At 39.4% G+C, this 72,089-nt stretch overlaps 1 protein-coding gene across 4 annotated transcripts; it reads right to left on the bottom strand.

Annotated features, from left to right (window-relative positions):
- Window positions 1–12,430: 12,430 nt before the first annotated feature.
- SMC3 (structural maintenance of chromosomes 3) lies at window positions 12,431–50,426 on the bottom strand. 4 transcript variants are annotated; one of them, XM_045438871.1, is made up of 30 exons: window positions 49,780–49,860; window positions 49,212–49,565; window positions 48,923–48,998; window positions 42,621–42,659; window positions 40,935–41,002; window positions 38,996–39,067; window positions 38,539–38,618; window positions 38,192–38,270; window positions 34,717–34,834; window positions 33,010–33,185; window positions 32,288–32,368; window positions 31,646–31,810; window positions 30,614–30,735; window positions 29,384–29,597; window positions 26,214–26,317; window positions 25,806–25,905; window positions 25,222–25,382; window positions 24,758–24,899; window positions 23,278–23,428; window positions 21,033–21,185; window positions 19,028–19,179; window positions 18,272–18,430; window positions 17,451–17,558; window positions 16,834–16,942; window positions 15,815–16,062; window positions 15,518–15,730; window positions 14,992–15,183; window positions 14,657–14,834; window positions 13,439–13,545; window positions 12,431–12,841 (listed from the first exon to the last, which is right to left on the bottom strand). In XM_045438871.1, exons 2-30 carry the CDS (start codon window positions 49,272–49,274, stop codon window positions 12,770–12,772), a joined length of 3,702 nt encoding a protein of 1,233 aa, XP_045294827.1. In that variant the 5' UTR covers window positions 49,275–49,565; window positions 49,780–49,860; the 3' UTR covers window positions 12,431–12,769. The 4 variants fall into 4 exon arrangements, with proteins under 4 accessions (XP_045294827.1, XP_045294828.1, XP_045294829.1 ...); XM_045438872.1 differs by lacking the exons at window positions 49,212–49,565; window positions 49,780–49,860 and adding an exon at window positions 49,997–50,426; XM_045438873.1 differs by lacking the exon at window positions 38,996–39,067 and having other exon boundaries at window positions 49,780–49,821.
- Window positions 50,427–72,089: the final 21,663 nt, after the last annotated feature.

The following is a 72,089-nucleotide window of genomic DNA, read 5'->3' as shown; positions in this document are numbered from 1 at the left end:
GAGGAGATCATGACCTGAGCTGAAGTCTGATGCTTAACTGACTGAGCCACCCAGGTGCCCCGGCAAGGTCCTATTTGAGGGTGTCTGTCGTAAAATTGTGGCTCTTCCTTCCGTGGAGAGCTGGGGGCCAGGTCCCTTCACCTTGGAACTGGGCCAGGCTTCATGACTTGCTTGATAAACTGAGTAATATGGCCAGGACTCTCAGGGCTAGTTTCCCCTAACATCACACCAGATGCGGGTGCAGGAGTGAAGCCACCTTGGACCCTCCAGGTCAGCCCATCTGCCAGGTAAATCCCACTTAGGGGACTGCCACTGATACCACGTCGGGGCAAAGAATCAGGTAGCTGAATCCCGCTCGAATTCCTGACCCACAAAATCATGAGATATAATAAAACGGTGGCGGTTTTAATCTACTGAGTTTTGGTGTCCTTTGTTACACAGTAGTAGATAACTGTGCAATAACTTTGCATCTCAAACGTACCAGCGAAGATCGCAGGTGGCTGTTGAGTCCTTCCTAAAAGCAAGTACACACACTCCTGAATTTTATACACTTTGTAAGCATGGATTGCTCTCAAGCTTTTCTTAAGGCTGTTTCTGGCCCCAAATATTACAAATATAACTTGGATGCCAACTGACATAAAAAAAAATAAACCTAATTCTTACGGAGAAAGCACTATGTGCAAGGCACTTGGTTCTCCCTTAATTCTAGAACCACTTTTTAAGATAGTTTCATGTGGTGTTTCCATTTTACTGGACAAGAAACGGAGACAGAGGTTAACAAACTTGCCCATGACCACTAGAGAATGGCCGGGCTGGGATTCAAAACCCCTGCTCCTTTCCAGAGCCTACATGCAGTGTCTCCCTCGGCAGATGAAGCTTCCCTGGGACCCTCCCCACATGAGACAACATGCCTGGACGGGCTGCATTGGTGGCACTAGGGACTCTGGGGTCGATGCTGGAGTGAGGGTCCCAGCACCCCGGGGAGCGCTGCCTCCAGGATGATGAATGAGCACAAACCCCCAGCCCAGCCTTCCTCCATCTGCCCAAGCCCCCTCCTCAGGCCCCTGCCGCAGCTGTCACCATCACAGCCCCCGATCCGATTACAGACCCCAGAGCCCCTGGCTGCCTCCTCCTCCCCTTGCCAGTGCGCACGAGGGCAGGGTCCCATCCTGCCTGGGAACAATGCTGAAGTCGGAGGACGAATCTGTCAAAGGCACTGCCAGCTGCAGTCGTCCCTGTGGCCCCCGCCCTCTGAGCTCATTCCCAGAGGTCTTAGGCGGCTGGTGCTGAAGAGGGACAGGAATGAGGGCCCTGCAGTGGGGATGTGTGGAATCCCGCAGTTGGCTTTGTTTAGATGTGTAAAACCGCACCAGGCCTGGGTTCTACACCTGCTGCTAAAGGAAGTCACCTCCTACCTCCCACCCAGTTCACATGTGCATGTGCGCACACACACGCACAGAGGAAGTCACCTCTACCTCCCACCCAGTGACTTCCCACACACTTGTGGCTCAGGCGACCCAGGCATGGATTAACTCTGGGCTTCACCAGGCCCCCAGGCCTGTTCCTAACCCAAGCTTCAGTTTCCTCATCTGTAAAACGTCTCATCAGAGCACCTAGGTCATAGGTTTTCATATACCAGGTCCTTACCAGACGCCTGTTGAGAGAAACCTGTCATCGTCCGAATCCATCTAGTCATTGCAGGACCGGACTCCCGCTCTCCTCCACCCTCCGCTCTCCTCCAACCACGGGCTCAACTGGGCTAGACCAGAGCTGCTTTTTGTTAGGCCTCCCTTTTTAACCCTGAGGGTCCACGAGCCACGTTCCTCGGGGTCATGCTTCTGAGGACTGGGGTGGACGTTCAGAGAGGCTTCGAGTGTTTAGAAAAATGCATCCAATACTTGGAAATAAAGCAACAAACCTACTGGATGCTTTTTCAAAGCCACATTGGAGCCCTTGGGTCCCCGAAGGGTCATCTGACTCTCTAAGGGCAGGTCACCCATTATTTTCTACTGATTAGGACCCAGACTTGGTAAAATTAGATGCTAACTTACAAAGAAATAGACGACTGGGAAGTTAGAAATGATTCATGTGGTCAGAAAGATAACCCCGAAGGTTATGGTTTAACTGACCTATAGAAGTCTGGGTGTCCTACTGGTTCCCTCACTAATGAGATAAATAAATCTCTAATACACGCTTGCTTACCTGTGTGTGAGAATCATGTTTCCAGCTTCTCAAAATTTATGCTTCAACACAGACCTCGTGTTCTGGGATGCGGCCAGAGTCGGGGTGGAAGCACCCCTGAGGGTAGAAATTGGGAAGAAGGTTGAAGCCACCGTGGACGATGACAGGCCACAGGATGGAGAGGAAGGCTGAGCTAAAGGCACAGAGCACCTGTGTCCTGAGTAGCGGGAGTGATTGCAGGACGATAGTGCTGGGGCCAGGAGTTCAGTGGTCCCTCTTCCTAAACCTGAGAGAGGAGGTAAGTGAGAAAATGTGTTCTTCATCAAAAGGATTTCAAGGGTGAAAGATCTCAGAGGAAATCATCAGGGGGTAAAAGGAAGTTTCAGGTGTTATGATTGAGGTTGAAGTTTCTGGAAGGCTTGGTGATAAAAGAGGTTTTTGGAGGAGGTGGGGCAAGTATGGAAGATGAGTTGAGGAATGAGGAGACGGGTCGCCCTCTGGACAGGAAGTAGAGCCATAACGAGGTCTGTGACAGACTGGACGGGCCTAAGGGCTTCCTACCAGAACAGAACAGAGCCTGGTATGGATTCAGAGGTCAGGCATGCTCAGGTCTGGATTCTGGCTGCCAGGCATGAGCCAGGAGGAAGGGAGGGGCAGTTCTCAGTGGCCAGACCCACACTGGCCAGGCTAAAGACTATCACTGAGCTGGTCCCTTCATCCTGGGTCCTGGCTCTCAGCTTTCAACAACCCCCCAAACCTACCAGTATACAAGGGAGACATCAGGGCGGCAGGGAGTTGTAAGGTCCTCCAGCTCACGTCTTGTAACCCCAGAGCTGCGATTATCCCCCGAATCCCAGAATCCCACGCTCAGAACTGCCGGCAGGCATCAGCCCTCCGCAAGGAGCCTGGAGGTCCCTTCTTAAGGAGGCCGATGAGTCAAGCTGGCTAAGTTTGTAACGACTATCCCCTCAAGATAGGAATTCTCTAAAGTCCCCAAGTAAAACGGGGGAGGTGGCTCACATGGGGGTGGTGGGTCAGGGTGGAGGCGACTCTGGTTTATTGTCTCTGTTGCCGCAGCCTTCTAGTGTGGAGGCCTTTCTGTCTAAAGTTCTGCCAGTTTCAGGAACTCCCCCCTCCCCGCCCCCCGCAACCTCCCACATCCAGAGGCTGTACGCTATTTACCTCAGTTCCGATTAAGTTTCATTTTCTGTTTTGGATAAAAATAAAGTCCTCTCAAAAATAAATAAAACGTTAAAAAAATTTTTTTAAAGGGGCGCCCGGGTGGCTCAGTCGGTTGAGCATCCGATTTTTGCTCAGGTCACGATCTCACAGTTTGTGGGCTCGAGCCCTGCGTTGGGCTCCTTGCTGACCGCTCAGAGCCTGGAGCCTGCTTCAGATTCTGTGTCTCCCTCTCTCTCTGCCCTTCTCCTGCTCACATTTTGTCTGTCTCTCTCTCAAAAAAAAAATATATATATTAAAAAAATATTTTAAAATATATAAATAAAACCAAAAACCATCTGGTGCTTTCCTTTGCATAGATGCCTCAGGAAGATCTCCCCGATTCACAAGACCATCCTTTGTTTCAAAGGTCAAAGGTTTCAACAGGCCTGACATTTGAGATCCCTGGCTAACAGGCATCACCTGTGGCCCTCCTGGGCCCTGCCCCAGACCTGCTGATTTGGGTTCTGGGGGGGGGGGGGGGGCTATCGCGGGAAGGCTGGAGAATGTGCATCTTCAACAACCACCCCAGGTGAATCTGACGGTGAGGTAACAGTTCAGATTGGAAGCACTGTTTGCTCATGAGATAGCATACGGGGGCCTGCATACATGTCTAGACAAAGTTCCGGTGAAATTAGTCTAGATTCTTACCTAGCCACTGTGTTTATCCCGAGGGTAGGGAAAGCAGGCCCCGGGACACACAGCTTCTCTCGAACACCCACCGCTCCGGGGAGAACTTTGTCAGAGAGAACGGCGGTGAAGATAGAAATAGAGTCCGTGGGAGAAGTTGCTGAGGGCCAGTGTGGGCTGTGGCAGGAAACGGCCCCTGGCAGGTGGCAGGCTTAGTGATGGGGAGTGACCACGTCGCTGTGGACCCAAGAGGAGGAAGGCCCGCTGGGGCCCAGCTGCCACCACTCAGGGATGAGAGGCCACGTGTGGGCAAACAGTTTCTTTGAGGCTCGGTGGCTTTCTTTGGAAAACCAGGGCAACAGCTTTTCTCTCGGGGTCGTAAGGTTTCAAGGTTCGTCTGCCGTAATGAATATAAATCACTCAGCACAAAGCCTGGCGTATAGGAAGCACTCAGTAAGTGCCAGCTGTGTGTGTCATCAATCATTCACTCAACAAACATTCACTGGATAAAAATGACAAACAACAAAACAAAAGACAGACATGGTCCCAAGGCTCATGGCTCTTACAGAGTAAAAGGTCTTGAATAGATTTCACTTTAAGATAAATAAAAGTTTTCGTTTTGAACGTGACAGGGGGAAAAGAAACTATGGGCAAGAGCACAGCTCTCAGAGGACAGAGTTCTCTGCTTTAGATTCAGTCTGTTGGAGCAAGAATAGACTGTAGAGGTTCCCAAAAAGGGGATGTGACTTCCTGAGACCCCAGAGCCTTCAGCCTTGTAGAACAGACTCGTCACCTTCTCCACCTGCCCCTGCACTACTGTATTTAACAACTTGGTGACCTGGAACTATTCTTAGTTCTATCAACTTCCATATCCTTCTCTACCTCAAATGTCTCAAGTTTCTGCCTAAAACCCCTCCTACATCTGCAAACCACAAAGTGAGGAATAATTAAATGGATTTGAGGACCAAAAGAGAAAAGGGATGGTGTGGTGGGGGTTAAGGGGTCAGTATCACAGTTCTGCTCTTCAGAACTGGAGGGTGAGAACTGAACCCAGGCTCTTCTTTGGGAAAGCTGAGCTCTAAGCAGCATGGTCAGGGAAGGGGGTGAGGTAGTGGCATCACTCAATGTGCAACCTTTGCCTTTTAGAAATTGGGAGCAGAGGATAGGGTTGTGGGAGGTGAAAGGAGTTAAAGGTTAATGCTAGAGAATTCCAGAATCAAAAGCCCTCAGCCAGCACCATACTCTGCAAAAATGCACGTGAGTCATGCAGAGTGAGAGGAATAGGGGCACCTGGTTTGGGATTTGCAAATTTGGGTACCACCTGGAAGAGCCTGCATGGCCCAGGATCTTGTTGCAATAAAGCCTTCTGCTTTTACAGCCTGGTATTTCTGGGGGGCAGAGTGGGATGGAAGTTGGGGGGGGGGCCTGCAGGAAAGGACAAATACTCCACAAATACTCCTCAGACTTGTAGACAGCTCTGAAACCAACTGGTTCAGAGGTGACTCTCACTCTGTATTGTGGCTGGTCAAGCTGCAAGTTTTGGCATCAACTTCATTTTGAGTTTTTCCTCTTTCAAGTAGGCTCCACACCCAACATGTGGCTTGAACTCATGACCTCGAGATTGAAAGTCACACGTTCTACCGACTGAGCCAGACAGGAACCCCCTCATTTTGAGTTTTAAAAAGGAAGCCAGAGAGATCTGGTGGACCCTGGATAGACCAGCGTTCTATTCTGAGCTCCACCATTTTGTAACTGGAATTTTTAGGCAAGTTACTTCACCCTCACGAAAGCTCAATTTCCTCTTCTGGAGGTTGGGGTTAATGCCACCCACCTCTGTCCTTAAGCGAGATGATAAAAGGGCCTGTCGGGTACTTAGTAGGTAACTAGTAACTATTAAGTCACACAAACAAGGTTAGCTTGTATAAATCAATATGCAGCAAAGACACAGTCTCTGAAAGACTGTAATCTTCATGCTTCTGCTCAAGGGATCAAGACTGCCACCTGAAATCAAACGTCTCAGCTAAAGGCGGGGGTTAGATAGACACCCCAAGAGCATGTCCACAGGAAAAAGAGAACAAAGGGTCATAGGAAAGGCCTCTTTGGCATCCACGTCAGTAGTTTCACTATCTTGGAGCTTCCTCAGAACCTTCCTCAGAACTCTCCTTCTCAGAACTGAAACACCACGCTGCATATTTATCTACTTGTACCTTAAACTCCCATCCATCATAAGGCCATCCATGCTCAGTGCTAGTATTCACAGCAAGGGCAGAAAGTCAGCGTCATTTGGGATAAGATTTAGGCCACTGTGCGACCCCACGTGAGAAACAGAAGGCAGGGCTGTATGTGCACATTGTGCTCCTGAACACCGTTCATAAGTGGTATAGAAACTGGACTTCCGGAACAATCCTAAAGATAGGATTTTCTCCCGGGCTACAGGGGTTCTAAGAAGACTTCTAACAAGAAACCAAATCAGCAAGTATTCCCTCTGTGAGTCACTCTGTGAGCAAATTAACAGACCCTAATTCGGACACAGTCTTGTCAGGAGAGGATTCAGAAATGGTAAAATGAAAAGCAACATAATAAGTGAAGCCGTTTCAATTAAGGGATGCCAGGTGAGTCAGAAACAGTATGTAAGGAACACTAACATGATCTCTTTTGGGTGTATATGAGATTCAGAAGGAATGGGCGGAAAAAGTGCTGTTCTGAGAAACAAAGAGGGACTGTTGAAGAAGGGGTTGCCATTTTGTTAGAAGGTCCCGTTAAACAGCTTCTGCATACCTTTCAAAAATAGCAATACAACCTGTTGTAAGTGCTAGGTACCTTGGCTAAAACATCCAATTTATGACTGAGCTGCAAGCAGTTATCACTTAGCTCATAAACTCCTGTAATAGAGAAATCTCGGGAATATCACATCTCGACCTTCTCATTGCTCCTGGAACTGTACTAATGAGGAATCAGAGAGGAAACTGGTTTGAAAACTAGACTGAGAAAGGCCAAGGAGGGGCTGGCATGTGTCAAGGGCCCCCTCTAGCGGTTCTGGAAATAAATGAAGTAACTCGGGATTTGAGACATTCGAGAAGAAAATAGCAGCATAGACCACACTGACAAAGCCTCAACCTTACCAACCTTTGCAGTCCTCGTTCTACTTCTGAGGTGGTCTGACGGATTCCTGTTGGGAAATTCTCTCCTAGCAAAGACTTCTGCCTTAGAAGTGGCATGGTCCTTTACAATGTTACATACGGTCTCTGTGAACTTCGTCCCAAATGATTTGGCCTTAAACCCATGTCCTTCAATTTTCCTTTTCTTCTCTTTCACCTATATGTACACTTCTGTTAGCCGTCTTTATAACCATCATTGTTAACGGCTGAGTAATTTCAGACTTTAATTTCGAGGCTAAGGCTGGACTTGGTATCACTGCACACTTGAAACGTTTGTGTATTACATAATCAACATACCAGGCACTGGCCTGAAACCACATGGAATCCATAAGAGAACACTCAAATGCTAACAATGTTCTCTTTGCAATAGACGTTACCAACCAATGTGATGACTGGAGTAAATATATCCACGTTCCCTTTGCAAACCTAATCTCTGTGCTGCCTCATATCCCTGTGTGGTTTACTGGCTGCCACAAGGGCTCTTACACCCAGGAGACTCTCTGTCTCTAGGAAGGGGAGACTGAGTGCCACATGGTGGCAGATTTATGGAGCAACACTGGCATCTTCCATGCAGAAGACTGGCAGCTAGGAGTAATCCAGTCCCCCTAGGACATTAAGTGAGACAAATGATCAGACTCCACCTAAATAGGTGAAGTCTAAAGAAAAAGGGAGGAGGGTATGGAGGGAAAGGGTAAAGAAAATAAAAGAAGGTGGTGACTCACTCACCCTTAGAATCTGTTACTCTGTATAACGTAGAGGATCAATCAGCACTGTACAAATGTGATACTTCATTTTCATAGTTAACTAGGGAGAACTAAGTACTCACTTACCGGAAAGTCTGCTCTACTGAGGCAGGCAAGTCAGCTGTTGTGTGTCTTCAGTCATTTGGGCCCCACTTACCTGGGTGTTAACCTGGGCTTCAAATTTTCTCACCTACAAAATTAAAGAATCAGACTAAAAATAAAAAATCTTGTGTCTTTTAGGTCTAAATAATATATCCTATGTGCAAGGTCCTGATATTTTTGGCTGAAAGTGTTGACAAAAAAAGCTATATTTAAGGGCAAATGCTTTACAAAATCTTCAGCTCCTGCCATACTCAATATCCCTTCTAGAAATGTTAACTGAATCAATCTACTTTTTGAAAATTTCTTCACGTGACCAGAACAAAGGCCGTAACACATTTGTAGGCAAAAGACCAATGAAATAGATCCCACTATTTTTCCCAGAGGGAAAGGAAAGCTACTGTTTTCTCCCCAAAAAGTATGAAACCTAGGGAACAAGGCAATCACTATTGCTTAATCTTCACACAAAACTAGAGGATAATTTCTAGCTGATTTACATATAATTAAAAATAAAAAAGGAGAGATCCTCAAACAGGGAAAGAAAAACCTATTTTCTAGGCATTGGGTTAACAGTGTGTTGTCACCAATTTTAACTGCATCGGTTTTAATGCATCGGTTTTCCATTTAGTCTTCCCCTGCTTTATTAACAGGGCAGACTCAGCAGAAACACACAAACTTAGGTTGTTTGTGTTCCAGGATAAGAACTTATGCCTGAGTAAAAGGTAAAGATGAAGAATCCTAAAGACAGAGCATACTTTCCGCACCTTTGTGGCAAGCCTCCCAGCAATGCCATGCTGCTCCCTGTGCAAGGAGACCATCTGCTGGTAATACTGTTCTCTTTTCCTCAACACTGGTATTCTCGCTTTATCAGAAGCTGACAGTCCTCTATCCAGTTAGGAGAGAAACTTCTTTTAAAAATTAACCAAATGTGGGTTTTTTTGTTTCAAGTTTTTATTTAAATTCTAGTTAATATATAGTGTAATATTAGAATTAACCAAATGTTTTTAAAAAGTTATTACTTGGTTGAAAAAAAGAAATCCTTCAAAACTCATCTTTCATCTTTTCTATACTTCTATTATAAAACATTATTCAAAGTAAACTCAGCTTCTATAAATTCCATCATTTTCTTAGAAAATCAGTACTTTCCCACATTTTTCTATTCATTAGAATTAGTGGTTTCTATTCATTAGAATCTTATGTCATCACTAAGATTTAGCAAAGAATATGGATTTTAAAAATATTTACATTCTATGTTCCATTGTTTAGGTACTTATTGTTACAAACTCACTGGAGTTTCATTATATATTGGATATCCTTGGGGAGATGCTTAAGAACATTAAGTTCTAGAATGATGCTATACATGTAACATCCCTTGCCAAAATCTGTATTATGGAGGTTTCCCATATCAAAGAACAAAGCTATATATCATAAACTATACACCAACCATTTCAACCTCTATATGTAGTGACTCATAATGAATATAACTGGGGAGATGGCTAAGGAACGTTTTAGGAATATTGGAAAGATACTATGCCTACATAACCCTTTAAAAAAATGTTTATTTTTGAGAGAAAGAGAACACACACACAGGTTTGCACATGAGTAGGGGAGGGTCAAAGAGAGGGAGAGAGAGAATCCCAAGCAGGCTTGAGAGCCCGATATGGGGCTCGATCTCACAAACCATGAGATCATGACCTGAGCTGAAATCAAGAGTCCAACACCTAATGGACTGAGCCACCCATGTGCCCCTTACATAACCCTTTGAATGGGGACCTACACAGAATATTTCTTACACCCAATTCTGTCAAGGAAGATCAATTATATCATAGCAAAACTATAAACAATATACTGAACATTTAAACTCTAGATTAAGCTAGTCAAAATGAATACTCAAAGTGAATGTAGATTTTTAATTTAGATTCACAAAACTACTTCCTCATTTTAAAAATGCCTCTTTAGGGGGCACCTGAGTGGCTCAGTTGGTTAAGTGTCTGACTTTGGCTCAGGCCATGATCTCACGGTTTGTGTGTTTGAGCCCCGCATCAGGCTTTGTGCTGCCAGTTCAGAGCCCGGAGCTTGCTTCGGATTCTGTATCTCTCTCTGTCTCTGCCCCTCCCCGCTCACACTCTGTCTCTGTCTCCCAAAAAATGAATAAACGTTAAAAAAAAAAAAAATTAAAAATGACTCTTTAGGGATTTCTGGCTTCCACTAATGGGAGGAGTAGCTCCTAACAAACCAACCCTCCTGCAGATGACTATAAACTCTAAGGGGAAAAAAAATCAGCAAGGAAAAATACAAGGTATATATATTGAAGAAGAAGAACTAAAACTGTCTCTATTTACTGATAACATGATTTGTCCATGTAGAAAACCCCAAAGAATCTACCAAAAAACCCTACTAGAATAATGGGAGATTTTCAAGGTCATAGGAATAGCCTTGACCAAACTCGAGCAGGGCAGGAGCAGAGAGAGAAGGAGACACAGAATCTGAAGCAGGCTCTAGGCTCTGAGCTGTCAGCACAGAGCCTGAGGCGGGGCTCGAACTCATGAACCATGAGATCATGACTTGAGCGGAAGTTGGATACTTAACTGACTGAGCCACCCAGGTGACCCTCAAGGTCATAGGAATACCCTAATGTGGACTGCACTTAGTGAATTGCTTCCAAAGAATAGAATTAAATAGAAAACAAAAAAATGTGACTTTACAGGGAAGAAACTGGCAAATGATCTTAGGAAGTGATTAAGGTAAACATCAAGGTAAAACATGTTAATAATAGGCACCACTGATATGATATGTTGGGAACACTTCACCCCTGTTGTATTATTTAACACCAGTCTATCTAGGAGAAAAATAATCACAGAAATCCCAAATGGGAGACATTCTATAAAACACATGAAAAGTACTCCTCAAAACTGTCAAGATGGGAAAAACAGACTGAGAAACTGTCACAGACCAGAGGAGATATGACAACTAAATGTAATGTACTGTAAATCCCCCTGAGGAATCAGAGAAAAAGGGCATTAGTGGAAAAACTGGCGCAATCTGAATATAATCTGGAGCTTAGATGATAAACTAAATGCACCCATGCTGAGTGACAAATGTACCATGGTAATTGTTATGGGCTGAACTGTGCCCAACCCCCTCCATTCATATGTTTAAGTCCTAACCCCCAGTACTGCTGAACTAATGGATGGATAAAACATGGCATATATTCCTAAATGTGATTTCATTCAGCAATAAAAAGGAACAAATTATGGATATGTGCTACAACATGGATGAACCTTAAAAACACGCTAAGTGATGAGGCACCTGGGTGGCTCAGTTAGTTAAGTGACCAACTTTAGCTCAGGTCATGATCTTGCCGTTTGTGAGTTCAAGCCCCGTATCGGGCTCTGTGCTGACAGCTCAGAGCCTGGAGCCTGCTTTGGATTCTGTGTCTCCCTCTCTCTCTTCCCCTTCTGTCTCACAGTCTCTCTCTCAAAAATAAATAAACCTGTAAAAACAAAACAAAACACATGCTAAGTGAAACAAGTCAGTCACAAAAAGGCCCCACACTACAGGATTCTATTTATATGAAATGCCCAAAACAGGCAAATCCATACTATCAGACAGAAACTCGATTTATGGTTGCCAGGGAATGCAGGGAGGGGGAGGTACAGAGTGAGTACTAATACGTACAGTTTCTTTTTAAGGTAATGAAAATGTTCTAAAATTAGACTGTAGAGATGGGTGCACAATTTTGTGAATATACTAAGAAGTATTCAATCACACAATTTTAACAGGTGGACTTTATAATGTATGAATCTTAGCTTAACAAAGCAGTTTAAAAAACATAAAAAAAAAAAAAAAAAAAAGACCTCATCTGAGGGGGGGAAAAAAGTTTCAAAAATAAAGTGTCCCAAACTTTTATTTAATCAGTAAAACAAGGAAATTTTATGGCTCAATGTTTTGGCTTTAGTGTTCTTAGCTACTCTTAAAACTATGTTCCCAAATTCTAGTAAATACATTTTCCTCTTAATTTAAAATAATTTTTAAAGGACTGTTACAATGAGTTAAAGCAACTGTTCTAATCCTCACCAAAGGTCATAATCACCTGGGAGAACTTTAGAACCAACAATGACCAGAACTCCACTCCATAAAGATTTCAATTCTTTATGTCAGGGAAAGATGTCAGTCAGCAGTGTTACTCCAGCAGTTTAAAGCTCTCCCATGGATTTAAGCATGCAGCCAGAATTGGGAATCGCCGATGTATTTTATTTTAACAGAATATGAAGCCATGTTTAAAAAATCTTTTAGGTGAAGGCAGACCTTTTCTTAGGCAAAATAAAAAGCAGATATTTAAGAAAAATTTGTTTCTAGTCACACAACTATAAATAAAAAGCCACATAAAATACTAAATTAAGTCATAAAACCAATTTAATTGAAGCTATAAAAAAAGAGGCAATATAATTGATAAAATAATTAGCAAAGAATATTTAGCATGTTTCAAAAGATTTAAAACGGGAGCAGGACACTTTACAAAAAGTTGTGTGGGAAATAAAATTCTTAAACTATAAGTAGAAATGTAACATTACAGAGTATCTTATAAAATACAAGGACAGAAATATAAAAGGGCTGTATATGCTCTAAATCTGAAAACTATTAATAGTGACTAGATATTTAGGTTTAAATGTACAGTTCCTGGGAATCAGAATCATATTACTATACACATCTTCCAAACCAGTAGGCAATATTTTCCAATTAACCATGAGTAGTATCATCTTCTACAAAGTCTTTGGCCATCTCTGCTGTGATCACATCAATATGACTAACCTGAAGAATAAATGTTAAAAACAAAGTCTGTTAAATCTTCAAGACAAAATCAATGTTCTCACTGTATAGAGTAATATTTAAAACACATGGCTTATCACCTATAAATTTTACAAATCTAGACAAATGATTCTAAAACACTGACGGTAAGACTTTTTATAATGGTGTTTGTTCAGTACATTAGTTTATAAAATATTCTTCATTTTAATACTCTGAAGATCCAGGTAAGTACTAAGTACTATTGAGCCACATTTTTTCAGTTTTTATTAATTTGGTATTTCAAAGAATCTTGAGGCTGAAGAGATCAAGAAGAGCTACATGGGCAAAATATAACGGAGTGTATCTAACTGTAAAAAGCTGTGCACTAAATAGACAAGACAGGAAGATACTGTCTCTTAATGCCAATGAAAATAAAATCAATGCAATGAATGCTATAAAACTAATTACTAAACTTCGCAGGCATTTGAAGGAAAAGCTTTTTCTTTACAAACTCATTGTAAGAGAAGCAACAACCTTCTAGGTTTTCTTTCATGATTTAAGTAACATAAAACAAGAATTTGACAAATATGAACTTAAATTTCACGTAAAAAACAAATTTACCTTATTTCTAAACTTTACACCATAGAATTTGTCAGCTGACTCAAGCAGTTCAGGCCTAAAAGTAGTTGTAATAAATTGTGCATGTACGGCAAGTTCCATAATCATATCTGTAAAAAAGAAATAGTAACTTAATAAAACCCTTTTCTCAGTAGATCTGAACATTTAAATATTATTTGATTTTATTTTACGAAAGAGAGAGAGAGAGAGAGAGAGAGGGAGGGAGGGAGGGAGGGAGGGAAAGGGTAGGAGCACATGCGTAAGGGGGGAAGGGGGGGCAGAGGGAGAGAATCCCAAACAGGCTCTATGCTCAGTGTTGATCTTGATGCTTGGATCATGACCTGAACCAAAATCAAGAGTTGGATGCTCAATCCACTAAGCCATCCAGGTGGCCTTAAGCAGATCTGAACATTTAAAAAACAACTATCTTTACTCTTTACCTAAAATCCAAAATAGCCTGTGATTTTATTTTTCATGCATACATCTGCAAACATTACCAACTTAATCTTTTAAATTAGGGGTAAATCTTTAGTCCACAAACTTACAGAATATGAAGTAGCAGCTACTTACCAACACAGTATTAAAAACATCAGAGCAAAACAAGCTTTCTCACAAAAAAAGAACAACCAGGGCACCTGCGTGGCTCAGTCCGTTGGGTATCTGACTTTGGCTCAGGTCGTGATCTCGTGGCTTGTGAGTTTAAGCCCGGAGACGGGCTCTGTGATGACAGCTCGGAGCCTGGAGCCTGCTTTGGATTCTGTCTCACTCTCTCTGCCCCTCCCCTGCTCATGCACTGTCTCTAAGATGAACAACAATAACAACAACAACAACAACAAAAGAACAACCTTCCCCTGCTGCCCACTTCTCCAAAGAGGTTTTGAGTTTACTAAAGATTAAATTTAGGTTTTTAAAATACAGAATCAACACTTTATGCCAGGGGCTATTCAAACATTAAGAAAAGCAAGTTTTAATATAAGAGACTTCTGTGTAAAGTTTAACTGAAGTTAGGATTTTCAACAGACTCCAAGAAACACGTTGGCTTTTCACAAAACTAAGCTTTGTAAAGTAGTCTAAAACTAAATTTTTAAAAACTTTTAAAAGAAATTTTATTTACTGAATATATATCCTGTCTAGTCCCAAGTATGTTAGGCAACAAGAAGTCACAATCAAAAGAGGGAAGCTATCATTGTTAAGTTCTCGTCCAGTATAACGCAAAATTACCTGACACAGCCTTTCTGTGCTGGGCATCCAGAGCCTGGTCAATCTCATCAAACAGGTAAAAAGGAGCTGGGTCACATTTCTGAATGGCAAAAATCAGAGCAAGAGCTACCAAGGATTTCTGTCCACCAGAAAGCTGTTGCATTTCTCTCATTTCGCCTTGTTTTCCTGTAAATGATACCTAAAAAAAACCATTTAATTAGTAACCAAAAGGGGTAAAATCATAATCACCTCCTAAAATTAAGTCACATACAACAATGCACCAATTTAATCTATAAAACATTGTACAAATCCCACTATGGTGGTACTGAGGGAAACTGGATATAAAGGTTTGTTACCCTAATTCCAACTCCAGTGAACTGGTCGACTGAGGGGACACTGCTTTGTGACCCAGAACCCCTCTCACTTTCACCACTTCCTTCTCCTTCATCCTGAGACTGACTGCCCTCCACGTCTCCTTTCTTCATCACCAAAGTAGCTTTGCCACCAGGTACCAACTTCTGGAATACTTCACTGAAGTTCTTAGATACCTTAAAATGAAGGGATGAATAAGTGTCAATTCAAATATAAATTTTGCTTAGGTGGAACTGCACATATTATTTCTTAAAGCAAAGACAAATATTTAAAAACAATCATAAATACTGTTTAATCTTAAAAACAAGAGTAACAAACTAAATTCTTTTAAGAGCTGTGCAGGATATTCTAGTTACTGTGTTAGAAAACTGTATGCGGGGATTCGTTCACGTGTATTAGATCCACCTATCAGTGGAAAAAAAAACCTTTAAAACCTTTGCAAACTGAATAATAAACTAAAAGCTGAAGTTTTTGTCTTGTGTACATATTAATTACAAAATAGAAACATACCTGTTTGAAAGTTAACTGAATAGCTTCATATTTTCGAAGTTCAAGTACATTCATCAGTTCCATGATTGATTTGTATCCCCTATCCAATTCTTCTTGTCGTTTTATTAACTTTTCTTTTTGCTCAGAGAAATTTACAAACTGATCTAAAGCTTTTTTGTTAACATGGCTGTACTTCTTCAATTCTGTGTTGCACTGTTCAAGTTTTCGAAACAGCTATTAAGAGGAAAAATGTATAAATAAATCCACATGCAGAGAAATCTGCAACAAGACTTCACATTTAAAACCAAGAAGATTTACCTGTTTGAGGCTCAGCGTCTGGTACTTTTCAAATGCTTCCTGGGGAAGTGATCCAAGTTCACGAATTTTCTTCATGCACTCTTCTTTCTTCTTCAGCAGCATGCCTTGTCGATTTGTCATCTTTTCCAGTTCCTTAGTATCATGATTGATAGCATCCATGTGTTCTTTTTCCATATTTTTCCAGCGTTCCATACTCTTCTGAAGCTCCTTAATTCCAGCTTCTGTTTTATCAATGGAATTGTCCAAATCTAAAATGGGGGAAAAAAACAAATTAGACCATAATACCTATTTTAAAGCTAGACTGTTATTTAACCAAAGATTTTAATGGCCAAATTTATCAAAATAAGTAGATTTTAGTTTTTCATAATGTTTGTTTAAATTTTACTTTGTAAATCTATGAAACACTTAATTCAGGATAAAATAGGAGTATACATTAGTCACTCAAGTATATTATTTCACATTATTGAATGTTTATGTTTATAAAAAACTAAAAAAATAATTTTCTTCTCAGCAAGTAGGTGATAAGAAACTAGTTCGGCTACTTCACACTTCTGGCAATAAAATTATTAATTACAGTCTCTCATAAAATTGTCACAAACATTTTCCAACAAAACAGAGATTATGATTTATAACCAACCCACTAAATTCCATCCACTATAAATTATTTATGCTGATGGAAAACAGAAAAAATATTAGTATATGCTTTTGCCTATTTGGGTATTTCATTGTGTAGTAAACAATTTTATCAAATAATCTAAATTTAACAAACTACCAAAAAATTTAATTTTTTAAAATGTTTATTTATTTTGAGAAAGAGCATGTAAGCAGGGAGGGGCAGAGAGAGAGAGGAAGAGAGAGAATCTGAAGCAGGCTATGTGCTGTCAGTGCAGAGCCCAACAAGGGGCTCAAACTCATGAACCATGAGATCATGACCTGAGCTGAAATCAAGAGCTGGATGCTTAACCAGCTGAACCACCCAGGCACCCCCCCAAAAATCTTTCTACTAAATAAAAATTCACCTTCTGATCGTGCCATAGTATCTTTTACTCTTTTATTGATTGCTTCAAGTTCTGAAGTTGTAGCAGTGAGAACAGTACCCCCTTCTGTCTCTCTCAGTTCATTAAGTTCCTGTAACATAAAAGGAACTTAAAACCATCAAACCACAAAATATGAATTCTGTTAGTTTCAAAATGTTATGACTTCAACAGTTTCTGATAGCGGTTATGTTGAATAAACATTCAAGAGAACTAGAAAGTACACTCTGTATAACTACAAATATTTACAGTATCCATTAAAAGGGGGAAAAAAGTAATATAATTAGAAAATTTCTCAGCATGGGACTACTACTGAGAAAACATTAATAACTTAACATTTACTGATCACCTAGAATGTGCCAGGATAATCATACACAACAGGCATTACTGTTATGCTTATTTTTCACGAGAGGAAACTGAGGCTTAGTAATATTAAAGTACTTGCTTGCACAAGATCATACATTAGATGGCAGTGCTAGAACTCCAACCCAGGGTAGGGGGGTCTTTCTGTCCCCAAAGCACATGCTCTCAATCAGAGCCACTTGTGTGTCAGTACTTTCAAAAGGTTACAGTCATCAAAGAACCCTCAAAAAAGAATATACCTGTTCCACTTGGTCCAAGCGTTTTCTCAAATTCTCATTCAGGTATGTCTCCACTCGAGTAATAATACCTTCTAATTTAATTCTTTCATTCAGCAACTGCCTGTTTTCCTAGAAAAAAAAAGTATTATTTGTCTACATAGGAATTCACATTTCCCACACAGGAATGCTGTTTATTTGCTGTCCTCTCCATTACTTGTGTTCAAATGAGCTGCAATCGAGTTTTACATCCTTCTAAAAAGCCCTATATTTTCTTCATTTTTCTCTCTTATCTATTCAGAATACTAAGTTTGTGTGCTTGGTTCTTTTTAAAGATTTTATTTTTAAGTTATCTTTATACCTAACATGGAGCTTGAACTCACAACTCCAAGATCAAGAGTTATATGCTCTACTGACTGAGCCACCCAGGCACCCCAGCTTTGTTCTTTTTATAAGACATCTGCAAAAAATACTTTACCTACTTTTCATTTTTTGGACTTAGTGTTTACATCTCCATATTCAAAAATCAAATGCTATTAAAATGTTTAATCAAAACAATATTATTACATGTGTAAAAGTGGTCACATCAATAAAGACAGCAAAACTAACAAGTAAATCTTACTAATAATAAATGTACATTAAATAAGATGGAAAAAAATGAAGATTTCCTGCATAATCCTAACATATCCAGAATGCTTCAGAAAAACCTATTTACTCTTATGGATATTAGAAGTCCAAGTCTCACATACCTATTTTCTCAAGGTTCCTTTTTTTACAATCCCTTAGTAGCAAGAAACTTTTCACAATAGCCAATTATTAATTAAAATTTCGTCAGTTGTACTTGCCTGCTGAAGTTGACGAATTTCATCATTGAGTGCATCTACTCTCTTCTGATCTTCCAGACTAAGTTGAGAAAGCAAGTCTGTTCCTAGTTCTGCTTTCAATGATTCTCTGGTGGACTCCATAGCATGCAAACTTGCCTCCAAACTTTGTAAGCTACGTTGCTATGTGACAGATCATACATTTATTAATAATGGTATTAGTCTGTATTACTTACAATAGTGAAAAACTGAGAACAATCTATATTTGATGTTAAAGTGAACTAAGTCATATCAACTCAAGTAACTATTAGGTATCCATTAAATTTGAATAGAACTAAATAGCAGTAAGAAAAATATTTATGATACAATACTATCAGGGTATGTGGAATAAATCATATTCCATGACCAAATTGTATAAAAATCTTCTTGAATATTAATAAGAACAAAAAGAAAAGACTGCTAGAATGTGTTAGGGTGGTACAGTTGGAAAAATTTTTTAAAAAACTGTTTAGTACTATTGATCATCTGAGCAGTTTTTGTCAAAACTGCTACAAGTTTCTGAGACATACATATTATCACTTGTAATTCAACAGTAATAGTTTAGTTTCTACCCTGTTTTAATATAATCTGGATAAAATGCAACCACTTCATTTTAATATTCAACTTCATAAGCAGTGCTTAATAGACAAAAATGATTACTGACAGGACAACCAATATAACACGTGGTCCACCCCAATTCTAAATAATTAAATCTGTAGTGAATGGGACATACTTACGAACCTTTGGCATAAAGGTTTTCTCTGACTGCTGCCTCTTCTCTTTGAGCATCTTCATTTCTGATAATATGCTATCTCGAGATGCTTTAAATTTCCTTTGCTGGGTCTCTATCTGCTGCATTTGGTTCATCAACTGATCAATTTCATTATTAATCCATATACAAGGCTAAGGAAAATGCGCTCTAAAAACATCTCTTAAAAACACTGTGTATCCCCTTCCTTTTCTTTACCTCCAAATAAAAGTTATTTCCTCAGATTTATGGACCATAACAATGCTGAATTAAATACTACACCAAACGTGTTTAATCATAAAGAAGCTTAAAACATTTCACCCCACCATTTCTCTCTCAAAATAACTTAGGTTTTCCTTAAAGTTACATATAAAATATATATATAAATACATACAAATTTATATATAATTTTACTTACATAATGTTTACAAATTTTATATATTACATATATGTATTTTATATATATTTCATATATATATTATATATATTACATATATACAATAAATATATAAATTCTTGGGAAATCCGAGGAGAATCTAAATATTATCTTTTACATCTTTCATTCAAAAAATATTTACTGTGTCATCTATTATGTTTAAATCACCACATAAGGTAGTTATGTATGAAGAGGAGGCCTTGCCCAATGTAGACAAATAATACCACCTCACTGGATTATTAAATACAGAAGGTAGTGGATGTATGCTGTCAATATCCTCCTTTCTTGGGGCGCCTGGGTGGCGCAGTCGGTTAAGCGTCCGACTTCAGCCAGGTCACGATCTTGCGGTCCGTGAGTTCGAGCCCCGCGTCGGGCTCTGGGCTGATGGCTCAGAGCCTGGAGCCTGTTTCCGATTCTGTGTCTCCCTCTCTCTCTGCCCCTCCCCCGTTCATGCTCTGTCTCTCTCTATCCCAAAAATAAATAAAAAAAAAAAAGAAAGTTGAAAAAAAAAAGAAAAAAAAAATATCCTCCTTTCTTAGTGTTTCCCCATGTTTTCTTTGTGCCAACATCTTACCAAATTTGGGCAGTTCTAAAGATGCTCTACAGACCTTTGCAGAGTCCAGACTAACATGTTTATTTACCTTTTTCTCTGTGCTGCTGCTTGCACTGATGACACAGAAGCTATAAAATCACTTAAAAAAACTGCCAGTTTCATTGAAGAATTATCCCAATGATTCACTCACTCAGTAAAAATGATTGTTCTTGATGCTAGAATACCTATATATATATTTTTAAGTAATCTCTGCACTCAATGTGGGTCTTGAACTCATGACCCAGAGATGAAGAGTTGGATGCTTTACTGACTGAGCAAGCCAGACACCCATCAAGTACCTATGTTTTTTAAATTGTGTGACATAATGTGAAGTACATATTGAGCGCTTTTGCCTTACACCAAAGTAGCATGGTTATCTTAAGAAAATGCACAAGTACAACGCTCCTGCTGTGAGCTAAACTACCCACTCGTTATGGAACACCAGCTTTATTTAAAAGAACGGAGAATACTGTTTACTAAGACTTGGACTTTGACAGCCGTTTCCTCCACTAATACTACATCTGTATCAAATGACTCTGAAGTAGTAAAATCGAATGCACATTTTCAACCCCTATATTTAACTTCTTTGCAGTATAATGGTATTACTGATGCCCCCAACCCTTCTTCCTTGAAGCAATAACCTGGTTTTCCTTCTACAATTCTGATTGATCTTCTTCAGTTTCCTCTGTCCCCTTAAATTTTAGTGTACCTCAGGTTCTTTGCTCTCATAAACAGACTCACTGCTATTACCTATTTAATAGCTAATCAAAGAATCAATGTTAAAATAGTTTTTTCCCCGTCTTCAGGAGTTAATAAGTTTTGACAAACAAGCTTCTATGCTTAAAGAAAAGCCAAATATGAAGAATATTTTTCTCACTGTATGTATGTAAGAAAACACACCTAACATGCAAAAGATTATATATTCTAACCCAAACACAGTTCTCCATAGCAACACAGGACAAAAAGATATTTTCAATATTTCTGCGAAGGTTTTCATTGAGCTTTGCTTCAAGCTCACCTAGTTCTTCTTCTGCTTTTCTAACATCTTTCTGCAATTCAAGTCTAGATTTCCTTGTGTCATAATAACCTCCAGTGAGAGCACCCCGATGACTAACTTGGTCACCTACAAACAAAGCATAAGAAAGGTAGATATTCTGTATAACAACTTCTTTATTCAATGATAAATTGATTTATAATCAAACAACTATTCTAAAGCTTTGTTTATTTAATGAGAATTAGAAGGGATTTAAGTCAGCCTGAAAAACTTTTCCTTTCCAACTGTTAAAATCTTTGTTTAAAAAATGTGCCTTCTAGGGGCACCTGGGTGGCTCAGTTGGTTAAGCATCTGACTTCAGCTCAGGTCATTATCTATAGGCAGTTCAAGGATGTAGGCCCTGTCTCCGGTTCTGGGCTGACAGCTCAGAGCCTTGGGCCTGCTTCTAATTCTGTGTCTCCTTCTCTCTCTGCCCTTCCCCCACTCATGCTGTTTTTCTCTCTCTCTCTCAAAAATAAACATTAAAAAAAAAAAAAAGTGTGCCTTTTAGATGAGTCTGAACATCTGCCAGAAAGGAAAGAAGCGCTAATAAAAACTAATGGGGACATGTCAACAGGACACAGGACTTGGGAGCTTGGAATTCCCACTGGCCATATTTGGGAAAATTTGAACATCAAACAATAATGGCAATGCAGTAACACAATAAAAAAAAAAAGTCACGAATCACAGTGCTACTTAAAAAATAAAAAAAAAAGGGAAGGGGTTCTTCTTTACAGAAGAGTGACAGTTAGTAAATACAGCAACCTTGACAGAATTTAAGAATACCCATTTGGAATCCCCCGGTGTATTAACTGAGTCAGGCAAGGGCTAGCAAAGGAAGCTAAACCATTGGAAAAAAAGTTGTCAAGGAACCTGATATTCATGTTTTCTTAAAGGATAGTCCCTTATGTCACTTACTAATTATGAAGAAGAAATGGTACCTTTATAACTCAGAGATTGCTACTGGTCAAACTTAGCATGATTAACAGTGGGACATTGTGTGATGTAAGAAGTATACACCTTGAATGTTTAAATTGAATCTAATGATGAGGAAGCAAAAGACAAATCCAGAAAATGGAAGATTCTATGAAAAAGTCAATTTCCTGAGGGTATGAGAGAACAGGAGGAGCTGTCCTATATTGAAAGAATCCAAACAGAAGACATTCCATGCATCCTTGATTAGATCCTGGACAGAAAAATATTTTGGGACAACTGGGGAAAATTTTACTGTAGATACTTTTAAGATGATATTATTGGGTTAATGTTAAATTTCTTAGGTGTAACAGTTACGATACCTGTGGTTATTAAGGAGAATATCCTTGCTCTTAGAAGATACACATACTTAACTTCAGAAATAAAGTATCATAACTGTATTTATTTTAAAACTTATTCTCAGAGGTAGTTCAAAACGAAAAAAATTGTCTATAGAGATAAAGCGGGGGGGGGGGTTACTTTCTTTCATTAACATATAAATTATAAAGAGAAGGAAAAAAATTAAAAAATGAAGACAGGTAAACTTATACACCAGAGGTTCGTAACCTAGACCCTAGACTTCATGGATAAAATTCAGGAAATCCATGACTTGGTAGGAAAAAAAATTTACTTCTTTATTTTTATACTAACTTCAAAATGAAATTTACCAATTCCCTCTGTAACAAGAACTATAGTGCTAGTATCAGTACTTGTAACTTTGTTACCAGGAGAAATAACAGCTATTTTCTATATAACAGCTATAAGATTATACTTGCTGGAAATCTCAAAATATTGTTTACATGTATCAGTACTTCAAAATTATATTAGATTCACTCACTGCTAAATCTTGTTTTTGAATACCTTCAAGAATAAATTACTATGTCATATTTGAAAAAAATACTGTGATTACCATGCCAATACAGTTTCTTTAGTGATCCAAAGTATTTTATGCACTTAAAAGCATTTTGAGAAAGGGTTCACAGACTTTACTCAAGAGCCAAAGAAGTCCACAGTGCAAAAAAGGTTAAGAATCCTTAATATAGACCAAATGATTATACTTAAGACAGACATCAACTAAATAAAATTGTGGAACCTGTTTGGACTCTGACTTAAACCAACTATCTAAAAATGACAAAGGCACATGAATTTTGAAATACTTAAAACTAAAACTGAATTTATTTGTTCAAAGCCAAGAATTACTATTACAAACCTTCCAGGGTAATGCAGTCCATAGTGAAAGCACGTGCTAGCTGGGTTGAAACTTCCATGCTACGACAAATAAGTGTTTTCCCAAACACGTGTTTGAAAGCTTTGTCAAATCTGGGATTGTACCTCAGTTTACTTATCATAGGAATAGCATCCTAAAAATGAATATTTTGGTCAGCAAAAAGATCACAACACAGTTAATTAAAACATGCTAACAGAATTATGAATTACATCTTTATGAAATACAAAGAAACATAAATGCCTATTTCAAAACTATTTTTACTCTGAAGAAGTTAGAAAAATCATTCTACTGAAATATCTGGGAAACTGCATTCATGTACAGATTTTCAAGATCAGGGCATAGTGACAAAGAATTTAGTGGTTCCACAGTCAGTGGCACAAGTTCAAATCCTAGTTCTGACACTCACTAGATGTATACTTTGGACAAGCTGCTTAACTTCTCCATTTAATAGTTATTTCACCTACAAAACTGTGATAATAGTACCTTCTTAAGTTGTTAAGACCAGACAAACTAATAATATGTAAAACACACAGGACAGCATCTGTCACATAGAAAGGCCAAATAAATGTAAACTAATAGTATTTCCTCAAAATGTTTTCATTATATATATGTCTTAGATATTCAGAAAAATATTTTTTCATATAAAATTTTCTTTTACACTCTTCTAAACTGTTAGAAAAACTTATAATTTTCACATTAGGAAATATATCCTATACACAGAACAATGCAACAAATATGTTAAGCTTAAATCAATAATTATAAAGAGAACACACACCAATATAGCTACCATGGAAAACAAGAAATAAAACACCGTGGACACTTAGTAGTGTGGACCCTTTAAGAGAAGAAAAAAGAAGAAAAAGCTGGATCCTTTAAGTAGATTATAAGATTCTCACTGTTCCACCTAAGTTGTTATCATTCTCATAGACTTTCAGCTTTAACCTTAGAGGATAGAACCGTTGCGAATACATCAACATTCCGAAACCAAATACCCTCAAAGCAATTACATTTTTTTTTAAGAATTCTATCTGAGGAATATTTTTAATCCATTTATAAATGTATACTAGCAAGTAACAAAAGCAACATTATGCTTTCAGGTCCTATCATCTTGGTAGACATTTTTATTTTATTTATAAGTCATTTAAAAAGCATATTCAGAAAACTTAGAATATATTCACTTCAAACGATAGTTCCTCAGGAGTTTGTTCTTAATTTTGTCACCTGGGATACTCTCTCAAAGTATCCTGTGCTTATGTATTTTAACATTTTACACATTTGCAATGATTTGTTTCATGTCTTGGCTGTGACCTGTCTCCCTTCCCATCCCTATGCTATATGGGAAGAAACCATGCTTATCTCACAGATCAGTGAATCCTAATGCACTGTGCCCGTGCACTAGCATGGACTAACCGTGAGAAAAAATGACTTATTGAAAGGTAGACCTTCACACACACCAACTCACATTGGTCTCAGGATAGGCAGTATCCCTGACATCTAACTTGTTAAGAGGCAGAAAAGTGACCTCTCCAGGAAGATTCATTTTATTGAACTCCATCAAAATCTTCGTGCTGACTTCATCCGAATCAACAATGTGATAAAATAACCTTATAGGTAAACAAAACAAAACACATTTGTATTGCTAGACTTTAAAGTGCTATAAACATTTAAGCAAACAACTCAGTTTTTTTCTATGCAACCCAATTTGAACTGGGGTAGGGTGGGAGGGAAACTACTTAGAAAATTCCAATGGGGGTAGGGAGAGAACTACAATTAGGAACACTTAACGCCTACATCTTTAACCAGAAAGTTAAATAAGCAACTAGGATAAAAGGCAATGGGAGATATATTGTACTAAAACTCCAAAAAACTTTTTATTCTTATTCCTTCTTTCCTTTAAAAATTCAAAATACCAAACAAAAACCTCACCTGTTGCCCGCAGTGACTTCCACGCATGTGTAGAAAGCAGGCTCACATTCGAAGTTATTCATCACAATGCCGTGATAGCCATTTTGAACATGCTGGTTTATTCCTTTCCTACGAAAGTGGTCCAGTACTTTGTTTATGCTGTCTATTCCATTTAAAATAGCCTATTAAATTGTCAGAGGTAAAAATTTTGTAAATAATGCTGCCAACGGCACCCCTCTGGTAAGAAATAAACCCATTACTCTACACGTTAAAAAATATTCCAGAGATTAAACTGAACACCCTCCCCAACAATACCTCACCCCTTTGAAAAATGCCAACTACACGAAATACTTTTATATTATGGGTTCTAGTCTATGATACTAATATTAAAAATAGGCTCTTCATCTAAACATCAAAAGTGCTAGAATTAATAGTATGGGTGGTAGTAACGCTGCTTAAACAAGGCCCATCATTTCAAATTTATAGGACAAGTGATTTGCACTCTTATTTACTACCTGGAACCAATGACTTACAGCTTGAAAACTAATATTCTTGTGTAATAACTGGCTCATTGTAAAGTGAAGTAATGAAAAGAACCTGCCCACCTTTCCTGTTGCTGCTCTAAGAAGTTGCTGTTTCTTTTCAAGATCTTCTCTTTTAGCAGCAAGCGCTTGCTGTTCTGCATTCTCCTCTCTCCACAAATAACTGATCAATAAAAATTAGACTGTCTTTAATTATAAAAGCATTAAGAATAGGCACCAACAGTATATAATTGAGAATAAAATACTGAAAAAAAATTCAAACTTGAATAGTTCATTTATAACTTTTTTTTAGATTTTAAGTAATCTCTATACCCAACATGGGGTTTGAACTCACAACCCCGAGATTGAGTCACATGCTCCACCAACTGAACCAGCCAAGGGCTGCTAGTTCATTTATGACTTAACGACCATTTAACACCCACTAACTTGCATTACTCAAAAAAATTAAGGCATATTTTAGTCTATACTAACTTTCTTTCACTTTGTAATTCATCTTTCTTATTTTTTACTTCATAGTATTTTCTGTCCAGTTCTTCTACTCGAGCTTTGACTTCATTAAGATCCTGATCCAGTTTCTATGGAAATAAAAATAATTCAAATTTAAAAACCAATTTCATGCAAACTAATCCACAGCAACAGCAAGATCAGTTATTGTTGCTAGGGGATAACACAGGAGAGAGGAATGGGAGACATTTTGGGGTGATGAACAGACTTGTTATCTTAATTGTCGTGATGATTTCATAGATGTAAACACATCAAAACTTATCAAGTGGTACATTTTAAACACATGCAATTTATTGTATGCCAACTGTACCTTAATGAAGTTGTTAAAAAATCCAACTCTATTTTTTTAAAAATGTGTTTAGACAAGTGCACATCACATCAAGAGAAAACATAAACCACAGAATGAATTACTCTATAAAATACTGCTAAAATAAACTTGCTCACTAATGATCTAAACCTTTCTACTTGCATAGTATACACCGCAGAATTTCAGAAGAAAAAATACATTCACAAATTCTCAAAATACCGCAGTCAATACTTTTCACACCACTCCCTCTACACATATACAATAGAACACAAGAGTTAGGATTATACTAAGAAGCAAAAAGTTATTCTACATAATGCAATCAGCACTATAATATTATCTCTATCCAGTATAAAGGTCAGGCTTCATCAGTAGAAGGAGTGGCTGAAATACTGGAAAATAATGAAGTTCAAGCTTGAGAAAGAATGAATAAAAACTGAAAAATCTTCGCTCATCACCAGGCTGTTTCAAAAAAGGATTTGTTGAGGTTGTTTCCATGAACTCAAGAATAATACATTTTCTTCATTCCAAGAAAGGACATGTAGCTATCACAGCTAAAAACTATACTAATCAATTTCCAAATAACTAACTACTGGGATCAACTTGTGCTTTCCATTCCCTCCATAAAGTATCCTGACACTGGAATTTTGAGCCTAGGAGATATTTTCTATTACCCCTGATCACTTTTCTACCAGTTATTTGAAGTTTGTTTATTTATTTTGAGATAATGTGCATGTAAGCAGGGGAGGGGCAGAGACAGAGAGGAAGAGAGAGAATCCCAGGCAGGTTCTACACTCTCAGCACAGAGCCCGAAGTGGGGCTCAATCTCACAAATCCATGAATCCAGAGATCATGAGCTGAAATCAAGAGTCGGACGCTCAACCTATTGAGCCTCCAGGGGCCCCACTACCAGTAATTTATGATTACAGAACCAGCTGTGTTTGCTCCCACTATGTTTTCATCTTGATGTTTATGCTGTGATTAAATATTAAACTGAGAATATGAAGACAAAGGAAAGAGCTGTTTCTTTAAAAACCTCATTCAGTTTTGGATATACTTAAAGATGACTCCCTAAAAACTGAATTAAATGGGGAAATTAACTCTAAAAGACCAGGGTAAATAACCATATAACACATAAATGCATGTATTAACGTGTAATATAGTAGAATACATTGCAGAAATATAGCAGAAATAAGACTAGGGAACTGATCCACATTAAAAAAGAGAACAGAAACATGACATCTAAACGTAATGTATGATCCTAGACTTAACCCTGAATTCTGTTCTCATCCAACTTTAAGGAGAACTATATTTACATGTGTGGCTCATAACAAAAAAGTCCCTGGCAACTCCAATCACTACTCATACTCAAACACTGTGGACTCTACATCAAAAGACTGGTACGTACTCTGGTGGGGCGTGTTGATAATGGGAGAAGCTACTCATGTGTGGGGCAGAAGGTACATGGTAAATCTCTGTACCTTCCTCTCAGTTTTGCTGTGAACCCAAAAATGCTCTAAGAAAGTAGTCTTAAAAAAAGAAAGATTGGAAAAAAAAAAGATTAGTACATGAGCATACATTTGCCTGTTTAAACAAAATACTTAAGATATATATAAATATACGTATGTTTACATGTGCATAAATATATGTATTACTCATAAAATATAAATATACATATGTATTAAAATTTTATGCATTTATGGCTTTTCTGAAAAATCAAAAACCAATTGGGTGCAGATCTCATGGGTAAGAGGGTTCTTCTGTGTATGTACATATATACCTACCTCACCCTACACTTACTTGTCCTAAACACTCCCTTCTCATCACTTCTATCACCCTCAAGTTATCTATATATAGCCACACATAACACTTACCTAAGCATTTTCTCCCTTTCTCATTTTGAATGTCAGATCTTTTTTACTCTAGAAATGGTTTTATCTTCTACTTCAATTTTTAAGGAAATACTAAGTAAATATGTAAATAATGTTTAATTCATTTAGAAAATGTTGTAAAATCACCATTACTTTAACAAAAAATATATTCTGTAGTAATTTTTTTTTTTTTTTTCAACGTTTATTTATTTTTGGGACAGAGAGAGACAGAGCATGAATGGGGGAGGGGCAGAGAGAGAGGGAGACACAGAATCGGAAACAGGCTCCAGGCTCTGAGCCATCAGCTCAGAGCCTGACCCAGGCGCCCCTGTAGTAATTTTTAAATTGAAAGAGAACCGTGAAAGAATATAAAAATGGAAAAAAAAATTTAAATAAGTTACTCTGAAGTTGCATTTTAGACTTACCATGTTAAAATTAAGAGTAGTTCAGGTACATTCTACCAATTTATAAAAATATATTTTAAAATACACTCAATCTACATGAATACTCACGGATATGGAAAAAAAAACTTCCTTGAAAAGGAAAATTACCATATAAATATTAATTCATATGTATAAATATTGTTATATGTATAAATGTTAAAAAGTGCTGGTCTTTTTTTTTTTAATGTTTATTTTTGAGATAGAGACAGAATGTGAGAGGGGGAGGGCAGAGAGACAGGGACACACTATCGGGGCAGATTCCAGGCTCTGAGCTGTCAGCACAGAGCTGCATGTGGGGCTTGAACTCAGGAGCTGAGAGATTATGCCCTGAGCCAAAGTCAGATGCTCAACCAACTGAGCCACCCAGGCGCCCCTGTGCTGGTCTTTTCTAAGTACCTGTGTCTTGTATATTTTAAGAATAGCAATGTAAACTGTTTGAAAATAAAACTTAACTAGATGAAACTGTACACGTTTAGGTCTTCTGAAAGATTGTCACAAAGCAGCTATAAAAGTTCTTACATTGTATTGCTCCAGGTTTTTCTCTTTATTTGCCTCAGTGTCTTCCAGATCCTTATGGATAGCAGCAATCTGTCTTTTCTTGTCATTAATAGCCTGATCTAACGACTTGAGTTCCTTTTTAATCCATTTATCCCTTTCTTCTTTTGATGTAAACTGGCTTCCTCGACCTTGCTTTGCATAAAGATCTGTTCTTTCCTGGGTAGCTTGGGCCAATCTATATAAGACAGAAGAAAAGAATGATTAAAAAGTAAAATAGGAAATAAGCAAGTTTAACTGCAATCGATATGTCAAGAATACAGAGACAATAACCATTTTTTTAAATTCTATAAAAAAAATATAAAAAGGAACTGGTATCTAATAGAGCTCCTCGAACTAGTACTATATAATATACATTTTATTTTGAAAAGTCACAGTTAAAGGTGAAATAGCCCATATCCTAAGGATTTCAGGCAGACAATGTATTTACTCCAGGTCTGAGTTAGTCACTAAATCTAGAGACAGTTCTAAAAGCCTATCTCAGGAATTTTAAAAAATGCTCCAACTATATGTAACTATATAAACACTTCCAACTCCTTACAATAAGACACTATCCAAGGTTAAGAGGCAAGGGGAAAAAAAGGTTAAAGGCAAGAGAAAGACAAAGAAAACATTTAAAACAAGTAGAATACAAATGTCTAGATTACATACAATCCTACCAAACGGCAGGGGGGTGTGGGGATCAGAAAAAAATGGGAAAAAGAAATAAATAATTCAACAAAATATAGGTGGCATAAAAACATACTAATGCCCTAAACCATGAAATGAGCAAAAGCTGGCATGTCCAACCTACAGCTAGATATGAAAATGTCTAGCTACTAAAACAACAGTGAAAAAAGGAAATAGGATGAAACATAGAATAAAATGTTGAGTGGGTAGAAAAACAAAAACAAAAACAAACATCATTCATGTTTTAAAAAGCCCAACAATATCTCACTATGTTGTCTCTGGTGAGTTAACTTCTCAGAGCCTCAAGTTTGTCAAACCTACAGTGATCTCCTAAAGTTTCTGAACAGAAAAAAAATGTATGCAATATGTATACAATAACGCTTGGCCCACAATAGTTTTTTAACATAGCCTATTACTTTGAAATGGAATTTAACTTTTGCCCTCACTGTCTTAACTCATAACTATTTAGGTTTTATAGAGGAACTATGTAGAAAGTTAGAAATGTTGGTGAAAGAAATCCCATACCGAGCAATTCCTCGCTCTTCTTTTTCTTTCACACTGTTGAATTTAGGTTCTGTTTCTGCCAGTTCTTTCTGTTTTTCTTCTATTTTTTCAAGCAGCTTCTGCCTCTCTTTTAATAAGCGTTTCTGTAAATAAAGGAGAAGTACAAATGTAATCTTTTTTTTAATTAAAAAAATTGTTGTTAAGGTTTATTTTTGAGAGAGAGAGAGAGAGAGAGAGAGAGAGCAAGTGGAGGAGGGGCAGAGAGAGAGGGAGACACAGAATCCAAAGCAGGTTCCAGGCTCTGAGCTGTCAGCACACAGCCCAACATGGGCGCGAACTCACAAACCGCGAGATCATGACCTGAGCCCAAGTCAGATGCTTAACCAACTGAGCCACCCAGGCGCCCCAGTAAAAATGCAATCTTAAATTTTTTAAGATTTTGTGCTTAAGTCTAGCATAAAATATTTTCTCGTGAAAAGAAATCATGAAAAAACTGATCCTTCAACACAAAACTAATATTTATTTGCCTATTTATTTAAAGATTTTATTAAGTAATCTCCATACCCAACATGGGGCTAGAACTCACAACCCTGAGATCAAGAGTTGCATGCTCCACCAACTGAGCCAGACTGGCCTCCCACAAAGCTAATTTTTTTTTTTTAAGTTTATTTATTTTTGAGACAGAGAGAGACAGAGCATGAACGGGGGAGGGGCAGAGAGAGAGGGAGACACAGAATCGGAAGCAGGCTCCAGGCTCTGAGCCATCAGCCCAGAGCCCGACGCGGGGCTCGAACCCACGGACCGCGAGATCGTGACCTGAGCCGAAGTCGGACTCTTAACCGACTGAGCCACCCAGGTGCCCCCCACAAAGCTAATTTTTAAATGAAAGAAACAAGGAGACAGTACAGAGTTGCCACTTGAGTAGAAATTATTGTAATGTGCCAGATATTTTACAAAAATTCAAGCATACATCCTTGTCACAGAAAGGATGGTCTTCTGTAATTCCTATTCAACTGAATGTTTATGTCTTTCATTTTTAGTATTTTAACTCACCCTTTGTTCACTATTACCAGCCAATTCATCTTGTAAGTCCTTGGCTTTAAGCTCCAACTTAGTCCTCTGCTTAATTTGTTCTTGTCTTTCAGCGCTGAGCTGCTCCTTTTCTTCTTTCATAGCTGAAATTTTTGTTTTCAGCTCTCTAACTTGACGTTCAATATCCTAATCAAAAAGTATCAAATAGAAATGAGTCAGACAATTGAAAGTACAACAGCAGAGTTTGGACACCATTAGTTCTATCCCTTCTTTTTCTTTCAATTACACTTTCAGTACTATTCTGTCTTTCCAATACTCAATCTCAATGACATTCACTTCAAGTTACCATTTCATAATTCTGTTAATTTTGTTTAATGTTTAGAGAGACAGAACTTGAGCGGGGGAGGGGCAGAGAGAGAGGGAGAGACAGAATCTGAAGCAGGCTCCAGGCTGTCAGCACAGAACTTGATGTGGAGCTCAAACTCATGAGCCATGACATCATGACCTGAGCTGAAGTTAGATGCTTAACCAACTGAGCCACCCACGTACCCCTTTAACTTTTTGTTTTTGTTTTTTTTCAAACCATTCCATAATTCTGGTACAAAAGGGGGTTTACTGTGGTCGAAAAATATAAGCTAACCTAAGCCTTGTTTATAATCTTACCTCCATTTTATCTCTCGCATCCTGCTGGGCATCTCTTAATTGTCTGGATTTTTCCCCACTAGTCTCTCGCTTAGCAGAAAGCTGGGGGAAGAAAAAAAAGCTATAATTTCTAACTCATTTTATATTTGTTTCATACTTCACAACATAATAGTAAAATTTTAAAATATCTTCTAAAATAAAATCATTCACTTAAAGAGTTTTTATAAAACAATTTTTAGTGGTTTTAAGTAAAAAGTCCTTTAAGTATTACCTAAAGCAATTTTTGGACAAAATATCAGCAATACTATTTACAAAATACATTTTAAAAAGCCAACAAAAAAATTCATGAGGCTTTTTCTTTTTATTATCAAGTAAATTCTACCCACAACATGGGGCTCGAACTCACAACCTGAACTCCAAGATCAGGAGTCCCATGCTCCCGACTGACTGAGCCAGCTAGGCACCCCTTCTTCATGAAGCTTTTAAAGGTGGCTGCCCTCATTTTGGTTTGTCTTGCATCACCACCTGATTATATTTCAGATGCAACTACAGCAAGGACCACACAGACCTAGGCATTTTCCTTGGAATAATTAAAAGAACAAATTCACTGACCAATGAATTTTAAGATTTAAAAATTTTTAAGGTCCTATTTAAAAACCATTGAAAAGTATAAATATAGCATGAGCTTAACTTACTCATTCAAATAAAATCACTCATGAATTTAAGTGACAAAAGTATTTTACCTCATCAAGTTTAGCACGAGTCTCATTAAGTTCCTGATTGTAAATGGTATATTCCAGGGCTCGTCTCATTTTATCCCACTTCTGATATTGAGCCAGTTCTTCCTTTTCTTCTTCTAAGGTATGTAATCTCTCTTCAATGTATTTTAACAACTCATTGATTTTTTCACGTTTGCCCTCTTAAAAAATGAGAGAGGAGTGAAGAAGTTGAATGAAATTTTGATGTAATATCTTCTCAAATATACCATGAGTTAAAATTAACCTTAAGAACTATAGCATTATTTGAAAGTATGTGGTAACCAAATCTAAAACTAAAATGACACGATGCTTCATTATGAAAAGCATCAGAGAACAGTTACACATGGTGACACTTTAAAACTTTTTATTTTAGTTCACATACAATGTTATATTAATTTCAAGTGCACAATAGTGATTTCATAATTTTATACATTACACAATGCTCACCGTGATAAGTCTAGTTACCATCTGTCACCGTACATTATTACAATATCATGGACTATATTCCCTATACTATACTTTTCATCTCTGTGACTTATTTTATAACTGGAAGTTTTTCCTCCTAATCCCTTTCATCTGTTTTACCCATCTTCCCCCTGCACCACCACCTTGGCAACCACCAGTTTGTTCTCTGTATTTATGAGTCTGTTTCTATTTTGTTTGCTGTTTTTTTTAGATCTTGTATATATGTGAAATCATGTGGTATATGCCTTTCTGTCCGACTCATTTCACTCAGCATGATACCCTCTAAGTTCATCCATGTTGTCACAAATGGTAAGATCTCATTTTTTAAAAAATGGAGTAATATTCCCTTGTATGCATATACCACATCTTTAAACATTCATCTGATGGACACTTATGCTGCTTCCGCATCTTCGCTACTGTAAATAATGCTGCAATGCACATACATATGGGGGCATATATCTTTCCAAACTAGTGTTTACTAATTCTTACAATACATGTAGTAAGGCCTCTGTTTAAACATCCTTTAAAGGCAACTGTGCCTTCCCACAACATTACAAAATTAAAAACCATAACATCATTGGTGTCACTGATTCTCAACTTTTACTATAATAGCATTATCCACAGCTGCCGTATATTGAACACCTACTATATTCCAATCATGGTACTACTTTGCTCCTCTATTTATCACCATAAACTATGAAAAAGAATTTTACAGATGGAGAAGCTTTAGACCAGAGAGATCAAGTCTAAAGTCACATCGTCAGTTAATTATTAGTCAGATTTTGAACTCAGGACTATCTATGGAATGACAAACCATAGCAATTGAAAAGCAAAGTAGGGTTTCCATCATAATGTACTAAGGAAAATTCTTAAAGTTTTCCATTTACTTGCTCCTGAACAACTTAAAACCAAATGCCAGCTGATACTTCCAGAAATGCTTTTTGAGGTTTGCATCCAAATCTGTTATCCTCACTAACAATGAGGACGTTAGAGGCACAAAACAGTTGACCTATAAAGGCATCATTATCTAACAGTAATTATTTAAAGAGAGAAATCACTGGAAATCTCAAACCTTAAAATGTCTCAAACTAATTTTCTCTCCATTCAGTACACAGGCAAACTATCAAACAGTATACTCTTGAGAACAGATTGAACTCCTCTCAACTATCATAGCACAATGAATATGTAATTCACAACAAAAATAAGGCAGAATCACATTCATTTTACCTGTTTCTTTCATTAAAGATATGCTTTCTTCTTTTCGTTCATCATACACTCTAGTACCAGCTACTTCTCTTAATAGTTTTAGTCTCTGAGAATCTGGTGCTGTGGCCATCTGGTTGATCTAAAAATTTTAGAAAAATAATTATTACGTAGCTATAGACTGTTCTTTAAGAACTCTACTTTGAAAGAGTACTCACATGCTAGCTTTTAAGTAGAGCATAACTTCAATAATGCAATTCGTACAGTGCATTTACTTACAGACCTCTATCTCATTTAAATAAAATTTATTAAATAAAAATCCAAATAGGATTGATACATTCATAAGTCTAATTTATGAATAAGACTCTCTAAATTAAAAATGAAGGAAAAACGTGGCTCCTGGGTGGCTCAGTCAGTTAAGCATCCGACTCTTGATTTTGGCTCAGGTTCTGATCTCGCAGTTTTGTGGGTTTGAGCCCCACATTTGGCTCTGAGTGCTAGCTTCCTGAAGCCTGTTTGGGATTCTCCCTCTCTCCTTCTCTCTCTGCCCCTCCCCTACTCATGCTGCCTCTCTCAAAATAAACTTTATAAAAACAAAACAACAAAAACAAAAACGAAGGAAGAACATTACATCACCATTTTTCCTCAGTCAATATGATAAAATATAAAAGATGAACTCCAGGGGTGCCCAGATGGCTCAGTTGGTTAGGCATCCAACTTTGGCTTAGGTCACGATTTCAAGGTTTGAGAGTTCGAGCCCTGCATTGGGCTCTCTCTGCTGTCAGCACAGAGCTCGCTTCCAATCCTCTGTTCCCCTCTCCTCCTGACCCTACTTCGCTTGCATGCATTCTCTCAAAAATAAACAAACATTAAAAAAAAAAAAAAAAGATGAACTCTGTTCTAAAAGAACAGTATTTTTACAAGGGGAAACTATCACTCTACGTTTTTAAAAAGTTATGATACTATTAAAAGTATAGCAAAAATGGTATGCTTTATTATTATTACTATTTAAAAAAAATTTTTAATGTTTATTCATTTTTGAGAGACAGAAACAGAGCGTGAGCTGGGGGAGGGGCAGAGAGAGGGGGAGACAGAATCTGAAGCAGGCTCCAGGCTCTGAGCTGTCAGCACAGAGCCCAATGTGGGGCTCAAACCCACAAACTGTGAGTTCATGACCTGAGCTGAAGTCACATGCTTAACTGACTGAGCCACCGAGGTGCCCCATTATTACTATTATTTTTTAAGTAAGCTCTATGCCCCCAAGATCAGGAGTTGAATGGTCTACCAACTGAGCCAGATGAGTGCCCCCAAAATGGTATTCTTTAAATATAGATAGGTAAAAATAACTGTCTATCACAGGTAGTAACTAACATTAAATAAAACAAGCAAAAGCATTTTAAAAATCTTATTTAAAAATATATGGTGGGGCACCTGGGTGGCTTAGTCGGTTGAGCATCCAACTTCAGCTGAGGTCATGATCTCTCAGTTTATGAGTTCGAGCCCCACATTGGACTCACTGCTGCCGGCACAGAGCCTGCTTTGGATCCTCTGTCCCCTTCTCTCAGACCCTGCCCTGTTTATGCTCTCTTTCTCTCTCTCAAAAACAAACAAACATCAAAAAAAAATTTTTTAATATACGGCAAAAAAACACAGAGTGGTACAAACTAAGTGCCATGCAACTTTAAACAACAAGCGTGAGTTTAACATATTCATAAAAATAAAGTTAGCCACTAAATGCAAAAAATGCTGTCATGGCATTAAAAAAGTGAAGTTACTCTAACACTTTCACATAAAGACAGAAATCAACTCTGGGAAAAATGTGGTCTATCAAAGTATAGACATCAAAGAATCTCCTTTCAGATTCTTATCACTGGTTACTCCAATTATGCATGTTCATTCAAGTTGCTCACTTCAAAAATATTTAATAAATGTTTACAACATATATGCCACTCTGCTGAGCACTGGGAAAAGAGCAATGAACAAAACAAAGTCTTGCCCTCATGGAACTTACATTCTAATGGAAGAAATAAGTATACCAATACAGTATAACTATTATGAAAAAAATCAAATTAGAAAAAAGTGAAGTGCCTTCACTGGGGTGAAGGCAACATTCTTTTAGATGAAGTAATTTATGGATGGCTTAATATGAAATGACATGAATAGAAACTGAAAGTATAGGGGCCTATGCTGTATGTTTGCAGGGAAGACTCAGATTAATTAGTCTTTCGTAATCAGCCTCTTTAAATTTTTTGTTTATTTTTGGAGTAGAGACAGAATGTGAGCGGGCGAGGGGAAGAGACAGGAGACAGAATGCAAAGCAGGCTCCAGGCGCTGAGCTGTCAGCACAGACCCCAATGCGAGGCTTGAACCCACGAACTATGAGATCTTGACCTGAGCCACAGTCAGACACTTAACCTACTGCGCCACCCAGTCACCCCGTAATCAGCCTCCTTTTAAAAAAATTCCTTGCTTCTAAAGATGGTCTTCAAAAACTTGCTCTGCATTTCCCAAATGTGAAACACCATACGTACTCTTCCTAATCAGTTCGGAATGCTAAGTTTTCAACACGTATCTAAAAATGTCTCCAATATGAAATAAGAAGTGGACATTTAAAAAGAACTTTCCCCTAGTCCAAAAAAACACTACAGCAAACTATGTGAACAATGCAGGGTATGTTCTAAGAAAAAGAAGTTGTCTTAGATAAAATTTAAAGTATATGAGGAACCAATAACCAGCTAAAGTATGCAACTACTAAAAACTATAAAGAATAGGGGCGCCTGGGTGGCGCAGTCGGTTAAGCGTCCGACTTCAGCCAGGTCACGATCTCGCGGTCCGGGAGTTCGAGCCCCGCGTCAGGCTCTGGGCTGATGGCTCAGAGCCTGGAGCCTGTTTCCGATTCTGTGTCTCCCTCTCTCTCTGCCCCTACCCTGTTCATGCTCTGTCTCTCTCTGTCCCAAAAATAAATAAACATTGAAAAAAAAAAAAAATTAAAAAAAAAAAAAACAAAACTATAAAGAATATAATCTCTACAAGCAAAAACAATACACAGCATTATGGTAGATTTCTGGCAATGTAAGCTTTCCACCATTTTAACTCTGTGATATATTAAATAACAGAGTATTACTTTTAGGAAGTAATTTTTTTCAAATGCTATTTTTAAAGAATTTCTACAATATTCTTAAATATTTCCATTGTGACTTTCACAAACCAAAATGTCTTCCAGTATAGGACACCTTATTAAGTGATACAGGTCACAACGAAAACAATATCCACTAACTGCTGAAAAAATTGAATCCCATTACACAGTGGATCTACTTTGTAATTTTATGGCCACATAAAAGGTAATACTAATATCTATACAAAATAAATCAATGAAAACAAGAGACAGTAAGGTCCATTTTTGCTTCAACTTAACCACTAGAATCTATAAGCAAATTCATCATTCAAGTGAATATACTCAGAAAACATTCTATAAAAAAAGGGCATACAATATTTTTACCTTTCCTTGTTTTACAATATAATAAGGATTGCTTCGAGAAAAACCAGCACTTTCAAGGAGATTCATCACATCATTTTTCCTGTTAATAAACATTGAAAATATTTTTTCAGATTATTCGCCCAATAATAAGCAAAAAAATGAAGGGTAACTGCTGGGTTAAGGAACATGAGGGAGTATAGAATAGTCATGAAACCATTTATTCTACTGGCCTCAGAGAATCTTGATTCTTCTGTTAATGCTCTAAATTTTGGTTTGTTGAACACGAGGCATATATAACCCATATAGGAGTTAAGTAAAATACTTTTACTCTTTCATAAAGAAATTATAAATGTAAAGAAATTGCTTACGTGACCATTTTCTTGTCTAAGAAATACTGATCCTTTTTGGCACCAATAACTCTTCGAAGTGAAACTTCTTCTTTATCAATCTAAGAAAGAATGTAAAAGCCTGAAGTTAATTTCATAGTAAAAATGGAAAACTTTTCAGTTAATAAGGTCATTCTAGAGTCTGTAACCATAACACTTATTTTGAAATTTCAATTCTCACTAAAGATTTGCTATGAATATCAATTCTTATGACAAAGATATTTTTTCACAACAACTTACACACCCTATTTGCTAGAATGTTCATTATAATTTTAGGACAAAATGAATATGTAAACCATATAGCTATTTTAACATAAACTAAATTACAAGAATTGATTTTAATACAGTTATGAATGTTTCAAAGGTTGGGGAAAAAAATCAGCTGCATCAATAAAATTCTCAAAATTGTGACTAGAAAAAAAAAAAAGCCATTACTCACTGGCAACCGGTTGTCCGAATTATCAAAAATAATCTCCACGAAAGCAGAAATAACACGAGGACCAGTACCCTCCTAAAACATGTAAAAAATAAAATTGTCATTTAAGTGGTATTTTCACATTTTTTTTTATTTTTTCTGTAAACACCTTTAAAGTTTAGTGCATGGCAATAAGCCTAATTCAATGGAAAAAAATTTCTATTGGGCTAGTATATATCCTAGAGCAAAGACACTGGATGAGGATAACAATACTTGTCAACCAAATGGCTTTAGATTCTGACTAAAAAAATGAAAACTATGCAAGAGATATCAAAGTCAGATGTACTTAGGTCTTGTTCTGAAGACCACTTTATTAGAACATAAGACCCCATGCCTACCTAATTCTACTTATTTGCTAATATCAACAACACTTTGAGGCTTTTCTCTTACAGACTCACTTAATGCTGGAAAGGAACCCTAACAAATCATATAATTACTGGAACTCGGCTTTTTTTAATTTTTAAGTTTATTTATTTATTGTTGAGAGAGACAAAAAGCGCAGGTGTACAAGAGAGCAGGGGAGGGGCAGAGAAGAGAGAGAATCCCAAGTAGACTCCACACTGCCAGCGCGGAGCCCAACGGAGGGCTCGATCTCACAAACCAAAGATCATGACCTAAGCTGAAATCCAAGGTTGGATGCTTACCGACTCAGCCACCCAGCTGCCCTGGCTTTTAAAACTAATTATTTATTTTCATTTACTTGTTTAAATTTGCTATATCCTATATAATTTTAAATCTGCTATGAAAACACACACAGTTAATATATGTCACATATACACCAATTTATGATGCTGCCACTCCTTTACCAAGTTCAGATAATTTCCAGATTCTAGAAACTGTTACTACACAGTGATTCAATATAATAAAGAATGATACCTAAAGAAGTTATTCTTTCAATGCCTATCTTAGAAACCTAAAAAAAATTTTTCCTATAGGCAACCAGTTGATAATGGTAAGAAAACAAACAAAATAAACCACCTCCCTAAGTGTGAGAGACTCTGTTAAGATATACCAAGGAATCTCACTTTCTCATTTTAAAACTAATTATGTCGTATTCAAACCGACAATAAATTTATTATTTTGTTATAGCCTTTTATCATTTTTTATCCTAAAATTTCTTTAGTTCATTATTCATAATGATCCAATGAAAAATTCTAATAGTTTTCATTACTATAAATACACTTATCTTTCATATTGGGAAATGATGTGACCATTTGAATTACAAATACGGATAAAATTATAACATGTTATGCTGTTTAGTTTGTAATGGTTCCTTCTCTATGCTCCCAATTAACTTCTGGTTCTGAGTCTCAAAGTTCCTAATTCCCAATTTCAAACTCTTTTCTCTTCAGCAAGCCTGTTTCCAGAGCATCACCAGACCATACTCTTAATAAAGAATTTGTATTTATGGGGTGCCTGGGTGGCTCAGTCAGTTGAGTGTCCAACATCAGCTCAGGTCATGATCTCATGGTTTTTGGGTCCGAGCCCTGTGCTGGGCTCTGCGCTGACAGCTCAGAGCCTGGAACCTGCTTCAGATTTTGTGTCTCCCTCTTTCTCTGCCCCTCCCCTGCTCATGCTCTCTCTCTCTCAAAAATAAACACTAAAAAATTTTTTTAAAAAGAATTTCTATTTATATGGAAGACATTTATAGGAAAGTCCTACAATTTTATTACCATTTACATAAAAATTAGGCCTTTATCATGCATTAATATAGTAGGCTAAATTCCATAGTAGAATTAACACACTTAAGAGAGACTGTACCATGTTTACTAAGAGAGATTATATCATGTTTACAAAAGATCTGAAACTTGAACAAGTGATTTTATTTACCAGAATCAACAATATAGTTTTAAAAATACATAATGTCAACATGTATTGACAATCTCAAAGCAATCTCACTCACATGCAACAAAGCCAATCGCTGTTCCGGACGAAGATGACTGAACTCATCACTAAGAACAAACTGAATTGCTAAAAATACAAAAACATTAAATATTAGTACAGTCTCAAAGAAGCTTTATGCCTTAATTTATAACTTCCCATACCTCTATCAGGTAATGAACAAGGCAGATAAAACAGATTATCTATTTCATATAGGCAAAAAATTGCTTGTATTTTAGACTAATCAGCTTAGAAATGACAAGAAAAATACTAAGAAGCTTGCACTGAAACATTTAAGGGAAGAAAAAGAGAACACTGAGGTAACAAAAAGAGGTAAGCAGAACTAAAATCTACCTCTTGATCAAAGTATACACTGAGTGATTAACACTTGGCTTTTATCCACTAGAAGTAAATAATATACATCAAAATATGTATTAACAAAATAGAACATATTCTTACCATATCCTTAGCAGGATAGTTTTGTCAAAGGAAATTAAACTAAGTGGGAAACACAGGGAAACAGTTCAGATTCCCACATTCTACTGCACTGTTTGCACTGCTGTTATCTTCTGTAAGAAGTCACTGCTGCTTCCATATAAAGTACCTAACTGGACCACCCTGCCCTAGAAATGAAACTCTACTCAGCTGTCCTGTTACCAGTTCACCCAAGAGACCTTTGACATTCCAAGAGTTGAGTACGCATGTATGAATGTGTATGTTGAGGGGAGAGTGGTTATCTTTCATAATCACATAATCACCTTAGGGGAACAGATTCAAACTGCCTTTATCCGCCTGGAGATTATGAAATACTTCTACTCCAATCCCACTCACTTATCATCACCAAATTACAACCACTGAAGGGCTACAGATTTGTGAGCACAGAGGGATAGAACCTTTGCTCCTGCTAAGCTCCACCCCCTTTCCCTCAAGCAATACTCAAACAAGAGGTTCAAAATTTTTTCAATCTACTTCTTGTATAGTTCAAACCTGTTCAGATGTTTTCTCTCTCCAAAGGATTTGTTAACAGAGGCATTATACTTAAATGTATTTTATCTTTAGAATTTTCAAAGCTATTTACTATCTTCAAACTGACAATAATCTTTGTTGAGTCTCTAATTTTTTACACCCCTCTATCTTTCATAAAAATGATTTAGAAAACATTTTTTTAAAAGACGAAACAGAGGGATGCCTGGCTGGCTCAGTCAGTAGAGCATGCAGTTCTTGATCTTGGTTGGGATTATGAGTTCAAGCCCCATGTTGGGTGAAAGGCTTATTTACTTACATACATACATAATGAAACAAGAAGATGAGTCATTTTCCAAAACAATATTAACTATGTTGTTGCATTTACACTTGTATAAATATGCATCTGCAACATTTACATACAGCATTCAAGTTTAAAAAGCACTTCCATTATTATTATCTCATGATTCCCATAACCATCAAAGTAGACAGGTCAAGTACACTTTTAAATTGCAAAGAGTACCCTGAAAGATTGTTTTGCCCAACCTTCTCAGCTACTTAATCACTAGGTATAGAGTAGAACTCAGATCATTATACTCTACACTCCCTACACTAAACTGCAACCCTGTACAAAAAAGTATTTCTTGAGTTTCATACAGACATAATCTCAGAAAACCAATCTTTAAAATAAACTACGCGAAGATACCCAGGTCTTAATATATTTAGAATTGAAAAAAACACTTACCGTAAAAAAAGTTACTTTTTCCAGATCCATTTCTGCCCACTATAAAATTTCAAAAAGTACATGTTACTTTCTATAAAAACCAATAAAATTAAAACTTTACCATAAGTATTAAAAAATTTATATTCAATTTTCTAACTTAACATCTTAATATCTGAAATTAAATACAAAGAGCAGTGAACAAAAGAAATCCATAAACAAAACAGCTTTAATCACCAAATGAATGCAATTTTTGTAGAGACTTCAGGTATTTTTTTTTTCTTAAATTTACTTCATTGTTTATTCTTTTGCTTTTTCCTAACAAATAATATTTGGAATAATTAATATGTTACTAGGTTTTCATAATTTACAATCATTACTATGGACACGCAATTTTTTTTTAATTTTTAATGTTCGTTTATTTTTGAGACAGAGACAGAGCACGAGCAGGGGAGGGGCAGAGAGAAGGAGACAGAATTCAACGCAGGTTCCAGGCTCTGAGCTGTCAGCACAGAGCCCGACAAGGGGCTTGAACTCACTGACTGAGATCATGACCCGAGCCAAAGTTGGACACTCAACCAACCGAGCCTCCCTCCCACTACTTGTACATGCTCTCTCAAAAGAAGTAAATTAAACAACAAAAAGAGTAGACATCATTCACTTCCAGATATAATATACTCAGAAGGACACGTCATTTATGTAGTATTTTTTAAAAACAATGTTAAAAAAGACAAAGAAAGGCTATGGAAATGATCCAGATTAAAGAGACTAAATAGATATGACCACCAAAAGCAATACCTGACCCTAAATTAGGCCCTGTACTGGAGGAAAAAAATACTATAAAGAAAATTTGGGGGTCAATCAGTACAACTGGAAAATAAACAGCAGATTATCGTATTAATGTCAAATTTACGGAAATTTACAAACTCTACCCTGATTATGTAAGAGAATATCCTTATTCTTAGAAAGCATACGTTGAAGTCAACGGTAAAGGACAAAGACCTACATAACTTACTCTAAGAAAAAAAGTGTGAGAGTGGGTACAAATGATAAAGCAAAAGAGGAAAAAGTTAACAGATAGATTTGGGTAAAGGAGATCAGCGTATTCTCTGTACTGTTCCTATTTATACAACTTTTCTGTACATTTGAAATTATCTCTAAATAAAAGTTTAAAAAAAGAATTTAGCATTCAAAGAATTACATAGTTAAAACTGTAATCTATTCATAAATAACTTAAAACTTTAAATTTCCCTTTAATTACTCCTACCCATCAGTGGAATACTGTAAAGCAATTTCAAGGATGTTGACTATTTAATAAGGAAAGAGATTCAAGACTTATTCTTAAAAAAATTTTTTTAACATTTATTTATTTTTTAGAGAGAGAGAGACAGAACATGAACGGGGGAGGGGCAGAGAGAGAGGGAGACACAGAATCCGAAACAGGCTCCAGGCTCTGAGCCATCAGCACAGAGCCTGACGCGGGGCTTGAACTCACAAACCGCGAGATCATGACCTAAGCCGAAGTCGGACACTTAACCGACTGAGCCACCCAGGCGCCCCGAGACTTATTCTTAAGTAGAAAAAAACAGATTATCAAAAGATTATACTACAAGCCCACTTTTATTTTATTTTAAAAGGCTTACTGTGGGGCACCTGGGTAGCTCAGCTGGTTGAGTGTCCAACTTCAGCTCAGGTCAGGATCATCCTCATGGTTCAATTTGGGGATTCCAGCCACCGGGCTCTCTGCTGTCAGCACAGAGCCCACTTCACATCCTTGGTCTCCCTCTCTCTCTGCCCCTCCCTGTTCTTGTGTGCACTCTCTCAAAAATAAATAAAACATTTAAAAATTTAAATAGGGGCGCCTGGCTGGCTCAGTTGGTTAAGTGTCTGACTTTGGCTCAGGTCATGACCTCACTGTTCTTGACCTCTAGCTCCACGTTGGGCTCTTGTGCTGAGAGCTCAGAGCCTGGAGCCTGCTTTGGATTCTGTGTCTCCCTCTCTCTCTGTCCCTCCTCCATGCATGCTCTGTCCCTCAAAAATAATAAATGAAAAATATTTTAAAAATTAAAAAAATAATTAAAAATTAAATTAAAATGCTTAGGGGGAGCCTAGGTGGCTCAGTCCGTTAAGCGCCTGACTCTTGATTTTGGCTCAGGTCATGATCTTACTGTTCATGGGAATAAGCCCCACGTTGGGCTCTGTGCTGACAGCTCAGGGACTGCTTGGGATTTTCTCTTCCTCCCTGCCCCTCCCTCACTTGTGCTTTCTCTCAAAATAAACTTAAAAAAAAAAAAAAAAGGCTTATTTATGTAGATGTACACAAAGACTGGAGGCATATGGGGGTAGATCCAGTTTATATGTGCCCCAGAATCACCTGCCCCAACCCAAGCCTTAACTGCCTGTCAATGGAGAGATTCAGTATTCCATCACCTTTAGGTTGTTTCAGCCTACCCTGGGTGTGCACTCAGGTCAGACCTGTGAAAATCCAAAAGACACTATATAGTTCCCTGACTACTTTAGGGGGTTAGTCCCCAGAGTAACACAATCCAAAAGCATGGAGGAATTAATGCCCTGTGTGGTAAACTCTGACCAATCAGAGAACAGGAACTAGCAGACAAAGCCGTCTCTATTCCTTTCCAATCTGATCTTTCCCAGGTGTGGTGGGTTCACAAAGTCTGTCTGGAAGTTATCCAATATGACCACAAACCAGCTGAACCTTCTTTATAAAGCTATGACCAACTTTCCGTTTTACTCTTGCCCTCAGACTGAACCTTCCCATTAAAGTCTTATTAGTTGCTGAGTGGGCCTTGGATTCTGTTTTCTAGGAAACCAAGGCTAATACAAGTATAGATTGTTAATATTAAGAATGGCTATTGCTGGGCAGGATTACAGTTTAGTTTTTTCCTTTCAGCTTTTAAACTCTTCCATAACGTTCTACAATTAACATATTTCTTTTGTTAAAAAGCTAGAGACAAAGTAACCTTAAAAAGGTGTATGTTTGGTAATTCAAACATCATTCAACTGTTCAAGCAAGAGATTAAAACACTGAAGATCACCAGAAGATATAGTTGCCTTCAAATCTTTTTTTAAGGTCAAATCATTAAATCATCAAAGTACTATGCTTTCACAGGATATTTTTAATGTCAATCTCAGTCTATACTACTTTGGGTCTTTCCTGTCTTTAAAACATGTTTAAGCAGTGGGGTGCCTGGGTGGCCTACTTGGTTAAGTGTCCAACTCCTGAGTTCAGCTCTGGGCATGATCTCACGGTTCCTGAGATAGAGCTCTGAGTCAGGCTCTGCATTGACAGTGAGGAGGCTGCTTGGGATCTTCCCTCTCCCTCTCTCTGCCCCTCCCCTGCTCATGTGGGTATTCTCCCTCTCTCTCACTCAAAAAATAAATTTTTTAAAGAAGCTTAAAAACCTTAAAAAAAAAACATGTTTAAGCAGTAAAATCATATTAGGTTTGTTAAAACAAAAGAAAAAACACTTAGACAATTTACTCTGTAACTGTTACTATTAACAATACTAATGTAAACAAAGTAGTAAAACAGTGGTCTCTTAATAGCTAAAACAAAAATACTTGATAGATTCTACAATCTAATCATCATAATAAAAGTCATCATTTTACAGCTCATAAAATTATACCATTGATCTAATTAAGATATTCATCTAGTTTAACCTGTAATATAAATCTAGCAATTATATTTTAATAGAATATATAATTTTTAAATAATTTATATCTAGTAATTATTCATTTTTTTCCATTTCCAAAGATTTTCTGATTGGTGAAAATCAGAAGGTACTTGTAATCAAAATATAAATAAAATACCAGAACCATCAGGCTATCCTTGTGGCACTTCAATTAAATTAACTATTCAACAGGTACAGCAGAGGGTAAAAAGTGTTTTTTTTTTTATAAGTTTATTTTGCACGTGCGCACGGGGGTGGGAGGGACAGAGAGAGAGGGAGAGAGGATCCCTAACAGGTTCTGCACCATTAGCTCACAGCCCGATGCGGGGCTTGAAACCTCGAACCATAAGATCATGACATGATCCAAAACTAAGGGTCAGATGCTTAACTGACTGAGCCACCTAGGCGCCCCCAAAGTGTTTTCTTTATTCCCAACTACAAGGCTGCAACTAATGTACTGAGGGCAGGTTTTGTTTTTGCCTCAATTTTTATTTATTTTTTATTTTTTTAATATGAAATTTATTGTCAAATTGGTTTCCATACAGCACCCAGTGCTCATCCCAACAGATGCTCTCCTCAATACCCATCACCCACCCCCCATCAACCCTCAGTTTGTTCTCAGTTTTTAAGAGTCTCTTAAAAACTCCTCCTCCTTTTTTTTTTTCCTTCCCCTCCCCCATGGTCTTCTGTTAAGTTTCTCAGGATCCACCTAAGAGTGAAAGCATATGGTATCTGTCTTTCTCTGTATGGCTTATTTCACTGAGCATGACACTCTCCAGTTCCACCCACGTTGCTACAAAAGGCCATATTTTATTCTTTCTCATGGCCACGTAGTATTCCATTGTGTATATAAACCACAACTTTTTTATCCATTCATCAGTTGATGGACATTTAGGCTCTTTCCATAATTTGGCTACTGTTGAAAGTGCTGCTATAAACACTGGGGTACAATTGCCCCTATGCATCAGCACTCCTGTATCCCTTGGGTCAATTCCTAGCAGTGCTATTGCTGGGTCATAGGGTAGATCTATTTTTAATTTTTTGAGGAACCTCCACACTGTTTTCCAGAGCGGCTACACCAGTTTGCATTCCCATGCCTCAATTTTTAAATTTTATTTCAAAGTATAGTTGACACTTTTGCTCTCAATTTTTAAAATTTATTATTTATTTCAAAATAAAGTAGATTCTCTGGGAACATCAGCATTTAGTGTTTGCCTATTACTGATCTCTATGTAAATCCCACCTTATCCCATGCCACAGAATGAACTGTGTCACTCTCTCATTCATATGTTGAAGCCCTAACTCCAAATGTTATGGTATTTGGGGGGCGGGGGGGGGGGGGGGAGCTTTGGGAGGTAATCAGGATTAATGAGGTTGTGAGGGTGGGGCCTTCATAATGGAATTTGTGCTCTAATGAAGAAGAGGGAGAGAGAATCAAACAGTCACACGAGCCTGATGACAAAGATGGTGACTTTCAGGGGATGCCTGGGTGGCTCAGTCAGTTGAGCGTCTGACTTTGGCTCAGGTGATGATCTCACGGATCACGGGTTCGAGCCCCACATCAGGCTCTGAGCTGTCAGCAAAGAGCCCGAAGCCTGCTTTGGATTCTGTGTCTCCCTCTCTCTCTGCTCTTCCCCCACTCATACTCTGTGTCTCTGTCTCAAAAATAAACATTAAAACATTAAAAACAAACAAACAAAAAAGATGGCGACTTCCAGAATGTGACTATGCTGGCAGCCTGATCGTGGATTTGAGCTACCAGAGCAGTGAGAAGATAAATTCCTGCTCTTTAAGCTACCCAATCTATATTTTATGGTGGACTTAGCAGTCTAATATACCAATATACCCCTCAAGGAAGACAATGTATAGCTTAAGTCTATTTATAGCACATTGTTTCATCTAGCCTTTAAAAATTCAGCTAGATGAATTTCAGCTGGCTGTATCAGCAAAAAATGGACACTATCAGCTGAAGAGTCTTTAGACTAAATACTGTACTGCAGGACAATAATCGTTTCGGTCCTTTATCCTCATACATATACTTTCTCATTTAATTTTCCCAACAGCCCCTATAAGATAGGTATCATTAGCTCTTCATTATAAATCAGAAAACTAAAGCCCCTCAAGGAGTCGTTTGAAAAAGAGTATGTGTCAGAACTGGGACGTGAAACCCATTCTGTTATGCTCCAAAGTTTATGCTCTGCCCACCAAGCTGCATGGTCTGACCTTAAATATTAGGACAGGAAAGAAAAAACCCAAGAACAATCAAATTTGTGAATAAAGAATGGTCATCTCTGAAATTAGACAACAGTGGGCGTTTTAACCAGGAAATGACATATCAAGAAGAGTATAGCTCAAATGCTAACTTTAGTGTCATTCACTATAAACGTAAAGCTATTAAAAGACACTTTCACACCTACCAGGCTACCCAAATGAGTAACTTGTGCAAACATTTTAAGTGTATAAAGTAAGCAATTCATCAGTGCAGACTAAAAAAAAAAATGTTATTTCATATAGAAGAAACATGTATGAATTCATAGAATATTCAAAGCCAATTCCCATCTCAAGCCTAAATATAGACCGAATCTAAATGGCTCTATAAATATAAATCTGATCTTGGAAACCATGAACACTTACCAATAACATTATGCTTTGAACTGAAGGGATCTACAATTGTTTGATCTCTGTAACTCCGAAAACCCTGGATGATAACCTAATAAATAAAAGATACTTTTCAGAGAACACACACTACCAGAAGAAACTCCTAAACATTCTTCCTTGGCACTTCTCTCTCTGGTTTCTCATTTAATGCAAGATAGAGAACTTTCCATTTCATAGAAGAAAAATTCATTTTGGAAAGTGGCGATTAAAAAATCTTCTAAAACGTCCGCGTTTATCGGTAGCCACTGCCAGTGTTGTAAGTCACCTGTAAAGGAACTCTCAAGAGCAAGTACATTGTGTAAGTAAGGTTCGCTGGAACGCTGAACATCCCCGAGCTACAGCGAAAAAGTGTGTCAAGCAGGCCGGTCGGCCCCAAGCTTTCCTGACTCCAGGAGCAGTGGGCGCTTCTCTCGGACACGCCGACCGGCCAGAAGGAGCAGACGTTCCAAGAAAGGGGTGCTGAGAGTCCAACACATCCAACAGAGAAACTTTTCCAAGAGTGCGGATGGGTTCATCTTTGGGGTGGACTCTTGCGCGGGAAGACCATTTTGACAGAAGTAAACAAGTGAACGAGGCGGCGCTACATACTCTGCAAGGAGGAGGGTCCCTTTCCCGTCTCCTGTAATTCGGGGACAAAGACCCCGGGCTAAGCTGACACCCCAACCTGAGCCCCCCCCAGGGATGCCCCCGGGCCCGGGGGACCACCTTTCCACACACCCCGCGCAAAGGGCCCGCGCGGGGCTGGCCCCGGCAGGACGACACAGCTTGCCCGCCCCGCCGCTGCCGCCCCCAGCCCGCCCCCGACCCACTGGGAAGGCCCGGTCCCTCCAAACCTCTCGGAGATGCTACTCCCGCGGACGGGCGCCCGGCGGGGAGGCCCGCGCCGCGGCCCCGCGCTGGCGGGGCGGGGCCTCTCCCCTCCCCCGCAGCCCGCGTCTTGGGTCCACCCTGCCGGGAGGCGGGAGGCCACGGGTCGAGCCGAGACACCCCCGCCAGACGGAGCTGTCCTCACAGGCCCGCGAGGGAGTGGGCGAGACGCACAGGCCTCACCTGTTTTATGTACATGATTCCGCGCCTCTCGCCGGGGAGAAGGCCTCCCCACCGAGAAGCGACAGCGCTGCCGTGGGGTCCAATGAGGCGCCTACGAGACCCCTCCCCCAAAGCGCCGCTCGCTCCCGTCCAGCCAAACAAAATGGCGGCGCCCGCGGAGGCGGAGTCCGCGCCTTGAACGGAACCATACTCGCGGTCCCCGCAGAGCGTAGGGGGAGCCGGGGTCCCGTCTTCTCTTTACTTTTGGCAAAAGAAGCCTTCTAAGGCTCTATTGAGTGGATTTCATTTGATTGTTGAATTTTCAGCTGAACATTTCCGGAGAATCAGTCTGAAGCTTCACTCGAAAAAGCCTTGATCGTGAGATTTGAGCAGAGTCCCTCCGAGCGCGGAGCCAATGGTTGTGCCCACATGGGGGGAAAGGTTCGGCGCCAAAGCCAAGTGTTAGAGTCGGGGGGCCAATAGCGGAGCTTGCCGGTGGCCACGTGGTCTCGGGCTGTTTAAAAGTGGGCACCCCCGTGCTGCCGCAAGGGTCCGGAACTGGTGGAGTATAGTATTCGGCCCTCGGAATCCCGGCTGCTCTATTATTCTCCGTCGCCTTGGGAACTTGTGTAAATTTAGAATGGCTCCTCTTAGCTCTCGACTGGACACTCGTAGGATAGCCCATAAGGAACTTGGCGCAAAGTTTGTTTTAATAATGTGATCATTAATAATCCTGGAGCTCTTACTATGCCATTTGCTGTAAATCTAGGCCGACTTGAACAATTGCAACAAAAAGAGGTTAAAATTAAAAGCTCTTTTTTTTTTTTTTTTAAACAGCCTGAAAGAGGTGCTAGTAGCCCCCTAGATGATTCTAATCTAATCAATTTTAGGGGAAAAGTATTTGTTAGAAATTGGTAATTAAAATTACCTGCCATTTAAGTCGGTAGGTCCTTGTTTCCCCTCCTGCTGCTGCGAGCTGTTCCAGCCCTAATTATTTCTAGATTGAACTTTTTAATAGTCTGCTAACTTCATCCTTGTCAGTACCCCTTGGTGCTGGCAGAGTCAAATCCTTTCCAACTCTTGGTGTAAACAAACAAAAAACCCCAAAACTTTTTTCTTTTTAATGTTTACTTATTTTTGAGAGAGCGAGGCAGAGTGTGGGGGGCGGGGGGGCGGGGTGGAGCAGAGAGAAGGAAACACAGAATCGAAGCAGGCTCCAGGCTCTGAGCTGTCAGCACAGAGCCCAATGCAGGGCTCGAAATCACTGACCATGAGATCGTGAACTGAGCCAAGGTCAGACGCTTAACCGACGGAGCCACCCAGGCGCCCCCAAAAAACCCCGAACTCTTAAACATTTCTCTGGGATTAGTGTCTCTACTCTGGATTTCTAGCTGGCATAATAATATTGAACGTTTGAAGCCTCTACTTCCTATTCTATAAAATGAGGATAATAAAAATCACTTCATGTTTAGAATTAGAAACAGGATGCATAAAATCTATTTGCCCAAATTATAGAGATGGATGCCCCTTAGGCTTAAATAAAATTGCAGCCTGACTGACATCTTGATTTTAGCTACATGAGACCTGAGGAGAGGACCCAGTTGTGCTGTGCTGACTGCTGACCATATTTCTAAGAATTCTGAGGCTGTAGACTTTCTCACAAAAATTCAACCTGGTGTACAGTACCTGAAGTAGTAAAGACTCTAAGGACAATGAAAGTGAAGTACAGGACAAGGGCCAAGTTACCCTGTAAGACCCCGGATGTTATAGTTTCTCATTCTCCTCCTTACACCCCTCTATTGTTAAGACATTCCAAAATAAAGCTTTGTCTCTAAGCTATTTTCAGTTCACAATCTTTTACCATCCCAGGAAGGGATCACAGACTGACTTTATCTATTTCTAAGTTATTCCTTAAAAAAAAAGATTCTTTTTTAATGTATGCCCTATCTATCTTCATTCTTAGGCTAGGCAGATTTTCTGTGGGTATCTCCCAGTCCAGTGATTAGGAAGGAGATTTCTCATTATCACTCAGTTCATATTCTTTAAGTTTTTTATTTTGAGAGAGAGCGCTCACACAACGTTAGGAGGGGCAGAGAGAGGGAGAGTGAGAATCCCAAGTAGGCTCCGCACTGTCAGTACTGAGCCTGATGTGGGGCTTGATCTCATGAACCCTGAGATCATGACCTGAGCCAAAATCAAGGGCAGACACTTAACCAACTGAGCCACTCAGGTACCCCTCATATTCAATTCTTACGGTCCCCAAGAGATAGAATTGGCACAATAGGGATGATCCCAAATTATAGTTTTCTCTTGGTGACTCCTGGGACTTTCAAATGCCAAATCACTTAAGAGGAAACCTAGAAAATTCTCATCCAAGCAGGATAGAACCATAGCACTGTGGGAAGATGAGGCTCACAAAAGACAAAATCTTTTATTACTTCCCTCATGGATATAAAGGAGACATTGCAAAACTTTTTTTAGGGAAGCTTAGGGAAAAAACTTGGGAAGAAGCCTTTTCAGGTACCAAGCCCTAAAAGCTAAGACTAAAACCCTTAGTCTCTCAGGAAGTAAAGATGCTCATCCCTCTACTGGATGATGTTGGGGAAATTGTTATTATTGGAAAACCCATTCAAAAAACAACTGCCTGAAAAACCACCAATAACCCTCACTTTGCTTCCCTATTTTTATTATATTTATGTCACCATACTCTTCATGTTGTTATTTTTAAAGAAACTCTAATTCTCACGTAAGCTTGTGTCAACATTGTATTTAATTCATTAAGGAGAGATTTGGTAAAATGACAAAGCTGGCTTAAAAGATACAAGAAATTGAAATTTAGATAGTCATTGGGGGAAAAATGCTAAAATATTATTCCTAAATTAGACACAAAACTGATAAATACTCTACCAGCTGATAAACTATAACCTTTAAGATGATCTAGTCTAGGGGTACCTGGGTGGGTCAGTCGGTTAAGGGGCCGACTTCAGCTCAGGTCATGATCTCACGGTCTGTGGGTTCGAACCCACGTCAGGCTTTGTACTGACAGCTCGGAGCCTAGAGCCTGTTTTGCGTTTTGTGTCTCCCTCTCTCTCTGTTCCTCCCCTGCTTGCACTCTGTCTCTGTCTCTTTCTCTCAAAAATGAATAAGCATTAAGATTTTTTTTAAAAGATGATCTATTCTATTAGTCAAAAGAGATTCATCACATATCAGTTTTCTTCCAGTTTTTACAGAATAGAAAACTGTTTGGGCCCTAATCAATTGTGAATACCAAGTTGTTAGTAACATTAAAAGGTCCTGCAAACTTGTAGCTACAAGTTTGGGGGCATTTGTCTGAATAAGGACTCTGAGAATAAAAATAAGAGATTAGTTTTCTTGGGTACCTTAAATATTCCCAACAAGTTGAAGACCAAACTCTTACACCTGAGAAGAGGTACAGTCACTGTCCCTCCATAGAATCAATCATGCTGGGGAAATTGGACCTGTTAATGAAAAACCTGATCAGTGGAAAAATAACTTCCTGACTAAGCCTTGGTACACCTCCGTAAGCTGTTTCTACACTTGCACCACATCCCCACAGCCTCCATATTCCGTATAAATTGAATTACAAAATATGTGGCCTTTTGTGTCTGGCTTCTTTCATTTAGCATAATGTTTTCGAGGTTCATCCATGTTGTAGCCTGTAGCATATAGTAATGGTGCAGGCTACATTCTCTTTTATGGTTGAATAATATTCCATTGTACGGGCAGATCACATCCTGTTTGTCCATTCATCAGTTGATGGACATGTGGGTTGTTTCCACTTTCTGGCTATTAGGAACAAAGTTGCTATGAGCATTCATGTTCAAGTTTTTGTGTGGATATGTTTCCAGTTCTTCTGAGTATATTCCTGGGTGCTGAAGGGATGAGTCATATGGTAACCTTCTTTCACTTTTTTTTTTTAATATGATATTTATTGTCAAATTGGTTTCCATACAACACCCAGTGCTCATCCCAACAGGTGCCTTCCTCAATACCCATCACCCACCCTCCCCTCCCTCCCATCCCCCATCAACCCTCAGATTGTTCTCAGTTTTTAAGAGTCTCTTATGGTTTGGCTCCCTCCCTCTCCAACTTTTTTCCCTCTTTGACTTTTTGAGAGAGTGCCAAAGTGATATCCAAAGGGGCTGAACCATTTTATCTTCACATCAGCAATGTGAAAGTTCCAGTTCTCCTTGGCAAAGCTTGCTATTGTTGTCTTTCTTATTTTAGCCACCTAGTAGGTATGAAGTGGTATCTCATTGTGGTTTTGATTTTCATTTCCCCGATGACTAATGATATTGAGCATCTTTTCATGTCTTTCATGTTAATTTTTTTTAAGCTTATTTATTTTGAGAAAGAGAGAGAGATAACGAACTGGGGAGGAGTAGAGAGAGAGAAAGAGAGAATTCCAAGCAGGCCCTGCGCTTGCCCAATGCGGGGCTCTATCTGATGAACTAAGAGATCATGACCTGAGCTGAAATCCAGAGTCAGACACTTCACTGACTGTGTCACCCAGGCCCCCCTTTCATTTTAATTTATATATTTTATTTGGAGAAAACACTTTGTCCATTCTTAGACTTGTCTTATTGTTGCATTGTAACAGTTGTTTATATATTCTGGACACTCGACCTTTAGATCGAATATATGATTTGCAAATATTTTCTATTTCTTGGGGTTGTCTTTTTACTTTCTTGATAATCTTCTTTGAAGTACACAAGTTCTATATTTTAAGGTCATCTGATTTATCTATTTTTTTATTTGGCTGCTCGTAGTTTCGGGGTCATATCTAACAAATCATCGCCTAACTTTTAGAGGTTAAGCAAATTTGAGAAGTGGTAGCTATGAAAGGAGTCACGTGACTACTTCACACTGCTTGGAAAACACTTCCATCAGAAATCTCCAAAACTCACCCCTCATCTCATGTAGGCCTTTGCTCAATTGTCAACTTTCCAGGAAGTTCTCCTTTGACCACCTTCCCTAAAATAACACTACCCCTTGGTCGCTTACCATACTTTATACTGCTTTATTTTTCTTAGAGTACTTCCTGACATTCTTTCTCTCTCTCTTTGTCCCTCCTCTTGTTTATTTTCATTTATTGTATGCCCCTGCTCTCACATTGGAATGTATGCTCCTGGAAAAAAGGAATTTTTGTTTGTCAACTGCTGGTCACTCAGTGTCCAGCATAGACTTGTCATAGGTGCTCAATAATAATTTGTTAAGTTAATGACTCCCCAAATCTCCGACAGAATATTCACAAATTTTTTTATCTTTGCCAATTTGAAATATGAAAAATGATATTCCAACATTTTTAAAGTTGCATTTTTATATCTGTGAGTGAGGTTTAGCACTTTCTCATACATTAAAAAAATCACTGGGGTGCCTGGCTGGCTCAGAGGGTAGAGCATGTAACTCTTAATCTTTTTTTTAAGGAAAAAACCTCAACAAAAGAATTAAACAAAGATAAACGATATGCCAGATAAAGAATTTAAAGTAATGATTATAAAGATATTCACTGGGCTGGAGAAAAGAGTGGAAGAATTCAGTGAGACCTTCAATAAAGAGATAGAAAATATTTAAAAGAACCAATATTAAAAGAACCAGTTTGTGGAAAAATACAATAACTGAAATAAAAAATACACTAAAGGGAATAAATAGTAGATCAGAGAATGCAGAAGGACATATCAGCAATCTGGAACACAGATTAATGGAAAATACACAAGTTGAACAGCAAAAAGAGAACAGGATTTTTAATTTTTTTTTAATTGTTTATTTATTTCTGAGACAGAGAGAGAGGCAGAGCATGAGCAGGGGAGGGGCAGAGAGAGAGGGAGACACAGATTCCGAAGCAGGCTCCAGGCTCTGAGCTGTCAGCGCAGAGCCCAACGCAGGGCTCGGAACTCACGGACCGCAAGGTCATGACCTGAGCCGAAGTCGGATGCTTAACCGACTGAGCCACCCAAGTGCCCCAAGAACAGGATTTTTAAAAATGAGGATAGATTAGGCTTAATCTGTTACTCCTTTGACTCTTGGTTTCAGCTCAGGTCATGGTCTCAAGGTTTTGTGGGTTCAAGCCTTCTGTATCAAGCTCTGCGGTGACAGTGTGGAATCTGCTTGGGATTCTGTCTCTCCCTCTCTCTCTGCCCCTCTCCAACTCACCCTGTCTCTGCCTTTCTCAAAATAAATAAAATTTAAAATAATTTTTTAAAAAGAAAGAAAAAACATACTTTTCCTACCATGCAAGCAGCAGCAATAACAAAACAAATGATGACAAATGAAAGTGGTTCTGGAGAAATTAAAACCAAGAGAATTTGTACTAGTTTTACTTGGGAGTATGATTCTTCATGTTTTGAGCTCAGTTTTGTTTTTCTTTTAACTTTTAAATGTTCGTTTATTTTTGAGAGAGAGCATACGTGCGATTGGGAGAGGGGCAGAGAGAGAAGGAGACAGAATCTGAATCAGGCTCTAGGCTCAGAGCTGTCAGCACAGAGTCTGATGCGGGGCTAGAACCCAAGAAGCCGTGAGATCATGACCTGAGCCAAAGTGGACACTTAACCGACTGAGCCACCCAGGCTCCCCTTGAGCTCAGTTTTGTAGCCATAATTGATACTGAAGTACTAAAACCATAGTGTGTTATTTGCAGAGATGTGCTAGCTGATCAAGCTCATAAATAAAGCCATCAAACTTAGGTAGCACTTACATAGAAAACAAAAGAATTAAGTTCAAAATCTCTTCACTTTAACAGAAATACCATTGAATTAAAAAAATTATAGAAACAGAGGTTCACTATTTCACAGATAAACATTGGAAATTTGTGTCTTACAAAGTAGCGTTTTCAGATGTGAAAATTAAAAAACTAACAGACGTTAGTGAAGACTATATTAAAGATCTTGGGGGGCGCCTGGGTGGCGCAGTCGGTTAGGCGTCCGACTTCAGCCAGGTCACGATCTCGCGGTCCGTGAGTTCGAGCCCCGCGTCGGGCTCTGGGCTGATGGCTCAGAGCCTGGAGCCTGTTTCCGATTCTGTGTCTCCCTCTCTCTCTGCCCCTCCCCCGTTCATACTCTGTCTCTCTCTGTCCCAAAAATAAATAAACGTTGAAAAAAAAATTAAAAAAAAAAAAAAAAAAGATCTTGGAAATTATGGCTGAATCTGTGGCAAAGAAGGTAATGCAAATATCATTTTTTCATAGCTAGACAAATTTATCAATTAGCTAATGACATGGAAGATTAACTTACAAAAGAAATACAGCCGTCAAAACCACAATGAGATACCACCTTACACCTGTCAGAATGGCTAACATTAACAACTCAGGCAACAACAGATGTTGGCGAGGATGCCCAGAAAGAGGATCTCTTTTGCATTGTTGGTGGGAATGCAAACTGGTATAGCCACTCTGGAGAACAGTATGGAGGTTCCTCAAAAAACAAAAACTAGAACTACCCTACGACCCAGCAATTGCACTACTAGGCATTTATCCAAGGGATACAGGTGTGCTGTTTCGAAGGGACACATGCACCCCCATGTTTATAGCAGCACTATCAATGATAGCCAAAGTATGGAAAGAGCCCGAATGTCCATCGATGGATGAATGGATAAAGAAAATGTGGTATATATATATATATATATATATATATATATATATACAATGGAGTATTACTCGGCAATCAAAAAGAATGAAATCTTGTCATTTGCAACTACGTGGATGAAACTGAAGGGTATTATGGTAAGTGAAATTAGTCATGAAAGACAAATATGCTATGACTTCACTCATATGAGGACTTTAAGAGATAAAACAGATGAACATAAGGGAAGGGAAACAAAAATAATGTAAAAACAGGGAGGGGGACAAAACAAGAGAGACTCATAAATATGGAGAACAAACTGAGGGTTGCTGGAGGGGTTGCGGGAGGGGGGAAGGGCTAAATGGGTAAGGGGCCTTAAGGAATCTACTGAAATCATTGCTTCACTATATACTAACTAATTTGGATGTAAATTTTAAAAAATAAAAAATAAAGTTAAATTAAAAACAAAAAAGAAATACAGCCAGTAAAGTATTTTTCATTGCAAGCTTTGAATGCACACATATTGCTAACATGACAATTAATTTGGTATATATGCAATTTGAACATGGTGGAGAGATGAGGAAGGTTTTTTTTTTTTCAGTTTCATTGATGACAAACACAACGAGCTCTGAACTGTAGACAACTATGAAGAATTACGTTGTTAGTGAATGTGGTTTCAGTTTAAGTTTGGTGTAGGAATACGCTCTAATGGTGCAGCTGCATTGACAGAAAAACATCCTGAAATTATTACCCAAATTAAAGAGCTTGCACGAGAATGTAAATCAACACGCCACTTCGTTCATCAAGAAAGGTTTGCAATGAAAACATTTCAGCCGAATTACAGTGTCTAGCTCATAGTAAAAAATTATGAATTATGCAAAAGCTAATGTACTAAATTTGAGATTATCCTCTTTATTACGTGATAACATGGAAGCTGATGCTCAACAACTGTGGTTGCATACCGAGATGAAAGTTCTGTTAGGAAAGTTTGAATATAAAACAAACTTTTAGTGTTTCTGGAAAGTAAAAAAATCCACGTTCACGAGGGCCTGGCATTTTGAAAATGTGGTTTGAACAACAGACTCGTTTATCTGTGTGATTGTTGGGGGTGTTTTTGATGATGTTACCACTTCTAATTACGGAAAGAATACAATATGATTTTCAGTGGCAGATAAGATCAAAGAGTAAAAATGAAAGTTAGCAGCTTGGAAGAACGGAGCTTCTGTGGACCATTATAGCGTGCTCCATCACTTAACAGTCATGACCAAACAGTAGGTGATGATCTTGCTATTGCACATCTGGAAAATGGTATAACCAAACGCCTTACAGATTTGACAGAACTGTTTACATTTTATGTCCGTCAAAAAAAGATCCATGCGTGGGAAATTCAAAAACCCTGAAACCACTGTTTTCATTGAAAGATAATTTGATTTAACCGTACAATTGACCCTTGAGCAATATGGGTTTCAACGGTGCAGGTCCACTTATCTGCAGATTTTTTTTTTCAAGAAATAGAATGCTGTAAATGTATTTTCTCTTCCTTATGATTTTCTTACTGACATTTTCTCTTCTCTAGCTGATTGCATTGTAATAATACGGTACACACTTCCTTTCCCATCACCAAACCTCTGTGAGTCTGGTTTTTCCACTAAAGCTCTTCCTGAAACAAAATATAAAAGCAGTTTTGACAGTCACTGTATCTGGTGAGTAGTATATTCCATTCTGCCTGGATTAGAGGGGCTAACAAGTCATAAGCATGTGCATTCGTCCATTAAAGAATCCATAATATTGATATACTTTCTATTTGAAGTAGGGAAGCACCGTATGTTACTTATAATTTTCTGTTTAGTTATGACCGCAGAACAAAAATTTATTAGCGTAATAGCAGTTCTCTATATTAATCATATAAAATATGCCCATTGAATGAATAACACGTATGGATTTTGCATTTATTTTACTCTTTCTATGTTTTGATTATATTTATTGAAATGTAATTTTGTCTGTTGTATCTGATAATAAAAATTAGTTTTTAAATTTTGTATGTTACTATAATTTATCTGGTAATTCATTTTTTTTTTAATGTTTTTTTTATTTACTTTTGAGAGACAGAGAGAGCACAAGCAGAGGAGGGGCAGAGAAAGAGGGTGACACAGAATCCCAAACAGGCTCCAGGCTCTGAGGTGGGGTGACTCGGGGCTCAAACCCATCAACTGTGAGATCATGACCTGAGCCAAAGTTGATGCTCAACGACTGAGCCACCCAGGTGCCCCTGGATACATTTCTTTTAAATACTGGTTCTTCACCATAGTTAGTTTGAGAAGCTCTATGTGTTAACTTTGTCTGTAAGGTGAGGATAAATTGCCAATTTGGATCGATCACAATTTTGGATGGTGTAAAGTCCAGTCAGTTAGGAAAAAAAGGACCATACCACTTCATTCCCGGCAGGAAAGGGAAGCAATTTGGAGTTTCACCTTTTCATCTTTCCCACTAGAGGGCAGTCAAGAAACACAACTGTTGGCGCATCATAAGGCCACAATTGCTCTTAAACCAAAAGATTGAAGCATGTAGGATATAATAAAGCAGAGCAAGATCAATTACTCAGTGATCATTTCTTGAGTATAGTTAACACTACTGAACTGTATGTTTTAAAATGGTTAGGATGGTAAAATCTCTACTATGTGTATTTCACCACAATTGAGAGACAGAGAGAGAGAGAGAGAGAGAGAGAGACTCTTCAGGCCAGAAGACTGGAGTAGGCAGAAACCATCCACATTGACAGCTCCAGCTCACAAAATGTGGAGAGAAGTGGAGGGATGCAGGCTGGTGCATCACAGCGGTTGTTGAGCCTCGGCTCTGGGGCATGTGAGCGTGCACACGTATTTCCTTGTTCCAGGGACCTTGGAAGGTGCTGGAACACAGCTGTGAATGTGCTTCTTGTCTCAAGGCGTTTAGGTAAGAGCTCTTTCTGTTTGGGTCCTTGAGGTTCCTGCATGTCCTTCAATCATTGACAAGTGGGCCACTTGGAGCTGTTCCTCAAGCATTCTCTTGAAAAGGTGGGGAGACAAGGAAGCAAGAGGGAGAAGAGCTACAGAACCACAGAGTGATCTAGGGTGGCCTTGACAAGAAGATCAAAGAAAATGGCCAACCCCTTGAGGTGCCCGGGCTGGACTCCGCATTGGCCAACTGTCCGTGGAAGGATGTCACCTTTGGACTCTAACAGAATTTCACTGAAGTGAGCCTTTGAAATCCAAAGGAAGAGGGGCCCACACTTCGAGGAACTCATCCCACGTCTATTCCAGCCTTGTGCTGATTCTGTATTAACACAGGATGTCCTCCCTCCAAAGGCTGGCTGAGGCCTCTGGAGGCAGTATAGGATATGGGTAAGAGTTTGGCTTAAGAATCAAACAGGCCTGAGTTAAAACTTAGGCTGTGCCTCCTGGTAGCTCTGTAACCTTGCACAGTATCTGTATGTCTGAGCCCCAGTATCTTCATTTTTAAAGTGGAAATAGAAAAATAAATAAATAAATAAAGCAGAAATAGGGGCACCTGGGTGGTTCATTTAAATGTCCGTCTTCAGCTCAGGTCATGATCTCATGGTTTGTGGGCTCAAGTCCCCAACCAGGCTCTCTGCTGTCAGCACAGAGCCTGCTTCGGATTCTCTGTCCCCCCTCTCTCTCTGCCCGTCCCCTGCTTGTGCACACCCACACTCTCTCTTTCTCTCAAAAATTAACACACATTTAAAAAAATAACATGGAAATAATCATAGTAGTAGCATCTCAAAGGGTGTTGTAAGGATAAAATTATAAAACGTGAAGATCTTAACACAGTGCTTGGCATGCAAATAAGCACTCGATTAACGCTGGCTTAAAAAAATAAGCTGAACTGGAGCTCAGAGTGCATCTTATCCAACTCCATTCTACAGATGGGAGAACTGAGGCACAGCAGCTTAGTAATGGTGGAAAGATTATAGGTTTTCTAGTTAGACAGATCTGGTTTGAATCCTGGCTCTACCACTGGACTTTAAGAAGTTCACTTAGGGGTGCCTGGGTGGCTCAGTCGGTTAAGCGTCCGACTTCGGCTCAGGTCATGATCTCTCGGCCCGTGAGTTCGAGCCCTGCCTCGGGCTCTGTGCTGACAGCTCAGAGCCTGGAGCCTGTTTCCGATTCTGTGTCTCCCTCTCTCTCTGACCCTCCCCCGTTCATGCTCTGTCTCTCCCGTCTCAAAAGTAAATAAACGTTAAAAAAAAAAATTAAAAAAAAAAGTTCACTTAATCTCTCTAAACCTCAGTTTCCTCATCTGTAAAATGGGACAATCAGATTGTTCTGAGGACTAAGTGGGATATATTCTGTAAAGCTCCTGGTACCAGGGCCTGGAATATAGGCCAGTTGCCCAATAAAATGTTCCTTTGTGCTTTTTCTTCTCTTTAGTTTCCAGAGTCATATTTGGTCCTAATTTAAAAAATGTAGGCCTCAGGGAATTCATGCTGACATTCATGACGTGAACAAGGAAGTCAAGCATATCTCACCTCAAATCCAATTCTTGACTGTGGGCAAGTTACTGATTCTCTTTCTGCTACATTTAACTTGTCTGTAAAATGAGGATAATAATAGCACCTAGCTTCTACTGCTAGTGTAGGATCAAGCTTTTTTGAAATGCCCCATAAATGTTTCTTATTATGTCCTGCAACCATGGTTCTGATCTATAAGAGACTCTCAGGTAGATATAGCTAGATAAGTAGTAATGCCTATATTCATTCATTCATTCGTTCTTTTTTTTTTGTTTGTTTGTTTTTTTTTTGCTTATTCATTTATGTGTGCCAGGCTATTATCAGACCTGGGATTCACAGAATTAGACAAGGCTCCTGCTCTTGAGTCGCTCACAGTCTACAAAACTTAAGCAATGGCTGCCTGACTGTGTGCCACAGACTTTAAGGAGAGGCCAGAGCACAAGCTGTTGAAAGTACAGCCTCCGCAGTCAGACCACTGAGATTTGACTTCAGGCCTGCCACTCTGTGATCTTACCCAAACTACTTAACCTCTCTGTGCCTCCATAAAATAACATAAAATAGGGATTATCAGTCCATTCCGTTCCTGGTGTCTTTATGAAGGTTGGATGGTTTCGTAGCTGCAAAGAACTTAGAACAGAGCCTCGCAATATAGCAAGACACTATGTGGGCTCGTTCCAACAATGCAAGCATAAGCAAAAATGACATCAGTAGCATTCAGGGGAGAGGGTGGAATCCGAGAGGAAGAAACAGGGAAACCCAAAAGAAATTCAGTGCACGTCCTATACTTCAGCCCCCCTACATCTCACATTTCAAAGTATTCCCACCAGCCAAACCTGGAGGAGACCTTGGAGAGCGTTTTGTCAAAGACTCACAGTTTGCAGATGAGAAAACGCAGGTCAGGTGAGGTGAACAGAATAATGGCCCCCAAAAATGTCCAAGTCCTAATCCCCAGAACCTATGATTGTGTGACCTTACATGGGAAAAGGGACTTTGCTTGTGTGATTACATTTAAGATTTTGAGTTGGGGAGATTATCCTGGATTATCTGGGTAGGCCCAACGTAATCACAAGGGTCCTTGTAAGGGAAAGAAGGAAGCAGGAGAGTCAAAGTCAGTGTGATGACAGAAGCAGAGGATGGATTGATGTGGGGCCAATGAGTCAAGGAACCCGTACATGTGCGAACAGGGGCGTGTGCTTTTCCCACTCTCCTTTCCCCCATGGGTGCCCTTCCATTGATCTGAGCCCTCATTTCCTGCTGATTGTCCCAGAAACCAAATTTGCTACTTTCAGCTCTGATAAAGTGCCCTCCTCCCCACCCCTGCCTTTAGAGACAAAGCCAGAGCTCTACTCTTGGAAGTGGAAACTAGGAGTGCCAACTGGAAATGAGTGATATTAGCTATCTGGAAATCTTTTCAGGAAAGAACTCACCCTAGATGAGCTTTGTGAACAAGACTGATGAGATTTGAGAAGTGTAGCCAATAGCAGATAGGCAGTCATCTAATGATCATGGGTCCTCTGTGAGAAAGATGTGGTGGTGGGGATGGAAAATTGGTAGGAGACGATAGTCAGAGCTTGGTGCCTCCAGAACTGGACAGGGCAGAGGAGGCCTTTTGAGGCTGGGAAACCAGATTTATATATTTGGGCAAGAACATCCCTGGAGCAGAGAAGAGAAAGTAGTTAAGCTACCACTGCTGGAGAGAAGAAAAGGGTTTATCAGTGATCAAGATAATTTATGGGCACTACTGGACTTGGTAGGTGGGAACATAAACCGACATGAAGTGTTTGGAAGGCTGTTTGTTAGTACGCACCAACAATTCTCCTGCAGGAAATTGATCATAGGGGGTTGATAAAAGACGTTCAGCTGCTAAGATGTTCATTTTAGCATTGTTTATAATGGGGAAAATGCTGAACAATATGGGATTGGTTAAATAAACGATGGTATGGCCATGTAGTAGGACACTATGTCAGATATTAAAAAAACACAGACAAACAAACATTAAAAGACATGAGATGGGGATGCCTGGATGGCTCAGCCATTAAGCATCAGACTTCAGCTCAGGTTGTGGTCTCATGGTTGGTTTATGAGTTCGAGTCCCGCATCAGGTTCTCTGCTCTCAGCACAGAGCCTCCTTCAGATCCTCTGTCTCCCTCTCTCTGCTCCTCTCTCTCTCAAAAATAAATAAACATTTAAAAATTCTTCTTTTAAATAATAAAGACATGAGATGTTAGGGGTGCCTGAGTGGCTCCGTAGGTTAAGCGTCCGACTTCGGCTCAGGTCATGATCTCACAGTTTGTGAGTTCAAGCCCTATGTTGGGCTTGCTGCTGTCACCACAGAGCCAGCTTCAGATCCTCTGTCCCTTCTCTCTCTCTGCCCCTCTGTGCTGCCAGCTCAGAGCCCGGAGCATGTTTCAGATTCTGTGTGTCCCTCTCTCTGACCCTCCCCCGTTCATGCTCTGTCTCTCTCTGTCTCAAAAATAAAATAAACGTTAAAAAAAAAAAAAAAAAAAAAGACAGGTGAATACACACCTATAATTGGAAACAGTGGATTGTAAGATGGCATGGGAGTAGTATCCCATATTTGTTAAAAAAATTTTTTTTTCATTTTATTTATTATAGAGAGAGAAAGAGAGAGAATATCTTAAGCAGGCTCCACGCTCAGCATGGAACCCCACTTGGGGCTTGATCCCACAACTCTGGGATCATGACCTTAGCTGAAACCAAGAGTTGGATGTTTAACTGACTGAGCCACCCAGGCGCCCCCCCTCTTTGTTTTTTTAAAACAAAGCCTGGAAGGACAAATATTAAAATACTACTGATAGTTCCCTCTGGATGAAGGAATTATGGGAAGTTTTAGTACTTTAACTTTTAGTTTAGAGTATTTTCGATATTCAATAATTATCACGTATTATCTTTTTTTTTAAATTTTTTTTAACGTTTATTTATTTTTGAGACAGAGAGAGACAGAGCATGAACGGGGGAGGGTCAGAGAGAGAAGGAAACACAGAATCCGAAGCAGGCTCCAGGCTCTGAGCTGTCAGCACAGAGCCTGACGCGGGGCTCGAACTCATGGACCGTGAGATCGTGACCTGAGCCGAAGTCAGATGCTTAACCGACTGAGCCACCCAGGCGTCCTATCATGTATTATCTTTGCAAATTAAAGTTATCTATAAAAAATTTAAAGTGACCACTTGGTTATATCTAGTTTGTGCCTAGATCTCCCCATATGTTATCTTACTTATACATTAAAACACCATGAGTTAGGTGTTATTGTGCCCATTTTACTTACAGGAAAACTGACACAAGTACTTTAAGCAACTTGTTCAATGGCACACAATTAATATGTGCTGGACCCATGATTTCAAATCAATTCCTTTGGACTCTAAGGCCGCCCTCTTTCTATGACACTACTTGCTTTCCTGTAAAGAATTGCCAGGTCCCTCTGTGCTCTTTCTATGCTCTGAGCAAACTTCTGCTTATGTAGTAGCCTTGGTTTGCCTTATTCTCAGGAGAGGGAACAATAGTGCCACTGTTGGACTCAAGGAATTTCCTTATAAATGAATACATTCATTTCCTGTTTCATTATTCCCACTCTTGTTATGGCTTAGAGTAAATTGGTCCCTCCAGACCTGATTAAGGCTGGGGAAACTGGTGGGTCATGGCCCAGGGTCCACGCTGGCAGGCTCTGCTACCCTGGCTGCTCTCCTGCTCAGCTTCTTTCATTCTAGCTCCCAGTGGGCCATTTGAAATAAGCTGTGACTTCTATAAATACCAGAAGTTGGGCCGTTCCCCCCACTCCACCCCGCCCCCCACATACCCAGGACATTGAAATAAATGCTCAGTTTCCTTTGTGCAAGTCAACCTGGGGAGGGATGTGTCTGAATGGACTCAGTATCCCAACCACTTAGCACAGTGCTTGGCATGGAGAAGACACTCTGTCACTACAGAATGTGTCCATGGCTATAGGAAACCAGCCAGGTCTCTCTCCCTGACAGCAGCTGCCTTTTTTCCTCCCCTTAGGTCAGACATTGTCCAAGTATCAGAGAACTGAGCAAGCCACTAGTATTTTTGGAAGACCTCCACTATGTCCTACTATATAAAATGACTAAAGGGAGGGTGACAGAATCGAACAACTCTTGAGTGTCTGCCTGAGATCAGCACTCTGCTCTTTCCAATATTCATTCATTCGACAAATATACCACCTGTTGAATGTCCAAGAGCTAAGCCTTGTATTGGATGCCACAGAGAATAGATGGGTAAACAAGGATATGTAAGGAACTTCTTACCTGAAGCACAGGATTTAAAAAAAAAAAACATTTAAAAATTATCATACAGTAAAATTGACTTCTTTTCTTCTGTTGTATGTTCTATGCATTTTAGCACAGCTTCACGTATCTAGCATCACATTCAGGATGCAGAACAAAGTGTCAGAATTTTATTTCCATTTTTTATTTCCTGTTGAGGAAATTGAGGTCCAGGGAGTCTAAGTGACACCCCAAGGTCAAGCAGCCTGGTCTTAACAAAGATGACAGAGGGAAATGTGGATTTTTCTGTGGAGTCAGAGAGAGAGGCTAAGGAAGGGCTCTGATTCCAGTATTGGTCCTCAAAGTGGAAATTCCTTCTCTTTCATGGATGGTCGCAAACTTCTTGGTTTCTGTGAAGTCTACTCTGAAGACTGAGGGAAACTTCTAGGAATTTAGAATTTAGTTGGGTCCGTTGGTTTACTCTCTCTGATACCTGCCCAGTCTCCAGGGATATATCTTGTCTGGAATAGCTGACTTTAATTATGAAACATTTTGACTCATTTTCTTAAAAACATATGAATACATGGTAATCTTTTGCCAAAAACTCGTGGTCATACTCATGACTGTCAATTGACGTACCCAAAATGAAACAATCATTTTTTTCTGACTCCTCTCTTGGGGAAAGTGTGTTTGCCTGCCCTTATCACAAGCCCACTTTTAACCTGATGTGTTTAATGAGTGCATACTGGAAAATAAACATTTCAGTGTTGTGAGAATTGTAAATTGAAAGTCAATAAAGTTGAGTAAAAGGTTTGAGAGTTTCTTCTAAAGAGCGTCATGCACTTATAACATCTAATACTTCTATTCCACCACTTAAATCACACACTGTGGCTGCTGAAAGCACTTTGGAAGGTTTTTAGTGCAGCGTTTTAATTTTAGTTTATGTAATTAATAAATACAAATAGTTAAAAATGATATTGGGGTGCCTGGGTGGCTCAGTTGGTTAAGCATCAAACTCTTAATTTCTGCTCAAGTTATGATCTCACGTTTGTGAGATCAAGCCCCGCGTTGGGCTCTGTGCTGGAGCCCCTCTCTCTTTACCCTTCCTCCCCTCCCCCCAAAAGATATTAAGTGACCAATAGTCTCCCTCCCACCCTCAGGCCCTAGTCCCTTGCTCTCCCTTTCCAGACCAGTTAACTGTGTATCCTTTTAGAAAGTCACTAAGCAATCAAAGGCATTTTATGCATTATCTATAGAATATGTATTTATGTACTGCCTACAAGAAATATGCCATCCCATTTTTCCTGATTCTCTTCATTCAGGTAATTCAACTGAGGGTGGACATTAGGGGGTCAAGGACTAATAAAGCAATTGTGACTTTCAAAGAGCTCATAGTACAGCAGAGGGGAGCTTATGTGTAAACAGGACTGAACACAGAACTCTTGGATTTGTGACCCAGATGCCCCTTAGTCCCACACATTTGGTCTGGAACCATCTATCACTGGTGCCATCTTGTGGCAGTGGCTGGTTTCCCAGATGTAGTTACAGGGCTAGTCTAAGGCTTTCAGGGTAGTACTCAGCTTGCCTTCCCAGTGGAAAGGAAAATTCTTCTCTTCAAAATCCTCAACAGGACCCCAGACACCCACTCCCACAGCTGGTGACCCCACGCCTCATGAACACTTTCCTTCCAAAGTGCTTGGAATTCCCACCCTAGCACCATTGAATCGGAAGGGACTTTAGAGAGTGACCCACTGCCATTCCAGACTCTCTCTTGCATACATCCTACCCCCATCATAGGGTCTTCTGGCCTTGGTGAAGGTGGAAACAAACCAGTGAACAAATACTCCCTCCCTGGGGCAGCTCACTCAGTGGTCACCCCACACAAATGCCTGGAACGATCTTCCCTATATTAGCTGACACATGTGGCCCATTGACATCCATCCGCTGTTCCCATTGCAGGGTTTTCCAACAGGTAGACGAAACACTGCTTATGGAATCAGCAAAGTGGAAGCCCCTGAAAAAGAATAATTTTTTTCAAAGAATATTGACTATTAATAAGATAAAAAAAAAGAAAAAAAAAAGGAAAGAAAAAGAAAAAAGGGGGGCGGAAAGCATAGAACTTTACTGGACTTCCTTATACTTGTTTTTAGGATTTACATTGTTTTATTTTGTATTACCTATGGGGATAAGTGTGGGCAAGAAATACCAGTCTTTAGAGGTTTAAGACATCTAAAGATCTTAAAAGGGCTCCATGGTCCTAGATACTTTGCATTTACCCAAAGGAAGTCTCCTTCTCTGATAGACTTTCAAATATCTGATGACTTCCTCAACTCTCACATTCAACTTCATTGTAGTTTGTCAGTCTCCAGGAAGCCCTTTCTGAGCAACTGGGAGAGAACTGGGGTTTCCCCCAAGACACACAACCCCATCTGTATTTGTCTTACTCGGTGTCCTGACCCCTGTACAGGGAGACAACAATATCCCCTGAGTGGGTGCCCATGTAGCACCCACAGAGTCAGTGACTACTCCTTTACTTCATGACTGAAGCTTAAACATCCACCCACCTGTCCCCAACAGGCTTACATCACCAGTCTAGAGGGATGGGGATCATTCCTTTGCCTCCTTACACAGCCCCAGGACAGCCAGGCTCTCCCACGAGGCTCTCTATAGCAGGGCTATGGAATGAAGCTGAAGTTGAGAGTTGGTGCCCCTCAGCCTGGTAGGAGGAGGGTATAGGAAGGGGTGACTAAGCCTCTCTAGCAACCTGGGGTGGGGGGTTGTAAGTATCATGGCTCTTATTACTAAGCAGGACATGGCAGAAAGAGGGCTCTGGAGAACAGGGGACCCTGAATGGAACAGGAAGTGGTCACCGTGATTCAACCACAGAGTTTTTCCCTGAATGCCATCTGTTAAGAGTGACACAGCTTTTGGGGAAAGTCACTGTGCTGAGGTGGGGGTGTGGGTGGGCGGGGGGATGTTCAAGTTATGGGCTGGTGCTGCCACAGAAACTGGGCAGTGAAACCAGAAAGGAGGGCAGCCTCCTGCAGCATTGGTATCTCCAGGGAGCCAGGCCAGACCAGGTCCCAGCCATGTGGGAAAATGCTTCTCTGTAGAGGGGGACAGTCCCCAGGAGGCAGCATCTCTCTGCCTTCCTGGAGTTAGAGTCTTAACTTACTAGAGTTGCCATTAGGACAGGTTACTTTACTTCTCTGAGCCTCTATTTCTTGATCAATATAATGGAAATAATAATGGAGTCCACTAACAGGGTTGTTGCGAAAATCAAGTAAGATGCTGCATGATTATCACTTAGAAGAGGTTGGCATAAGGTAGGTGGTAAGAAACAGTAGCTTTTATTACTTTGTGTTTATTACAATCAGGGACTCTCAGAGGTGGAAATCTTAGCCTGAATAATCCATTTTATTTTATTTTATTTTATTTTATTTTTTCAACATTTATTTATTTTTGGGACAGAGAGAGACAGAGCATGAACGGGGGAGGGGCAGAGAGAGAGGGAGACACAGAATTGGAAACAGGCTCCAGGCTCTGAGCCATCAGCCCAGAGCCCGACGCGGGGCTCGAACTCACGGACCACGAGATCGTGACCTGGCTGAAGTCGGACGCTTAACCGACTGCGCCACCCAGGCGCCCCCTGAATAATCCATTTTAAAGAAAAGAAACCTGAAGTGTCAAGAGGGGCAGTGATGGCTCCGAGGTCTCACATAGCTAAGCTGGGGCATATCTGCGCCTAGAGCCAAGGTCTCCTGCTTCTCAGCCCCTTTGTCTCTTTCTCTTCCCCCTTCCCCCCAGTTATCACACCAGTCACTGTATCAACCATTTTATGTATGTGGTATCAGTTAATTCCCGTAAAAGGTAGGCAAAATTGATCCATCTTTCAGATACCGTGTCATACAGAATGCTTCTATCCACCTGTTCATCAACTTCTTTAGAACTCTGCCCTCACCCCTCCCGTTTCCAGGAAGTCCTCCTGGATTAAACCGCCCCCAGAACTCTAGTCCATCTTAGACACCGTGTCCTCTCAGCGATTAGTGGACAGTATGATGTAGCAAGTATTTCTGCAACCACCAATAATCAACACAAACATACGGGGGAAGAGGACAGTGTTGGTCAAAGCGGGGTCTTGCAAATCATAACTAAAAAAAGTATTAAAAATAGTTTTATATTAGGGGTGTCTGGGTGGCACAGCTGGTTGAACATCTGATTCTGGATTTTGGCTCAGGCCGTGATCCCAGGGTCATTGGGATCCCGTGTTGGGCTCTGTGCTGTGCGTGGAGCCTACTTAAGATTTTCTCCCCTCTGCCCTTTCCCATACTGTGCTCACTCTCTCTATAAAAAAAAAATAATAATAAAATAAAATAAAAATACTTTTATAATAAACATAAAGTAATAACAGCCATCTGTTTTTTTTGAGTACTTATTTTATGCCAGGCTGTTTTTCTGGGTGATTTGCAGGGAATATCTTTTTTTTTTTTTTTTTAAGTTTATTTCTTTTTATATTGAGAGAGACAGAGAGACTGTGAAACTACAAACCGTGAGACTACAATTGGGGCCAAAATTGAGAGTCAGACGCTTAACAGACTGAGCTACCCAGGCGCACCTGACTTGCAGGGAATACATTTAAACATGCACTTATAGTATTCCAGCAAGCGAGGAGGAATACTCAGCAGCTTCCGTTCTTCCAGGGCTTTCCCTGGCTTTTGGCAGCTCACCCAAGGCAGTAGCAGCTCGTGGGCAGCCTCCACCATCAGGAGAGGTCTAGTCTCAGAGAAAGCCACAGAGCACCAGGATGGGGGACAAGGACTAGGTGGGGAACAAATACCCCAGTACATCTGGGGACAACCAAACACATTCACTGTGGTTTTAAACATGTTTCTGAGAGGAGACCTGCCTTGCCTGGTTTGGGTCTGATCCCCTCAGTTTCAGGGTTAGGCTGAGGGGAGCTCTCGAGATCTAGGGTGTAAAGTCTAAGATTCTTTACATTCTCAGCCTGGTGGGAGAATCGCTCCCTCCTTTATCCCTAATCTCTCAGACCTGGTCAGTCTCCACTCCTTCCCCTGGCTCCTGACCCCGTCTCTCCTAGACCAGCACACTTTGTTGCAATTTCCCTCAATAAACCCGGTGGTGTTATACATCTGGACTGCTGCACATTTCCTTCCCGGCCTCCAACTCTCCTCCCTCATCCCCCGCTTGCTGTCTGAGGACATTCCTGGGGAATTAAATAAATATTCCACTTGGGCCTGTCTCCCTGGACGAAACTGTGGACTCCTCAAAACAGAGACTGGGATTCAGTCTTAATTATTTATAAAAATAGGCTTCAGGTCTATGGGCCACAGTTTGCTGATTTGATTTTTTTAAATATTGTATTAAAATATTATTTATCTTGGGGTGCCTCGGGGGCTCACTCAGTTAAGCGTCCAACTCTTTACTTCGGCTCAGGTCGTGATCTCACGGTTTGTTAGTTTGAGCTCCTGAGTCAGGCTCTGGGCTGACAGGGCGGAACCTGCTTGGGATTCCCTCTATCCCTCTCTCTCTCTGCCCCTTCCCCTGTGTGCAGAGGCTTGCATTCTCTCTCTCTCTCTCTCTCTCTCTCTCAAAATAAATAAATAAATAAATACATATTAAAAAAACATTATTTACCATGGTCACTGAATTTTTTGGCAGAATCCTCTTAGGTTTTTGGTTTTTTTTTTTTTTCCTCTTAAGTTTTTGTACTCAAAACAAATGCCCCAGTCTCCTCACACTATTCCCTGGTTTGTTTGTTTGTTTCCCAG

Source organism: Leopardus geoffroyi, chromosome D2 (assembly GCF_018350155.1).
Source record: "Leopardus geoffroyi isolate Oge1 chromosome D2, O.geoffroyi_Oge1_pat1.0, whole genome shotgun sequence".
NCBI classification, from domain to species: Eukaryota; Metazoa; Chordata; class Mammalia; order Carnivora; family Felidae; genus Leopardus; species Leopardus geoffroyi.
The sequence above is the reverse complement of the archived record's forward strand: the minus strand, read 5'-3'. Positions and strand labels throughout refer to the sequence as shown.

Excerpts from the sequence above, each read along its gene's own strand:
- SMC3 (XM_045438871.1), bottom strand. The coding sequence starts at position 49,274 with ATGTTCAGCGTTCCAGCGAACCTTACTTACACAATGTACTTGCTCTTG. Across the intron at positions 39,068-40,934 it reads AGCGATTGGCTTTGTTGCAT|GAGGGTACTGGTCCTCGTGT; the intron begins GTGAGTGAGATT and ends TACATGTTTTAG. Across the intron at positions 18,431-19,027 it reads AGAAAACCTTTATGCCAAAG|CAACGTAGCTTACAAAGTTT; the intron begins GTTCGTAAGTAT and ends TCTGTCACATAG.